The sequence below is a fragment of the Corvus cornix genome, chromosome 3, assembly GCF_000738735.6.
Source record: "Corvus cornix cornix isolate S_Up_H32 chromosome 3, ASM73873v5, whole genome shotgun sequence".
NCBI lineage: Eukaryota > Metazoa > Chordata > Aves > Passeriformes > Corvidae > Corvus > Corvus cornix.
In genome coordinates this window covers 43,835,795-43,907,883 of record NC_047056.1, presented here as the reverse complement: position 1 = coordinate 43,907,883, position 72,089 = coordinate 43,835,795, and the positions used below count along the sequence as shown (strand labels likewise).

At 41.4% G+C, this 72,089-nt stretch overlaps 1 protein-coding gene across 1 annotated transcript; it reads right to left on the bottom strand.

Moving 5' to 3' along the window:
- Window positions 1–14,188: 14,188 nt before the first annotated feature.
- KCNK1 (potassium two pore domain channel subfamily K member 1) lies at window positions 14,189–49,119 on the bottom strand. Its single transcript, XM_039569148.1, has 3 exons — window positions 48,466–49,119; window positions 19,691–20,086; window positions 14,189–16,782 (listed from the first exon to the last, which is right to left on the bottom strand). Exons 1-3 carry the CDS (start codon window positions 48,818–48,820, stop codon window positions 16,523–16,525), a joined length of 1,011 nt encoding a protein of 336 aa, XP_039425082.1. The 5' UTR covers window positions 48,821–49,119; the 3' UTR covers window positions 14,189–16,522.
- Between the last annotated feature and the right edge of the window lie 22,970 nt (window positions 49,120–72,089).

Genomic DNA, 72,089 nt, shown 5'->3' with positions numbered 1-72,089 from the left:
ATTACTTGTCAAACATCCATGCAGCTCATCAACACAGCCTGAGGCAGGACAATAAACCCAATGCTGTAACCCTGTGTGTGTATCTGGCTTCCTTCCCTTGCCGGGGTGGGGCAAGAGGGTGTCCTCAAATGTCAGGCTGGATGGGGTTGGAGGATGGACCAAACACCACCTTAACATCAAGGGTTCTAAGCAATCTTCCTAACGTGAACCCAACTCTGTTATTTATTTTTGTTTTAATGAAGATTTAGTGCAAGAAAAAGTGTTTAGGAGTAGTTCTGTTAATGCAGAACACTGGTCTAAGCCTGTTTACACTCTCCTGCCATGTTGTCCTTTGTAGCAGCCCTTGGCCGAGCATAGCCGTGAGAATGCTGTCTGTGCTCCAGCCACACCTTGGTACTCTGCCTGCACCCTGTCCCACTTGTTTTCCATCATTAATACACTGCTCAGGGAAGATTGAGGGACTTGGCAAAGCTGGGCAGTTATTTACCACAGTAAAGTAGTACACGGGAGCTTGTGTCCATCTGCCTTGTATGTGTGCCCTTCTTCTCTTCTTCTTTTATTCCCTGTCAAGTATTTTCCCCGGTTAGCAGAGCAGTAGTGAAATTTTAGCAACACAGAAAAATCCTGGGGGTGAAGTCTCTTCTGGAGACAGTGGATCACTTTGCTAATTACCCCATGTAAAAAGTTAGGGAGAGAAAAAAATCCTATAGTGGAAAAAAACCCCAATAAAATAGATGTGTTTGTAGCTGACAGCCAGCTACAGATAAATTCAGAAGCAAGAGCTCTGGCAGACTGCAGCCATCCAGTGTGAATCTAGTCACATGCAGGGGGGTTTGACAAATCAAGCATACAAAAGCTGCAATTCTGCATGTCTCGGGTAATTCCATCAGTGAAGTTTGGTGCAATAATAAAAAAACCCAAACGAAACAAAACTAAAACCCCCTGACTCCTCTGCCATGTTGCTCGGTGCAAGGTGCCACACGGGCATCCCAGCCTCGTGGGCAGAGAAGAGCCCTACCAACATCACGGCTTCCTGCAAACCACAGCTCCCTCAGCTGGGGCTGTGTGAGATGCAGGTACAGCATGCACCTGCCTTAAGGAAAACAATCCTTAGAGAAGGGCCACAGGCAGGTGGAGGCCTGTAATTGCAACTGCAGGTGCCCGAACACTACTTCCATGCAGGGCACCTCTGAAAAGGCTCAAACCCCTATTCCATGTGGACTTTTTCATTGTGCCCTGTGTTGGGCCTCCAGGAGCAGCACCAGAGCCTGGGCTTGGTTCTTTGCCTTGGGAGAACACCCTCAGCCAGAACGTTGTGACTTGAGTTGTTGCATGCAGGGAAGATATTTTCTATGTGAAATTTCACTCAGCCTAAACACAGCCAAGTGCCACCCTTAGGACGAGATTGGACAGAGGTCATATCATTGCAGGTGTGCTTTAGGGTATCAACATACACCTCCCCCTTCCCACAGGCTTGGGGGGATGTCCCATGCAAAAATCTTTCCCAAATAAGCATAGTAGGGACATATCAGTCTTCCAGTCTCTGACAGCCTACATTTTGCTGAAGGTTGCTTCATTTTTTGGAACTTCATGAACATTCAACCCTAATGTCTGACACCCCACAACAGTCAGCTCTTCAGTATCCACTTGGCCTCACAATGGGGTGATTTCTTCTCCTGAGAAGTGTCTGGAGCTGCTGAGCTTGTAAAGGTGCTGGAGACTCACCATGAAGGCACTTTTGCATTCCAATAGGTGTCAAAGCTGCCATTCACTTGATGAACTGAGCAGAGACAGAGGAAAGAGCCCAAGGATCCCCAGAAGGGGATGGTTCAGCAGGAGGTGGTCAGAGGAGAAGGGGGACAGGGGTGAAGGGAAGACTGGGAGGAGAAAGGAGTGGGAAATCAAGGGGAAAGTACGGAGGACTTAAGGCAGTTAGGGATTTATGACATTGATATGGGTGACAGCTGGGATTTCATGAAGCGTTTGAAAGAGTGACATGCTTTTTAGGCATTTAGAGAGTTTTCCACTGCTGTGTGATAAGGGAAATGCAGCTCCGAGAAGGCATATGGCTCAGATAAGAGGAAGCTAATAAACATATGGATGAGGTTTAAACCCAGCTAGATCAAAGGAATATATTTGGCTATTCTCATAACAAGGGCTTTATCCTTGCCTTGCTATTTTCCCTCAGATAGGAAACTCATCCTTTAGTTCCAGGTCAGTTTAGCCTTTTTCTCTAGGTCTCCAAACAGCACTTGTGAGAATCTAAAAAGGAAATGGATCTTTTACCTTACGCTTGCTTCCAGCACAGCCCTCTGATTTCTTTCTAGTCTGAGCTACTCACTCCCCAACATCACCCTCAGTCATTCACAGCTGCACCCACCCCAAGCACCAGATGCATCCCCTCACAGCCCTGGAACCCCTGGATCAGGCCAGGATGCTCCACAGCTCTGGCCCTGAACTGGGGAAAGGTGCAGTAAGCAAGAGATGCACACTTGTGTCTTACCTTTTTCCAGGAGCAAGGCCAGAGCCTTTGAACATACGTGCATGCACTGACCTGGACAGTCTGCCTGCAAGGCTGCTCACACTCCTGCACCTGCCAGCACTGATAAGAGCCACCATCACTCTCTGCTGCAAGCCCTCACTCCATAGCTAAAGCTGCCAGGACTTGTTTTACCAGGTGGGTTTTTTTCCTTATATTTTCATGATATTCCTTTTCACCTAGTCTGACCCTCCACAGAGGAGAAACTCTCGCTCTTCAAACCAACCTCTCCCCACTCAGCCATTGATTGCCATCAGCTACATCAGCTGCCTGGCCTCCTTGAGGCCAGTTAAAGGTGGGGCTGCCCGACCCCCAGAGGACACTTTTTTTCTTTACGGAGCTCTGCAGATCACTTTGTGCCTGTACACTCACATTAATCCAGTAAAGTTAGCAAATGTTTAGCTAAAAGAAAATGACAACATCTTAAAGATAGCATTGAGTATGATTTGAGGGCAGGATTTGGTCTATTGAGGAATATTAACTCCCCCTTTAAGGTAATATCTACTTTATCTGTTGAAAAAAAGTACAGCTTTGTTTACTCTCCATTGGTATTTGCCCAACAGACAGTATTGTCTAATTTTGTAAACATATCAGGCCACACAAAAGAGCTTCCAGACTCTTACTGAGCTGATGATTCCTTTTTGTATCATCGTTTTCCTTATCTTGGGATCCAGGCTGTCATCTTTAATTATTTTAAAATGAACTGCCACATCTTATCTTTATCAGAATATTTTATCCGCTGTTCACCCTTCTATCTCTTCCTTATTCAAAATATTAGAAGTAAAGAATTGAGATTCTTTTTATTTGGTTATTGGTGTTTTACCTCATTGCTTCTTAAATTGAGGAAACTTTTTAAAAAAAGAATTTATATTAATCTTCCCTTTATATTCTGGCTCTCTGGTGTGAGTGCCCTTCCTGGCTGCTCAGCTCTTTCCAGCAGACTTTTCTCACATTCTGGATGATGAAAGGCTGTGTGTCCTCCTTGCAGTTTGCAAGGAACTTATCAGCTATGTGATGCTGGAGAAGAAAGACTCCTGGAGTCTAGAATAGGTGACGCACGAGCCCACCTGTTCTGTCTGCATTATTCCATTTCTTGTGCTTCATTAACCACAGGTCTCATGTCCTGGTCACCGTGCCCTTCCCCACCAGCCCAAACACCATGGCCATTTCCTGTGTACAACAATTTCCTTAATTTTAATTGTGGCCTCATAAAAACCAAAGTCTGATCTATACAATCTAGTCACACGCAGCATGGACAATATATAGATAAATGTCTAGGTAGCTACATTTCTACTGGTTCAGCAGAACGCATGCATCCAGTGATCAATAAAATACAAATTTGGAAGAGGGGGGAGCAAGTAAAATAGGTTTTTAGCATTTCCATTATCACAGGCAGAACGTAATAAAGTAGCTCTATACCACAACACCAAAAGAGTTATCTCATAATCGATGTGTGCCTATCAAGGGCCATTTATTTAATATTTTATCATATTGGGCTTAAAATTAAGAAATACTCTGTTCAGAATTGCAATCACACGAACCTGCAAATACAAGAGGACAGAACATGCAGGCACAGAGTAGAAGTGGACCAAGTAGGAAGAAGTGAGGGTGGGACACTGGATAACAAGCTTCCCTGGTGCAGACAAGGACATGATGAGAGGAGGCCCAAAGAGTGGTGCACAGCACCCCACAGAGCAATCAGAGCTCCACACCAGAGAGCAGAACAGTAACTGGCATCAGAGCAGAAGCTGAAATGAAAGCTGACAGTGGAACAAATGTTGGTTGGTAAAACACAGGCTGATTATATACCAGTTAGCATTGATTTGGGTGCCAAGAATAACAGCAGGCACTGAACAGAGTGGGGGAGTGTGAGGCACTGAGAAAGAGCTCGGCACAACAGAGCAGGAGATGATTAAACAAACAAACAAACAAACAAACCCTCGCCCCAAGGAGGAATTATTAAAGCTGCGTGAACATGGAGTGCAGCCCTCTTCTGTGGGAAGCTGATTCTGCGGCAAGCCCGCAGACCAGGAAAACCCACAAATGGCAACTCTACATTTCTGGGGAAAAGGAATTGGTGAGAGCTGTTAGCCAGCATATGTTTGACCTTTCTGAGAAAACCAGCATAAGCACCTTTATTAATGACCATGGCAGGGAGATGAGCCGGCACAGAAGGAGGTTTGATTTCCGGACCATCTGCCATCCTGCCTGCCAAGCAATGGGAAGGCACCAGCCAGCCCAGGCCCTGGCCAGTATTCCTCCTCACAGGCAAGAAAAGGTGAGACAGGCTTCTCCCCACTTCTCACATGCAGGGAATCTCATTTAACTCTTGAGCACTTGGGGACCTGCTGGAAATTGTGCAAACAAAAGGCGCTGTTCTCCTGAGCAGAGGCAGATCTGGGCTCTCTGTGACCGCCTCTTACTGGGAGACAGGGAAGGATACCGAGCAGAAACACCCAACAGACTAAACCATATTAGGTCTTTTATTTCACATGTACTGCCAGTGCTTTTGTCCATCAAGACACAAGATGCTTCCTTTTTCTTTCAAGCACACATGGCAAGTATTTTTCACCTCCTTTTTTACATTTTATCAATGAGCAGGGGTAAAGCTGGAAGACAACAAAGCCCATCATGCTCCCTGAAAAGAATACATGATCACAGAAATACCTGGGTGTTACACACAAATGCATACAGATGGGTAGTGCCGTGAAAATTGCACAGGTTGGTCGGCCTCATCTCTACAGAAGAGTTTAGTACAGTGGCTCACAAGGATTTGTTTGCAAAGTTGGGATGTACTACAAGAATTACAAACAGCATAAGGATGTGGACAATGTCTTGGGGTGACTTTATGATGTGTATCCCCTATCACCTGCAGGACAGTATGAAAAGATCAATTGGTAGGGGTGTTACCAGCCCACAGAGGTATCTCAAATCACAAATTAGCCCATCTCCCTTCATGCCCATGGTGCAAGACAAGGCCTGTGTTTATAATGGATGACTGGATTCTGCCATAGGAAGAACTAAGTACTCCTGGAGCTAGTAAAATTATGGAATGTGATGGGAAAAAGTGTGGCATAATTCACCTGGGGTCAAAGAAGAAGGTCTGTTGCCTTGTGCTGAGATTTTCAAGGGATGATGGGGAGGAGGAGGATCTGGTTACACTGCAAAACCATACACTACTGCTTAGCCTAAATGCCACAGCCAGGAAAGATGCGACAGTAGATCCAGGAAGTGTCACGAGAGAAGTTTTCCATGGTGTCATGGAAGGTCCTGGCACTGGCTAAGGCACCACGAATTGAGCTGTCAGTGAGCACTTTTCTCATCAGATGTCTTTCAAAAAGATGATTTTAAACAGACAAAGGGAAAAGGGCTACTCGGAAACATGAGTTGAATTTCTGTTTCTGAAGGGTAGATCAAATAGCCTGTCTTGTGTAGCTGTGTTAACAGAGGATTGAGAGAGGGTTGGGTTATATTTGAGCAATAAATTCAGGAAGAGAGAGGAATTATTTCAATTTAGATAAAAGGTACTACAAGATTAAGCAGGTGTACACTGACCCTGAAAGAATTTGGCTTAGAAAGAAGAATAAATGTAACTTCCAGAAATAAAATGCCAGAGCAGCCTTTGAACAGGGATGCTGGGAGAAGGTACTTGACTGTTACAAGATAACTTCGGATTAAGTTACAGAAGAGATTGTGTGAACACAGGGATGGTTCTTGGGTTTGGAAATTATGGTGTGAGATACAGGGTTTCAATTGCTTTAGTATTACTCAGAATTCCAGTTGAAAGGAGACTTTGTCACATGTGTTTGTGACACTAGATTTAGCTGTTAGATCTCACACTAGGCCAGGTTCCTGGTTATCCCCTGGTGCCAGACAGATTTTCTCTTCCTTGCTTGATGCTGTTTGTTTTGGGTTTGAACTTTACTCTTCTTTAGGGCACTACAGCTTTTTCAGCAAGCATCATGATGTTAGTCCAGGTGCATGGATGCCTCAGTGGCACAGGGACAACTTTTAGGCAGCCCACCAGTTTATGTCCTCCCCTGACCTCAGAGCAGTCCAGCAAGCAACTTTGATTGCTCTTTTCCATGAAATTTTAAATGGCACTATATAAAATGGGGGAAGACTCTCATGTTTAGCAGCTGACTGAGCATGAAACTGAAAAAGAGTAAGATGAAGAAAGGCATTGCCATTTGCAATTGGGATGTCCTTGCAACTGAGAGGCTTTTTCCTCTGACCTGAACTGAGTCCAGTCCTACAAAGATTTCCACACATCAGTAGATCTGGGCTGGGAGAGATCCTCTCATTTTGGGGAAAATTTGCCTACAGAAACCATGACTATTTGTGAAGTAGGGCTTTCAGTCTGTACCCTTCCCAAGCTGAACACTCATCCAGGTTTTCTTATTTTACTAGAACAGGAGAACAAAATCCTATTAAGTGACAACAAATAGAAAACATTGAATATAAATACCTGAAAAGTACAACCCATTTACACATAACCAACAGAGCTGTTATTTAAAGTGCACATTTTTAACCTAGGAATATTTCCCAGCTGCTAATCTGTAATGTAAATGGGCATGAAGTCCTCTTTCCTCAGCAGGAACACTGTTTAGCCAAAATCTCCTTCAGAACCAGTCTTGGCAGCCCTTGAACATGCTGGATGTACTTAGACTAAACCACTTGACAGCAGCACCTCTCAGAGGACTGATAACTGAGTAAGACTTCAACTTGTTAAAAACATATTTTCTGCCATGGCTTAAATACATACCTGCAGCTGGTATGAAGCCCAAGTCTCTGTTTGTTTTGAATTTGTCCCTCTAGATGATAAATATTTAGCCAGCACCTCCCAGCCCATCAGAAATAACTTCCTGTAATCCCCTTAGCTGGGTCTGAGGCTAAACAATACTACAGAGAGGAATAGCTGTTAATGTTCTGGTTTGTGCATGGCCTTGAAGCTTGGAAGCAAAGTAGGCCAAATTTATGTTAAATTTGCTAAATGTCCATGGCAACATGCACTGTGGCTGCTGCATCAGGGAGAGAATATGAATTGAATATAAGCAAGACAGGAACTGAAAATCAGCTCTGATCTCATTGCTTGTTCTTGCTTCCTCATGGTCCTTCAGAGACCAGTTTGTCATTACAGAGATGAATTTGGGCTCTTGAGATTGAGGGAGAAGCTCCAGGTCTCATACATCTGATTCTTGGATAAACTGTTTGTGTCAGTGCTTTAATCTGTGGTAAAACAGTAGCACAAATAGGAAGGGGACAGAATCTGGTTGCATTTTTAAAGTGCAATAGAGCCATGGTCTATCAAGCAGAAGGGTTTATAAAATCATCAAACAGGATAAACTGGGTTCTTTCTGAGAGAGGTGCAAAAATACAGGCTGAAATTGGAGTGGTAATTCCTTGCAATACTTCACACACTGGTTTTCTACTGCTTTTATATCTCACATCTAACAAGACGTGAGGTTAAAGGATGAGATGCAATTAAAATGCCAGATTGACCACATAACCTCAGGGAATGCCTCAAGGAGCTGCCAACATGATAGCATCAGCACACCATCATGCTGCTGATGAAACATCTCTAAAAACATTTAAAACCAAGCCTGAATTGCATTCAGGAAGGGTGACACTTTCTGGGTTACAGGATGACTGCAAAGAGTGATAGTGCCATCAAGGTAGAAAAACAGCAGTAGCGAATTGTTCTGTTTGCTAACCTCTAGGTCAGTTTGGTGCACACACATCCTCTTCTTTCTTGGAATGCAATGAAATTATCTTATTGGGGGTCTTGATGAACCAGGTTTGTGTGCTTTCCATTTATCCCTACTTCTCTGCTCCAGCTACCACCTCTGGGAATTTCACCCAGGCTTATATTTTGCAGCTGGGAAAAAAAGCTCTGGGTAACCATTTGCCCCGGGGATCTATTTTTGTTCAAGCATTCAGTGTCAGTCTCCTGTCTGTGTACCAATCAATACGTTATTCTGTTTAGTCACCAAGCTCACATCTAAGGGCATTCAGGACTAAAACTTCCCAAGAAACTGTTTTCACATTGAGATTGGTTTATGGTTCAATGCATGACTTACAAATCAAAAACTGTAACTCTTATTAGCCTCTTTCACGGGAAGATGAGGTAGCAATACTTGCACCATCAAAATTATCAGTAGCTTGGCAGATACAGGGTTTTGGATTGTTTAGAGGTGGGACTTCGCTGCCTGACCCAGGACATTGCCTTACTCACTCGGTACCTTGGAGTTATGTCTCTTGCCTCATCTCTAACAGGAAATTGCAGCCTCAGTTGCATTTTAATCACAACCAGACCTCACCAAGGGGGTTGCAGCACAAGTGTCCCCATGAGCATCACAGGGGCACTGTCTATCACAGAGGGATGTTACAGCCCTGGAGCAGCTCCAGGATGGATGTAATATTTTTTTTTGAGCTGTACCCTGAAGTTAATAAAAATACATCTTCCTTCTCTGTGCAATGCCCTCCCTGCAAAGGGCTTCACTCCTGACCAAGAGTGCATTTATACATTCATATTTGTGCTCAGCACCTTGTTGACGCCTGAGGTGCAGCCAGGAGGGCAGGAGGACTGATGAGATAGCCTGATTGCCCAAAGTGAGTGCTCTGAGGGTAAATGTGCAACTGACCCTTCTGGCAGGTCTGCCCACGTTCCTTCTGAGCTCTGACAACCTCTTGCATCCTGAGGGGCTACACAAGAGACAAACAGCTTCTGCACAGCAGGCTGGGCAGATGGACTAAGAGGCATTTGCAAAGCTCCTGGCTCTTACACGGTGCTGCAGACTGTGTTTAAAATCAGAGTCTCTGTGTCAGACACTTAGGACCATCTAGGGCAGAGATGCTGCCACAGACTCTCCTGTCCCCCACGCATGTCCCCCAGGTTAGTAGGAGTAGGGGCAAGTTTCAGGTGTGCTCCATGGGTGAGGAGAGGGATGAAGTGAAACCTGGGGTCCCCAAAAAGACAGAAAGCATGGTGGTAGGGGCATGGTGGCTAATGCCATCTCTCTTTTCCACTCCATGGCCACAGCACAGCCCTTCTCCAGAGCTACCACCCTGGGTACTGGCAGGAGTGTGGCACCCTGGTTTCAGTGCTGTGCTGAAAAATGCATGTTGAAAAACTGGATCAGGACAGAGCTGAGCTTATGACAAGATGCTCAGGTTCAGCGCTCAGAGGAGCGTGGCCTACTTCACCTACTAAAGAGGACATTTCAAGGACGCTCATCTTTTCAGGGCAAGCTGCTAGCTAACATAACGGGGTCTGTCACCTAGCAGACAAACACTTAACAAAGTCCTGTCGCAATGCTGCTTTTGAAACAATTAATTAGAATTGTGCAGTTAGCCAAAGGAAACAGGAATTTTTAACAGGGAAAGTAATTAGCATCAGGGACAGAGGATGAGAGCTGGGACAGTTCTGTCAGACCTGGAAATCCTATCTGCTCTAATACTGCAGATGTATCGTGGTTCCTCTAAGAGGCCAGGGAAGAGCATCAAAAGGGTCCTTTCTGCCTTTAAAAGACAGAAATTAATCTTTTCCCTCCACACCTCCTACTTGGAACAGATTCACTAGTTTCATACTAGTGACACTGCCTCTTTGATAATCCTGCTATCAAATTATTCCACTCGTCTCTTCACACTGCCTTGGGCACTGGCCCCTCCCCAGGGACTGGGCTGGAGCAGGCTGACTGCCCCTGACCCTCCAGGCCCCGCCATGGCCCCCCTTCATGGCCAGCTTTGCTACCTACCTTTGGCCTCAGAGCAGCTGTGGTATCTCCTCTTGTGTCCATGGAAGCTGCTCTCCCTGGACCACTCCACCTTCTCGAGGCTGATGATGTTGCTTGCAAACCTTCCCAGAGCACACTGCCTGACTCCAGGCTCTGCACGGGTCAGGAAAGCCAGGGGGTTTTCTCAGCTCACAGCAGGGTCAGCAATACCAGGGTCAAGCTCCCCAGAAGAAGGGCTACAAAATGAGCCCTTTTGTATTGATTTTTCTCTTCACTGAACAAGCAGTAGGAATTGGAGTTAAATGGAGTGTGGATTTTCATTTTTGCATAATAAATTTCAAACAGGGCTTCATTATCCCATGCAAATAGCATTAACCTGAAAAAGGAGCCTATTAAACGTTTGAGGGATTTTATCCCAAAGGTGATGTTGCAGTTCATTACTGGGCAATGATATTTTTTGCATCTCTGTTCGGAAAGCATGCCTCAAATCACATCTGGCAATCGCTAAACAAATTTAACAGATCTTCGTCCACAATCAGGTAACCAGCCCAGAAATGCAGAATTAGGATTTGCTAATTCCTATTTAAATGGACACTACAGTTTGCTGTCTTCTGTTTATGCAAACATGCTAATTAATTTTTGCCCATGTGGGGCTGAGATGGAAGCTTTACAATTGTAGGATAGTATGTCCAGATATAATACTGCAGGCCAGAATACCATCAGTCTAATGCTCATAAGCACAACAGCGATGCACTCAAAAAGAAAAATATAACAATTTAATTCTTCTAGATGAGCTATTAGTTTTTATGTTATTATGTTAGCAGCAGCATGAGCACTGGCTGACATGCACAGTGCAGACGAGTGAACCATACAGTCCTTACGTGCCAGACACTGGAAATGGTTTTAGAAATGAAGTGGTGGCTGCAGCTAAAGCTAATGGGCAGGAATGGGGCTCTCCTGTCCCCTCACCTGGTCCCCATCATTAGCGCAGACAGTGAAGTCCCCTTCTACTCTCTGAATCTCACCTTGCCACCTACTGATATGGCCCAGCCAGGTACTAGTGAGAGCTTAAGGACAGTCAGAGAATACTGTGAGCCACGTTCCTAAATGAGGGACATAAATTCAGAAGGTTAAGGGGGTCAGTCAGTCTCAAAAAACATCAGGCATAGAGAAAAGAAGTGACATTTCTGTGTGCTACTCCAGGTACTTGCACGTATGCACTATACACACAAGGCTATGAAACCCCTGTGATCAGCACCAAATGGATTTGGGGAGGTTTGAGCCTCCCAGAAGAGTGGGTTTCTCACTTTTTAAGGTAGAGAGTTCACGCCTGTCTTTCCAGACAGCCTGGGCACTAAAATGAAAGGCTGACCCAAGGCCAGGCAGTGCCTTGAGCCACATTTGCCCTTGGAAAGTTTCAGCAGTGACACTGATCTACACTCCTGCTCATGGGTCTGAACACTCAGTAAACTTCACACAGAAAAAACTTGTTAGGGTAACAAGCGTAACTTGCCTCAGGGGCCACCAGGAACCATCACTGGGGAACACTGGGGAAATGCCAAACCATTATCCTGATTCACAGGATATATGGTGCAACTGAGTAACAGAGAGCTGCAGACTGTAGATAAATGGTGAAAACTTAGTTCATTTCAGATGACTTTTGGCAATGTCCTTGCTCTTCCTTCCTCTAACTCCTAGTGACAGGCAATGAAGCCCAGTGAAAATGGTGTGGTCACTTAGCAGTTTGCCAGGATGCTTTTTCCCTGACATTGGCCGTCAGCCCATGCACCTGCTCCCAGCCACACTGTCCCTCCTCATTACCTAAATCTGTCGTTGGGCCCCAACTGCTACGCGTGAGATCGCCTCGTTATCAGCCAAGGCAATGGCTCTGGCAAACCTGCATCATCACCAGCAAAATAACTGCATCACAGTCCTCGTACTCGGTGGCAACACAATGACCTTTGAAGATAACTGTAATAAGAACTCTGTGATAAAAAGCAAGTAGAATGGTAACTTAGGAAGCGATGAGACTAACACGGTAGGCATTAAAATTACACACACCAAGTACCCAATCTGCATTAAGCATGCAGCTTTGCAGAGGTAGCCTCTAGGATCTCAAAAATCTGGTTTCCGTTTGAAACAAGCAACAAGAACATTTTTTGGCTGTCTAGGAGCTTTTTGATAGATGCTACAATACTGACAGTTACTAATGCAGACAAAAGAAGCCCCATTCTCTTGTACTGGTGCACATTTGGAATAACACTGCTTCCCATCATAGTAACTTTGTTTTGCTTCAGTAGGAAGCAGAATCTAGAAGAATGAATAATAATGGAATAACATTAGGGTAGTAGTATTCTTAGCAACTTACGGTTCATCTCACTACATTTCCTGCTACTGTTTACAAAGCAAATTGTAACATGGAGATTCAAGATTCGGCATTAGCAAACAGGTTCTGTGCAAGTTCCTACCTAGCTGGAGGACAGCACTGTCCAACATAAAAGGCTTTCCCCTGCCTTTCTTCCCTTTTTCAAGAGCCCATCCCATGTAAGTTACCTGCTAACTTCACAGCACCTAACTTGCAACAGCTTTGTGGGAAATCTCCATTTGATCACGTGCAGACAGTCTCTCACTGACCAAAGCAGAGAGCAGGCACCTCAGTGTAAAATACCCTGCACACACCACACCTACAGTGACTTTCCATCCCTCCTAGATACTGTCATGGTCCAGAGCTGCACACTGCTGGGAGCACTAACATCCTGGGGAATGGTTGCTACACACCTGTCCTTTCCTTACACAAGTTCACATGTTGCTTCTGGCCATTGCCAGAGACAAAACTCTGGGCTAGACAAATGTTTAATGCAATCCAGAACTGCTGGTCTTATGCAACTCCTCTGACATAAGCACCCAGCTAGGGAGGTTTTGCAGTACTGACATTAAAGCTGCAAACTGCCCCAGTCTCTGGGGTTACCTACTTAGAAAATAACTCATTTCAACCTCCAGCAAGTCTTCAGCACCCACACAAGGTGCCACTGGTGAACCTTGGGAAGAAACTTCAGGAAGAGAACATGCTCTTTAAGGGACAACATGGCTGTCACTCAGCTTCAAAATCAAAACTCAGGTGGGTTTTTCTATTTTCTTTCATCCAACACAATGAATACCCTGCCAGATCTTTCCTTTGAAATAACAATAAAACAGGTTTATATTTAATGACTGACAGACAAAGAGAAGATGGCAAATGTCAGCTGTAGCACAGGAATAAAATTATAAATGGGATATATGCCTGGAACAACTGAAGACAGGAGAGTGAGGACAGAACCCAGGCAATTCTTTCATGTATACAAGTAATTTGCTTGCATTTCTAACTCTCTCTTGCAACTTTTTTTCAGCACCAGTGCTTTATGATCCATGCTCTCCATTTGGGTTTACATGCACCTGCTTCATAGTTTGCCTCTAGGTAAGGGATGCACTTTATACTGAGGGTCTTGCATGATAATCTTTCTCCTGATCTGGATTCCAGTTTTAACTCATCTTATATGCTGGCTTCAAGTGAAGATGTAAAAGCTGTAGGAAATGAAGGCCATTATTTCATCAGTGGTACTGATAACCTCCAATGAGAGTTTTTCAGATTTTCTCAAATATTGGAGCAGTTGGTTCATAAGGACATGATAAATGCTATGTTACTTTTATTTGCTACAATCAGTCAGCATCTGAAACAAAAACGAACATACCTTGGATTGGTCTTCTTTTTTTTAAGGAATAACCAGCGCAATACTAAGCCACAATTAATATCAAGGTCAGGTACAACACTGGCATTAACAGAGCCTCCTTGAGCTGAGGAAGGCTAAGTAAAGGATGCACAAACACAGACAGGATTTCCTCAATGCACACATGCCACTAAAGAAAATAATCCCACTTCAGAGTGCAGGCAGGCAAAAGCCAGACTTTTTATTGAAGTTTAAAATAACAAATATTCACCTACAATCACAGTATACTGCTTAGTTTATCGCTTCTGCTTTGAATTCTGTGCTTTCATTTCACGTGTCTACATTTCGCATTTGTGTACGCGCTGCAGAAGTAACTTTGTATATCATTTAACATCTGTGCATATCCTTTAGAGCTTAATGTTACACAGAAATTAAAAGAAAGTTTGAATTTTAAGGTACCAAAAAAAATCAATAAAGTTCCACTGAAAAAAACTGTATAAATGTTTCCTGTAGTACAGTACTCCTTATTTTATATCAGTGTCATTTTTATGCCATAGTTTTCAAATATTGACTGTATAAAGAGAAGACTAGGGGAAAAATTATCTAAAATGTCATTCCTACATCTGTTAAACTCTGGTGATTTATGATATATGTACAGTATATAAATATATTTATGTATATATGTACATATATATTGGTTAACATTCATTATAAATAGAACTGTGTTAACTTAAGCAGTATAAAAATAGCCACTTTCCTGGGAACATGCAAATGCAATATGCTCTCACCTAATCTATAAAATTCAAAACAACCAAAACCTTTAGCTCTGATTTTCTAGAAATATAAATTTCAGTTGAAGACTTTCAGCTGATTTAACCATAAAGTAAGTTTTTCCAGTAAAGATATAAAAATCTGTTTGATGCTAGCTATCATTAAGCTGAAACACAGTATATTTTGGGTTATTTACTTTCAAGTATTTTTCCCATGTGCGCTAAATCTAGACACACTGCATTTTTTTTTCTTTTACAGTAAAATATTATTCAGCTCTAAACACTAAAAGCCAAATTACAGGCAATCTGGCATGCTTGCACTGCAGGTAAAAGGCTCTCCTCTACACTGTTCCTATGTGGGAGGCTGTCCTAATATGGCTATTTGTGCTCCAGATCTTCTGTTCATTGCAAAGCATTATCAAGATTCCCCTATCTTAAGATTCTTAAGGCCCGAAGAGAAGTACTACAACCACTAAAGTCTTATCTCATGCTCACCGAAATTCACTCTGAGGTCCCTGCATTCAGCACAGTGACTGGTAGCTGGACTAAAACACCTCTCCTATTATAGCCAAAGAGGTTCCAGCTTCAGAAGTTGAGCGAGATCTTGACTTTTTAGTGACTTTTCCCAAGGGGAAAAAAATTCGGTTCCATCCGAACCAAATGTGACATTTTTCCTTTTTTCTTGCCATATGAAAAACTGAAAAATTGTTTTGCCCTGAAACATTCCTTTCACCTCCAAAGTGCTCCGAGTACCAGCAAGAGAAGCAAAAGAAATAGGAGCTATGTTCAAAGGTGATGCTGTTTCTGTTCCTCCTTGTACCCACCAGCTCAGCAGAGCACACGCTGGGCTGGACGGTCAGAGGAACAGCACCGAGTCCCTCTGCTGAACAGATTTCAACCTTCTGTTAGGAGAAAGCCATAAGCACATGACTGTGCCAGTCATATGTGGCATGTGCTGATTCCATTCCATGCAGCTAAATACCCACTCCTGCCCATTTCAGAAGACTGAAATGCATCTGTATTCCTTCCCTACCATCTCATCTCATCCAGAGCTTTGAATTGTTTTCGCCATCTCTCAGAAAAGTATTTCATACAAAAAAACAAACAGCGTGGAAGACTCAAGGCACACTCTCTTCAGGACAACTTTTCTTGTGATCAGAGGACCTTTTAAGGAAGTAGGAAATTTAAATGCAAATGGCATGGGCAAAGGAGGGACTGTCTTGTTTTTTCTTTCCTAGAATTATTGTTTGCACCTGCAAGTTACTGGGTAATAGAGGGATGACCTAGATATTCCCCTTCCACCAGATCTAGAGATACTGCTCTGAAAATGTTTTCCAGATTAAAATGCTACCTATTGGATTAAAACTACGACTGTCAAAGGTGCACATCCCAAAATCTGCTGTCAAGCAGTTACAAGATGGGGCGTGCAACTCAATGAGCTGGATGTCAGTGAAGCCCTAGTCTCCTAAAGATGTTCAACAAAGTTGCTTGTGCAAGCCTTTCTCTCTGGAATCTCTGAAAGTGGTACACCTAAATCCTTATCCCTCAACCAAAATGGCCTTATGTTCCCAGCCACATCTTACATTTATTCCCTTTTCCCAGGGTGGCTCCCACATTGTTCCCAAAAGTCTTTTCTATGTCAGAAGTGATGAATCCTTGTTAAAGTAGCACAGTCTTCCAGCTTTTATATTTTGAGAAAAAAATTATGAGGCTTTCTATTTCTTATGGTAAGTAGCATAAATGCACCAAAACACAGGTATGGATACCCATGTATTAATTGTTTAGAGAGCTGTCATTGGAAGTTGGGGACTGGGAATTCACAAAAGGCTCGTTTGCCTTCTGATCGTCCTTCATGGAGGCTGCTTGGTCTGAGATGGAAGAGAAGGAGAGCTGGTCGTGTTCCATTATATGCACCTGGTCCTCTTCCTTGTCCTTCTTCACATAAAACAACTTCCTAAACTTTTTGAGCTCATGAAGTTCACAGAAAGTCTCAAGAACCACCAACATTGCGATAAGGCCCATCAACAGATAACCTGAGTGAAAAAAAAAAAAAAAATTAATTATTAGCAAACCAAGTAGGGCTGGAACAGTTTTGAGCCTGTGACTTTTCTCACCCCTGTCATCTCTGACTAGTATGTTAATTTTCTTTATGGCATAATTTCAGAGCTTTGGACTGTGATATCCTTGTTTTTTCGTTTTTAATTCTACAACCAACAAGACCCCACATAAACAGAAAAAGTAATACTAGAGGCTTCAATTCTATTACAATTGTACGAGAAAAAAACGTGTAACGGTATTAAAGAAACAGAATACTAAGATTTACCACATGCACACTCCCCTACTTACTTATGACTTTCATTATTAAGTACCCTTCAAAAGATTTTGATCAAAAGATCAAAAACAGAATTTCAACAAAATTCCCACAATATTCCTACATATTACAAGTAAAAATATGGGAGCTAATTATGGTCATTGGTTATTTCTATCAGTTTAGCAGGACAAATCACTTACTACTTAATGAAAATTTTGGAATTATTTTCCTCTAAAATTATTAGACATACAACACCCTGCAATACCTGGAAAAACAAAGCAACTAGAAACGTGTACAAGCCCGATAAAACCAAAATGAAAAATTACTGTAAAATTACTCCTGGAATTTGAAAAACCTGACGCAGTTACTCCATCTTTTGGGGATGTTTGCAATGTTTTACTAAGGAATATAGATTACCCAAAACTTGGAAGTGATTTATTTAAAATATATTACCAATGACTTCAGCCATGTACTGACTGACTTATTTTTAGAGGCAATAGCCAGCTCTGATAGACTGAGACGTTCAGAAATGAAGATCCCCATGACCAGCAGCACACCGCGCTCTTTTTTTTCTCCTCTCCAAACATACGCATGTATAGTTTAAAGGAAGGTGTTAAAATGAATATTGATTAATCTCACTGTTTCATTAGATCCCTACTTCTGATCATTACAATTCAATGAGGAGCATGACTACTTAATTATTTTATCATTTCAATGAAGTAAATCGAGCAGAAGCTAAGCGTATAACTATTAGCAGAACGCACTCGTCCAAGGGCTGAACATAAAATGTGCTGAAAATCCAACACAGAGTAACGATTATAATTTCCATATGGTCACTGTTCCATTACCTAAAGGCATAAATATTTCACCTGTAGTTACAGATTATTCACTGGCAGTAACACTCTCCATTTCCTTCCAGGAGTACCATTAATTAACTTTTTAATACTGGATACTGATCTCAATCAGCACTACAGCTAAAATTTATGAATTGTTTTTAAGCTTTATATCATAACATCAAATGGGAGCTATGCATTAACACAAGGAAGAACTGACAACGCTATACCAATTGAAAAGCATCTATAAATCTGCACCGAGAATTTATAATTATCTCCGAAACTCAGTCCAGTTGATTGCCACTTGATTTAGAACGGGACTTGTGTTCTCCCAAAAATTCTTGAAAAGCCTGTAGTACTCATTAAGCATCTTCTGATGTAGAAGTCCAAAATGTCTTCTAGAAAATTTAGGTTCAGGAGAAAACATTTTATTTGGTTCCTTGAATTGTTCACGTGAAAAGAAAAGAATAATTTAAAAGTTATAACCTTAAAACCTATTGAAATCAGATATTCTAAGGTCATAACTTTGCCTAAAAGCTACTTTTTCCTTTTAGTATTTCCTACAATTTATTTCCTAATTGTTCTACAGCTTGAAAAAGCTTTAATCTGAGCCCTAATGTTTTCTTCAGATTTTGAGTTTTCAGAACAGCAAGCCTGTAACAAGACCTTTGCCACGTGTGAGTTTCCATTCACTTCATCATTTAGCATCCCCAAATCAACTCTGCAGAGCAGCAGGTTAATAATTAAAAGCTACCATTCATAAGATAAACATGACGGGGAGAAGAGGAAATCTGCAATGGCAAGAGGCCTAGCAGGATAATAAAACAAAATGTTCTGTTGGCTAGTTCAAGGCCCTGCTTCAAGGAATGAGAAAGCCTCTCTTCTCAGGTAAAACACAAAACCAAGTTAACAGACTCTTTGCCTACATTACGATTGCTGGATCATGCACATAAGCAGAGTCAAATGCAGACCAGCCTAAGAAATGGACCTGACAGGAAAGGTTTGCTTTGGCTGTTCAGATCTTTTAACTGGTGCCTCTGATGACCCAAAGACTGCTCAGACTGAAGCTATACCAGAAACTGCAATGCTTCAAAACACTGTCACTGGAAAATATTGCCCTCAGCATACATTTACTCAGAATACCAACACAAAGGTAATTTTCTTAGCTTCACTTTCTTAGAATCACTGATCACCATGATTTCTTTTGTGTCAAATATAATCAAACTATTTAAATTTAGCATTCATGGTCTTGCTTTGCTATCATCTCAGTCTACTTGTCTGTCTTCGACAGCTGGTATGTACCAGTGCAAGCTTCAGCTACCTTCTGTTACAACTGGAGTCAGAAACTTTGCTATTCTGCCTCATTTTCCACTGCTTCTTGATTCGTCTCTGTCCACCTGTCATCTCACCTTATGAGATGACCTTAGGTTACACGGATCACGTTCTTGGTTCCGTGATGCACTGAAATGGTAGCCCAAGATGCTCTTAACCATTTTCATAACAGCATTTTTTTCCTACTACTAATAAGAGAGGAAGTAGCTATGGCATATGAAGAATATGAAGAATAATGGCATTCTAGTTCTAGCTTTTTCATTCTTAACTAAGAAAACTGACCTTACTTAACAGTTTCCTCTTTACAGAGCTACCTAAATTAGTGCCCAGTTTGCTAGCTGACAGTTCACAAATGGTCATTATCCACAGAGTGGAGAGGAGAAGTCTGATTGCCAGTTTGATGTTCATTTTTTTTTTTTTTAAATATAAAATGCCTTTTACTTAGCTGGTTAGTTTGACACTTACATGTAATTCCAATTTTATACAGCTCTCGGAATTTTTGATTGTAGCCTTCTCCTGGCACATAGTCTCCAAGGCCAATGGTGCTCAGGGAAATGAAACAAAAATAAAAAGACTCCAAAAAATTCCAGTCATCTTCCAGGACAGAAAATATTGCTGCTGGGATTAAGAAGAAGCAGGAGACAGTGATGAACCCAAGGATCATGGCATGGATGATTGCGACGACCTGCTTGGAGAAGCCCCAGCGAATGTGGAAGTACAGCACCGGCCGCCTGGTGACGTACACAATGATGCGCTGCACCACCGCCGTCAGGAACAGCAGCGTGAACGGGATCCCGATGACTGAGTAGATGATGCAGAAGGCCTTTCCTCCATCAGATAAAGGCACTGTGTGTCCATAACCTGGAACAAAGCAGAGGAGGCACGGAGTTAAACGTAGGAGCTCAGGTACCAGTCTGATATCAGCTAAATTGAGAGAGAAGAACAAGCTGCACTATTGCCAATTCTGAATTCCACTATTCTTGACAAATGCTGTTCAAAGGTCTGTTTTAAGCAGGCAAACAAAACTCAGTACTAGCCATGAGCAAGCAAACCCAAATATTTTTATATTTCAAAATTGTGAACATCATTGTATAAATGCTTACTTCAGAGAAGGAAGAAAGGCCTAGTCAGGAGTGGAAGTTTATGCCAGGAGATTTGTATTTAATTCTGGGTTTTCCTGCTGAACTTTTTATTTAGTTTTACAAAGTGAAGTAACTTCTTCTCCCCATCCGGTAAACTGGGATAATACTTCACAAAAATATTCCTACATCTACTTTGTAGTAACACACTCTAACGCCTGTTGTAAAAATCAATTAAATTACGTAGAAGTACTATAGCCAGCATTCCAAACTATCTAATTCCATGCTTCCACAAATGATAATCCATCAAAGGCATCTAAAAGCAGAACAAACATTTTTCACATCAAAACTCCAAGGATCTAGCCACTGTGGCTAGATTTTTGCCTTGCCATTTACACACCAGGAGGATCAACAATGATGTGTTCAGAGTACAGGAATGGATCCCCTGGTGTACAAGAGGCTGATCACAGCCAGCAATCCCAATGTCACAAACCTGTGCAATTTACTTGTACCCAGTGCAGGTGGCTATGCTGCCAAAGCACACTCTGACAGAAAGCACTCGGTTCTAAACGTAAGTCAACACAGAAAGGAACAGTAAATCCAGCATAAACCAGGAATGCTTTCTTCTGTTTGCCAACCAAAAAGAAAATAAAAGAGTATTTTCTTTTCATTGCAGCAAGGAAAAGGCAATCTCTTGAAACTTAGTCTGGGCAGCCTTTACACTGATATCAAACCAAGCAAGTGCAGACAGGCCCTGCCAATTCTGCAGCCCCAGATCAGCCACATCATTTGGGTTGCATTACTGCTGTACAGCAAGGCATTTTCCAGAGCTACTGCAACGAGCTATCTTGAGCAGTCCAGGCAGAACACACAGTGAATTCAGGGTTATGCTGCTTCTGATTTCTGAACTGGACTCACTCTGCACCTCCCCAGTCTGCCCAGTGCAGCACTAGACCAGGCAGACATTCCATGAGGCCTCCTGGGAACCCTCTGCCTGCTCTCCTGTGAAACTGGCTGTTCCGCAAGTCCCTTCAAGTTTTATATGAACACAAGAGACTTCTTCTCTATTTTGATGGATTTAATAATAGAGTCATTGCTTTTTAAGTTTTCCAGAGGAGTAAATAAAAAAATAACATTTCCTTTTCTTAATATGCACAGAGACACTTCCGGACAATGAGAGGCAGGCAAAATGTCTTATCACTATAATGTACAAAGTCTTGTAGAAGAAGCACATGAGGTGTAACTCCTCTGTGTGAGCTAACCCGACAGGAAATTTCAGTTGTACTTGAATTTTAATGATATTATGAATAATTTACCCAAGCTCAGTCTTTTGAGCCCTGGAAAATCGTATTAATTAATGGCTTTTTTTCCTACTCACCTTCTGCTTGCTTTATCCGCTTTGAGATAAGAGGATCAGAACTCCACCGAGCAGTTCAGTCAGATTTATAAAGTTGCAGAGAAGTGCTCTACTCCATGCCTAATAATGGTGCTGGAGATTTGACTGGCATTTCTGACTAACACCAAGCTGTCGCTTTCTTGGCCCTTGTCTATTAGATCCCTTGGATCTTGTATCCACCAGGGCCTATCCCATCACTTCCTACATGAAACTGAGCATGACTTAACGTTTTATCCACACTCATTTTCAAGTGACACTTTACTGCCCAGTTGCCCTGGGCCTCTTCCACCATCCTTACTGCCTTAATTAATGTTATATCTTTAGTAAACTTCCCTCTGCCAGGTCATTTAGGAATAAGCTGAACAGCACAAGCCCAACACAGATCTACAAGTAACACCATTTGTGACATTCCCTAGGGGAATGAACTAACCATTCCCTCAAGAACTAACCACTTCTCCTACTCTGTTTGCTATCTTTCCCTATCTCACATCCATCCAGACCAGTCCCAGTTACTTAGTTTCCCTGAAAATATTTTGTGAGAGAATCAACTGCAAGTTTGGCAGAGAAGAGTGTTGTGAGTATATCACAGGGTAATTAAAACTGATTCATGTGACACAAACACCAAAAAAAGCAGCTGCACTTCTCCATCTCTTCAGTAAAGCAGAACTATGGGTATGTTATTTGAGTAAGCTGCAGATCAGACCTCATTTGGAATAATCTACCTCGTTCTGTATATCCATGCTTAAAGAATGCAAGCACATTGGAAGAAGAGCAGAAAAGGGTTACTGAAACCAGCACAAGAATAGAGACTTTTTTCTAAAAGGAAGATAAAACGGCTGACTTTCTTGGCACAACTGACTGGAGGTTGAAAAGTGATAGAGTATCTGCCTGTTAATGCATCAGCATACAAGCACCAGCAAAAAGAAATGCTTTAGATGCAGAATAACAGTGCCAGCAAAAAAAAAAAAAAAAAAAAAAAAAGCTTTGATATAACATAAACACATTTCTAGTTTAGAAATTAGAAGAAGGTTTATAAGCTTCAGAGAAGAGTTTTGGAGCAGCCATCCATTTCCAGAACTGGGAAAAAAAAGCCCCAAATGCCTGTGTTAAAATGAAGTCTGATGAAGCTTGGTAACTTTATAGATGGTGCAGGAACACGAAGCTACACATGACAAGCAGAAGTTGAGCTTGCAGACCTAGAAAGTCCCTTGCAAACTCCTGGCTCCTAAATTGAACATATGTTCACACTGTACAATGAATCCAAGCTTTCATTAATTTGAACACAAACATCTGTAGCATGCATACCAACAACAGTATCTGACACATTTGTTGGACCATTACGCACAAAGCAGCTTGATGGTGGTTTAATCCCAACCTCTGTGCTGACCCAGGCAGCAATAGGCTCATTTCTTGGATTGGATGAGGGATTCTGTTACTTCTCTGATACTTTTCTCATGATTCCTTCTGAAGGACAGAAATTACTGCTACACACTATGTACCTAAGCTCTGAGGAAGTGAGTCTGGAAGAACACTCTGCTCCCCACCTCCTACCAATTACAGGAACTATCATACTAAAGAGCATTGACAGTTTCAGACTGAGGAGAGAATTTACTTTCAACCAGCAGCAGTAAGATGACATCTAAAAGCAATGTATGAGTGATCAGTGTTTGGGAAAGAGAGGCACTGCTTGGGAATAATTATATGGAAAATCTTGAGCTGAAACAGTCACAATTTATGAGGCTATGGCAAGTGAGAAAGAAAAGGATTCCTATTTTTTCCCAGTATGCAACAGCTTTTATGTAACTTTTCTTGACAATGCCTATAATCTTAGTTATCACTGTACAAAAGTCATTAAAACATCCCAAACCAACACAGCCATACTTTAAAAGAATTATGGTTCAAAGGCACAAGATACTTCATTGTCTCCTTTCAGACACTTGTGCTCTCTTGCCTCCCATCACTGCTCCTGCACCTGTTTGTACTTCTTTGTACTGGTCCTCTTCAGGGAGGTGTGTGTGCCCATCTGCCTGTTTCAGTGGAAACCACCATGATCAGAAGCATTACAGTTGCAACCCTAAGGTGTTATTTTTGCTATGAAAAAATGATGCTCACCAAAAGGGGACTACTATTACTGTCTCAGTCTGGCTCTGTGGCTCACACGCATGCACGCACAAATGCACGGCTAGCTTCAGTACGAAGTCGCTGGCAAAAGAGACAGGAAGGGTCTTTGTTTATGTTCCAACAGGAGCATTTCTTCCTTCTGCACTGTCAAAGGTCACCGAGACAAAGAGGAGACCAATGCTGAACTCAGAGGTTTTATCCAGGGGCAGGGAAATGGCGGGACTAGGGAACGGGGACCAATGGGGAACCCCTGGGGGAGTGACAAGGGGGGGTCAAGGCTGACAGCCAACCGGGGAAGCCAAACTGGGATAGATTAACTTAACAGAACAAGCATCCTGGGAGAAGCCTTTCTGGTCACCCAAACCTAAAGAGGTTCTTGTGGTACGAGGGATTTGTCTTACTGAAAACTCTCTGTCCTGTGTAACGTAAGTTCACCGGCCACCACAGACTACTTATGAAGACTTTTTTTTATTCTATCAAGAACATTTGCTATGGGTGACCAGAATTAAATCAGCAATGCAGCATGTCTGATAACTATGTTACAAATTATGAAGAAAAACAAGATTTTTTGAACACTGTATTTTTATATTGTATAATGAAAACATCAGATAACAATCACCCATTTAAAAGCACTGACCTTCAAAAAATCAAACGCTCAGATAACCTGCCCAAGCACTGCTGCTCACACTGACACTAGAGATAAAGGATATTACAAATAATCCCTTCCATTGTCTATTCATAGTTTAGAGGTGTTTTTCCTTTAAAAAAAGAAAACATGAAAAAGAATACATCCAACACCAGCAGAATTTACCAAATGGAATAAGATCAATGATCCATCTAGCTCAATGTCTTGAGATAGACCATACTGGATTGATTACACAAAGAGTAAAACCCCATAAGATGTTGAGAGTTGTGTTTCAGTTCTGTTCACATGCAGGGATTTTTTCCTTAAAGGTCACTTACTCTCTTATGACTTGGAGGATTTCTACTATTACATGCTCATATAAATCTGTTCTGATGTAATTCTAAATGTTGTCACAAAAGTGACAACATACAAAAGTGTTTCTTTTTAGAAATAATTTAAAATACTTCAACCTTTTTACATTTACTTTGGTGATGAGTTATACAGGTCAATGATGTGTTCAGTAAAAAAATTTCCACTTGCTGTACTTCAAGTTAGTCTTCTGTTCCTACATCTTTCTAAAAAGGCTTAGTCATGACTTTTCTACACTTCCCAGTGGGTTGTATCCCTCTTGTGCAAGTTCCTCTTTCAGTTATTTTCTCTTCTGTCTTACCTGTGACTAATTGCTCCTGTTAGATCACTTTGTAGATAAATACACAGATCTGGCCATTATATTCCAGTTAAGATATATTTTCTCTCTCCATTTTTATATACACCATCACACTTTGTTTTCCAGAATCTCCAGGTAGCTTCCAACAATGTCCAGTTCATAATAGCCTGCGTCAAACCCAGCATTGCCTATGAACATTTCACGCTTTTCCATCCTCTGTTAGCTTGGCACTTGCTGGGACTGGGTGTTTACTCCTTTCATCCTTCTAAGACACCGCTTTGACCAATCTAAGTGGTTGTGTATCATCACTGCTTTGTCTCTCCATAGTTCAGTCCCTCCTGTAGCTCATTACTGAGTTCTTCTCTGTGTTAAGAGGCAGTAGCTGCCTTACAGGTCTTTCAGAACCCTGAATTGAGTATTTAGTGCCAGAGTGCAGAGGTGCCACAGTTGTGTCGTAACAACCCAGCCTAGGCTTCCACACAAGTCCCCAGATGATGCCCAAAGAGGGGATGTTTGAATGGTGGAGAGGGATCTGTCATCAGGTGAGGCAAGTAACAGGCGAACAGCAGTGCTACAGCCCTCGGAAGCTTTCCCCAGCCAGCCTCTCCCAGGCTCTGGTGATGAAGCCTGGCAGGTGTGTACCAGGCTGCAGCGCTGCCTCCCTCACCCCTCTGTTACGCTCCCAGGGCATCAGCCATCCACGCCTGCTCTCATAGGCTGCTCACATGAATGGGGGACACTGTCCACAGCATAAAAGCTCACTCCTCTCCCTTCATGAATTATACCATCAATGGTTTTGTGTTGTCTGTTTTCTTCTGCCAGGTGCTCTTCTCCTTTTCTTCTGCTACCGATTTTGTCAAGCCACAGCTCCCTCTGGCCCCAGGTGACCTGCTGCAACACCACCAGCCCTGGGTAGCACCACTGCGTTTCTCAGCGTGTGGAGAGGGTTGTATTCAGCACATCCAGTGTCCTCCCCAACACACTCATTGAAATGGCAGAATCACACTGTGCAATGTGGCAGCATAACACAAGTGTGCTCATCCCTTTGCTGGTCTGAGTCAGCGTCCTTGAAGAGACATCAGACCTTTAAGTCAGCTCATAATCTCAAACTGCCCCAATAAATTAGGTACATCATGTACTATATATTTTTAAGTTATGCAAAAATCTTTAATTCATCCCAAGCATAACATGACTCACTGGAGTATGATGAAGATGGTCAATGATAATATTTACATAATTTCTAGACTTTTATTTTTATAAGCCTTTGACATTTTACACTATGTTTAACAGTGAAATACATCCTTCTTCATAACTGGTCTATTATCTTCCAAGGTGAAAAGGAAATGTCAGGTGATGGTAGATCTGCGCAGTAAGAGAGATCACTCTGGTTGCTGCTATGCTCTTCCTTGCAATAGAAAAGAATAGTTTGAGACCTAGTTTTACAAAAAAAGATGTATTTCACTGTTAAATACTTTGGAAAAGTTCCTCAACACAGTTTTGCTAAACAAATCAGAGAACTTTGATTTCCAGCCAGGCTGAGATACACTAACCTACATTGCAGAAAGGAAGAGGAAACATGTCACTATGACAGGCATTTTTAAGCAGAGGAAATCCATTTGGAAATTACATTTTACTACCTCCTCAACTCCTGCAGTTGAGTTAATGGAACTGATTTTGTGTTCATTAGAAGAAGGAAGAGGAAGAGATCCTGTAAACTAAATTGATGAAATAACCTGCTTAAAGAAAAAAAAAAAAAAGAGGGAAAATGATGATGAGATTTGTTTGAAACCTAGTTCACTTCACTAATAAAAGCTTACTATGCAGTCCTCAAAGACTTGCACTGGCACAATTAGAGACGTGATGAAGGGAGTGGCAGAAACCTCTTAAACCAGTTTTGCCACTAAAGAAAATATTCATTAGGTTCATTCTCACACAGCACCAGTAAAAGGTGATTTAGAAGCGGTTTAGACTTCAAGATGACATGATTTAGTATGGTGCTGATCCAGCTCTCCTCAGTAATAATATACCCCTCAAACCTCACTGGAATAAAAGTAGTAAAACAATATTTAAATTAATTTAACCATGAATATTACATCTTCTTCATAGCAATATCTCACCTAATCACTTCTCAGAACAGAACTGTTTTGTTTTGCCAATTTCTAGAGTCAGGGGACTTCTTCCAAAAGTACCAACCAACCAACTAAAACTCCAAAGAGAGTCCAATGCACTGATTTACATGCATTTCCTAATGGTATGCAGTTTTGATTCCTTCTGAGCCTGCTCTTTGCTGCCACTAATTATCAAAGAGAAAGACTGCTAATTCCTCAGAATCAATGTCCTGCCAGCTAGGGCTGGACTTGCCCTGGAAAGGATCGTGTTCATATAATCAGCTCACGAATGTCATCTGCTGCACTAAGAAAAGATGAAATGGCTTTTAACACAGTCAGTTTAGTAATTAATACTAAATAATAAATAAATACTTGTATGAGTAATTTGGCTTACTGTCAGAAATACCTGAACCAAAGAAATGAGGCATGGATACATTCACTTCTGTGGTCAAAGCCAGTTTCAAAATCAGTTTCTACCAGAACAGCTGTATATCAGAACATTTATATCTTGCAAAGCATACAAAATCTGCCTTGTCTGTTCCTGCACAGGAAGCAATATTTCACCTGCCCAAAGAAACTGTATCCACAGCTGCTGGGAAAAGGGGATGCTAATGAATCAAACTGGGGAAAAGGCTCGTATGAGGACAAGGGATACTTTCACACTTTATTCATATTTATGTGAAGAAGAACAGCTTGCTCTACGCTCTTCTATTTGGTATTGTTTAAACAGCCCATGGATTTGTACCAGTGCTAGCAAAACACTGATGTTCACTTCCTATTCTTATATATTCTGGGTCAGTTTAAATAACCTGTGTGAAAGTGGGTTTACTGTGTATGGACCTGCAACACATCCTCATTCAGAAATCGTGGTGGTCATTAATTTAGAAAAATAAAAAAATTTAAAAATCCAACATATCCTGGTAGCAGAAGCAGTAATGCTTCTAATTTCCTACTGGGTATGTTCTTAGTCCTCTAAAAAGCCTTCCTACAATAAGCCCATCCCAACTCTATGTCTTCTCTGGGAGTCCTCCACAAAGAGACAGCAAAGGCTCTTATTGACTGGGACATTTGAACAGAGTAGCACTTCTGGTGGAAAACAATTATCCATACAAAAATATATTAAAAATTTAGTATTTAACAAATAATTTGTGTACATATTATTTTTAACTAAATGTAATAAGCCCTTAGAACTTGAAATATAAATATTTAAAACTAAACTAAAACTAATGTGAAAGTGTTTTATGTATCCCATAATAATTATCATTACTGGTTATGTTCTTTTCGGTTATTTCACACTTACTGTGCTACCAAAGCAGAATAAAAATATTTCCTTGCCTTCAAAATGTCCAGCTTAAGTAAAAAATACAAGCCATTCAGTGAACATGAATGGAAAGGTGGAAAAGAACGATCTGACAGGGGCAGTGTGCAACACAGCAGCATTCATATGCCACCTGCACCATCACTCCCTAACCCAGTCTCCCTTTCAGTATTCATATACACTGATGAGCTCCCCACAAAACCTCTCTTCTCCAGGCTCAACGGCTTCAGTCTCTCCCAGCCCTCACAGGAGAGATGCTCCAGTCCCTTCACCACCTTGGTAGCTCTTGGATGGACTCTCTCCAATAGCTCCATGGTGGTTTTTTGCACTGGGGAGTGCAGAACTGGACCCAGCACTCCAGGTGTGGCCTCACCAGTGCTCAGTAGAGGGGAAGGATCATCTCCCCCAGCCTGCTGGCAGGACTCGCAGTGGAACCCAGCATACCATGAGCCCTCTCTACCACCTGGGCCTGCTGCTGCCTCTCGTTCAGCCCTTAATTACGCAAGGAAAACTGAAAGTGCTTTAAGTCTTTTCAAATGAGTCAAACAAGCAGGATCAGAGTAAAGCCATTAGATAGATACGTTACGTATCTATTAATTTTCTTAATGAGAGAAAAATTACAGAACCACTTATTTACAACGAGAAGTTCTGTATCTTTTTTGCTATTGTTAAGACCATTTACATTTTTCTAGAGAGATATATGCCATCCCCTTCTGCAGCTTAGTGTTCCTGTGAACTCTCAAGTTCCAAAAAACATTTCATAATTCCAAAATTATGGCACAGAAATTCTTACATTATTTATGGTTACCATTAATCAGTTTCCATGACCTCCAGAGAATATTTTCTTCTCAGCTAGGAAATGCGTTAAGATGGTTATTGCCTTTGTTCCAACACAGCTGCTGATGCTGGAGAATTAGCTGTTCAGGGAGAAATTTCTGTACCCTGTAATCTATATAAGGTTACTGTGCACCTTTGTATATAAACATATACAAGTATAGAAGGTGGGAATATTGATGTTGTGACCTGGGCACGTCTTTCCAATTCCACATTTTTTCTGTACTGATAATGCAGCAGAAGAAACTGTTGTCACCTTAAGTATTCAGGACAAGTAACAATAAAGCACAAATAACTTTTAATTTATTTCTTTCTTTAAATTCTGACATACTTTTGTATAAATGATTGTGACTTATTATTATTATACATTTCTGTCATGTAGAGATTAAAATATAAACATGACTTTTAAGCCAGAAAAAACTCCACGTTCTTGAAGACTGACAAAAAATAGCTTTGCTCTGCTTCACCTTTGAGTTAGCTGATCTCATGATCCACAAATACTAATATAAAAATGCAAGCTAAAGACATTTTTTAATCAAATTCGAGTGGAAAAACATTAAGTAGTACAAATACCTTGTCATTTCAATCAGCAAGAAAAAAGAAGAAAAAAGCTGCAGTCAGTGCAGGGGGATCCCTGGACACTACATATTTATAGATGGTAATTTACTATTCAAAACATGATAATTTTTGACACTCTCCACATACCACCAATGCAGCAGGAGAAACTGCAAGATGCAGAAAATGTTTTTGTGTTGGGCTTGTGAGCAAAACTTTAAAACATTAAAACAGTTTGGTTGCAACAGGCGCTTAGATCTTGTATCTGAATGTCATGAAAAAAGCAGTATTTGATAATATTACTTAAGGGATCGGGTATCTGCCAATTCCTGGCCAAAATCAATTCTTTTGACCATTGGAACGCAAAGTATAGCTACAGGAAAAAACCAAACAGAATAAAAGGAATTGCATGGCCACCTTGTTTACATTAGCATTACAGCACAGTGAGTGTTGATCCATAGTGTGGAATACTTGGTAGCATGTACCTGAATTCAAGATTGCATTTAGGGAAGCCAGGGTTTGCTTCAGATTTGCTCTACTCTGTTCACAAAGGCTGGATGCCCAGTAACAGCTGAGGTACTCTCCACTGCTTCAGGCTGTTTAATTGGAAAGAAGTCCAGTCTACATGCTCCAAAACTGCTCCACAAGTGTGAACCAAAGCAGGAAGTCTGAATGAACTGTAGTGCACTCTTGATCTGAAACCAAACAGAACTACAGGGCCAAGAAATCTGGCAGACTTCAGCTGCCTTCAGATTTTGAAGTTGAATTCTTTGCTTCCCTAGCATCAGCTCCTCCACTGGTATTCCACAGCAGAGTTGTGCCAGACTGGCTTAATATCACAGCTCCCCATACTTCCCTGATTGGCTCCCAATTTTTGGAAAGAAAAACTTTCATTTATTGTTTCTGAATTGCCATCATAGTTCAATAAGATGAATGACAACAGTATTAAAAGTCTGTGAGCCTACCTGAACCTCAGGTCACTTGATAATATACAAGGATGCTCTATTAATTGAAGGGAAACTAAATATAACTCTGAGCCAAACCCAACAAATGCTAGTATCGCCTAATTCTGATGACAATATTCTACATTTCCTGTCATCACAAAGATCATCCACATCTCTCTCACATCACCATGCAAGGCAAGGCACACCTACAGTCTGATGGGAATTCCAAATGGCAGCAAGCAGTAACATTTTGTCCATTTAGTCACTGCTGTTTTAGACAGTATTTACCCAGAGCAAGTGAGTAAGTGAAAAACATTACAACCCCACAGCAGTGATGCTAACAATGAAGTCATTCCCATATCAGCAGTTAAGATGTGGGGGGTGTGTACAAGGAAGGAGTTGTTACTAGAGCAGCACAACAGCAGATGGAATCCACTGCACAGGAACCAAAAAACACAGACATAAGATTCAGTACAGAAATCATTATCTCCCCCCAACACCTGAGATGATTATTATGAGTGTTTGGTGCAATATTATCTCTTCTCAACAACAGTATCAGTGGGAAATACAGCTCAAAAAATAGTAACTTTAACTTGAAAATAACAGCACTCTTTCCTGCCACCACCCAACACCAAATCTTGCTAATCCTGCCCGGATAGATTACGTATGACCAAAACAGGTATTATCAACCCAAGGGAACTGTTACACCCTCCCAGCAGAGTCTACTTGAAAACACCCGTTCCTTGCCACCAGAAAGATACCTACCATGCGTGACACAGGGTGGCAGGGCTCTAGGTGAGGCATATTCGCCATTCCAGGGCTAGTAAATATTCCTTTATAAAGAACATGTTCCCTGCAGGAAGAGTTTATGTTCTCCAGGCACTCAGACAGCAGGCAAAGCTTTCCCACTTACCCTGCAAGAGCAAATTTTTTCAAACCCTGTCAGCTACATGGCTCCTATCAGACTGCCTGTTGAGAAACTCCTTTTTCTTGGGACATGCTTAAACTTCCAGCCTGTCATGCAGTCTGTGTGGGCTGGACCCATACTCCCACAGTGCCCTGACAACTTCAGTCATGCTTTTTGGATGTGTCATTAAAGATTTCCTGTCCTCTGTGTGCTTCACAGGACAGGAGCAGAGACTAAATGTTGACTTCAGCAGGCAGAGGTCTGCTAAATCTCTGTGCCAAAGCATTCAGGCCTTACTTCCATCACAAATGATAGTCAAGAGGTGTACATGAATTTCTGGGTTTGCCCTTTGGGTTTGTGTTTGTTCTTGTTTTTTTAAAAGCTAACAGCACTTTTTGTTTTTAAAGTCTAAAGTCTTTATACTGGAAATCAGTTCCTCTTAGTGTCATCCTGGATTTAGGACCCTATAAGAGTTTAACTGCAATCAAACCAGGATCCGTCTGGTGTTAGGCTATTTTTCCCCCACAGAACTCCCAGTAACAGCACATTTCTAGAAATACCTATCCAAAATACAAACATAACATCTTTAGATCTGCCTCTAGCAAAGATTTAGCATAAATAAAAAAACTCTTGTTTCAACAGTTATTTTCTGTTATCTCAGATTCATTTTCCAATGGAGAAAGAAGTAAAAATTACAAAAGTCTGTTGAATAAAACTCAACCAGCAGGTCAAAAGTAAGGTGAGACTTCCTGAGGGCTCCTCTGAGAATTCAGCCGGGAAAATTCCAATTATTCTTTTATTGGTTTACTTGCCCGCTAGGCAACAGATGGTCAAAAATCTGTATCAAAGTAGGGGCTCCAACAGACTACTTTATTATGAAGGTTTCCTAATAGAACAAACTACATAAGTCTCAGAAACTTAAATTTGATAAAAGAGAAATGTGAACGAGTTTTATTAGGAAAGTTTTACTTGCAGTCCTCTGAAACACTGGAAAACAAGATGAGGTTTTTGCACCGGAATGTTCAGCAACGTGTGCAACAGCATTCCCATAATAACGTATTTTTAAAGCCACTGATCATCAAGATTAACAAGCAATCAAAGAAATAGGTTCTTTAAAAGCCTTCCTAAGAACGTCAACACCAACTTCAAGGTATCGAAAGGGGTTGTTGTGGTTTAACCCCAGATGGCAACTATGCACCATGTGGCTGTTTGCTCACTCCTCCCTCATGATGGGGAGGAGAATTAGAAATAAAAAGTAAAACTTACGGGTTGCGATAATAAAAGTTAGTAACTGAAACAAAGTCAAATACAATAATAATTATAATAATAACAATAATAATAGTAATAATGAAAAGGAGAATGAAAGGAATAAAATCCAAGACAGACAGGAGATGCACACAGAAGCGCTCATCACGTGCTGATTGATGTTCATCCCATCCCCATGCAGCAACTAGCCTCTACCAGCTGACTTCCCCCAGTTCATACAGTGGGCATGATGTTCTGTGGCATGGAATATCCCTTTGGCCAGTTTAGGCCAGGTGTTCTGGTCATGAGCCCTCACAGTTTCTGTGTACCAGCTCCCTGGCAGATCATGGGAAGCTGAAAAGTCCTTGACTTGGGGTAAGCTCTACTGAGCTACAACTAAAATTTCAGTGTGTTATCAATATTATTCTCATACTCAATACAGAACAGAGCACTGTACCAGCTACTAAGAAGAAAATTAACTCTGTCCCAGTTGAAACCAGGGCAGGGTACAAGCCTTTCTAGTTCTTCCTCAGATTCACATCCTGAAATATTCAAAGTAGGAAAAAAACCTAAACAAGGACAATGTTTTGGCAGAGAAGAAGTGTCATTATTTACTAGACTTAGCCAGTAGCTTGTCCATGATATTGATCTTCTTATGTTGATTTGGTAAAAAAACACGATGAGACTTTCACCTTGACTGCAGCATGAAGTGGTGTATCTCACACAATAGATTTTACACATCCAGATTCTGTCTTTAATTCCAGCAGTCTGCACCTATGGAAAAACTCCTTTTAGCAGCTAAGATGCATATAGGATCTAACTGGCAGTGAAGCTCAGAGGACACACACTTTCTGAAGAGACTGGTAGAAGAAGGAGCTTTTTCTTACCAGAAAAGGTCTGGAACCATGGATTCATTTCATGCTGCAACTTTGTCTTTCCACAGGCTCTAATTTTCACATAACAGGTTTTAGAGTTCTATCAGTTACTTCAGCTTTCCACCACTTGTAAGCCCTTGAGTATGCACAGTATACCCCAGGGATGTGCCAGCTGCCACTGCTGAACCCAGCACCTGTGCACTGTGGTGCTCTGCTTGAAGCCAGGTACAGTTCACTGGAAAAGAGATTTCTAAAAATTTATAATTCACACCTGTTACCATCCCAAATGCACCCTGGGTTGTGTCAAAAGCTTTGAATGCATTGCAGTGCCACTTACTGAAGTGTTTTAATCACACATCCAATCACTGAAGAATACCTATCTAGTCTTGCTAACTTAGTAATTTCTTGCATTGAAATGAACCACAGCTTTTCTTCCTACCATCTGGAAATAAAAAGAAACAACCAGCTGCAAATTAGTATGCTTTCCACCTCCACTTTGAAACAAAAATTGCTTTATTGCACCATCAGAAAGAACAGAGCACGAAAACAGTGAAGGGAAGCAGTATTGTGGGCAGTAAGGAATTATCACACAACATTAAAAAATTAAGCCATTTCACGCTGTGGAGTTAAAATCAAATCTGTAAGCAGCATCTTTGCATTAAAATCCAACCTCACGTAGAAGAAAGCGTTATCTACCAGATACAGCAGGGGAATAGGAATATTTACTTCTAATCTTGTTACTGATTTGACATGTGGAACTCAGGGAAATTACGAGCATCAGCTCTGTTGTTTGGCAGAGGAAGACACATAGTCCTTGCCTATTTTTGTAAGGTACTTCAATATTTCATACATAAGTCAGTCAGTCACCATAACGTATCTCCATGTGAATAAATCCTATTACTTTCTTCTGTTTTAATAGCTATTTCTCAGAAACATGAAGAATTCAACAACGCATAAAGCCAAACAGAAGCAAAACAATTTAACACAAATAGACAAAAAATCACTAAAGCAACTAGCAAAAACACACAGATCTGAAGTGCATCACACTCCACTTTCATGCAAGCACATTCCATCTAGAATAATAAAGATAAATTATGAGACAATATTTACATAAGGACCAAAGTAAGATACTTTTACACATGAGATTACTTACTCAAAACTCTAAATCACAGTCCTAAATATGATACTCGATGATACTTTCTCATTTGAATACAGTCTAGCTGAATATATCCACCATTTCATCAAGCTCAAAATAGAACACGAATTTGCAAATCTCAATGGGAAAATACTTTAACTGTTGTGAGAACTGGTTTACTGAACCATAAACTGATTTTATAGATACACTAGTCCTATTCAATTATTCACATGTTTAGGGCATCCCACATAGCAAACAAGAATTGTGGGAAACAAATTTGATTAGTTACACTGGAATAAGGACACCCAGGGTAATCACAACTGTATGTCCTATCAGCATATAAAGAGAAAGGAAAAGAACTGTAGTTGAACATACTATTTATGTTCACAAGGAAATGAAATGTAGAGGTTTTTGCTTATCTAGAAGAAAGTATTTAGAAATAAATAGGGATGTAGCATTTAGACACGTAAACTACATACACAAGACATTTAGCCAGCAATGTAAAGACACAGAGCAACTTAAATACTCTGTGGTTTTCAAACCTTATATATATTGTCTGTTTAGACTAACGGCAATTTGTTGTAAAACAATGCACTTCACTTAGCTACAAAAATGTCTCTTGGTGGGATAGTTGACGATTCCAGAAATTCTTACAACTATAGCATGACTTTCCTAGTGGAAATACATCATTCCAACCTCTCAGGGCCAGAATAGCCCTAAGATAGCCCTGCATACGATGAAAGCAGGCAACATTAAATCAGTATGACAATTCATCAAAAAATACTCCAGTTGCCCAATCACAACTCTGGACTCACCAAGTCAGTCAAAGACCATCGACACTGACCAATGACTTTGAGACCCATTTCCTTAAATCCCTTTCCAGTAAGGTAGCACACGTATCAGAAATGCTTAGCAATCATCCAGTCTGAAGGTTTCATGTTCAGCACCCTCCTGCTGCCAGCACCTGCATTTGCAAACAGTGACCAACATGAAATGTGTGGATTGACACAACCTGTGACTCTGTAAGGAAAGCAGGATGCTTACATGGCATCTCTCAGACCTCAGCATAAAGGGGAGGGGAATGTAAAATTGCTGGTAATTCCAAAATAAAGGCCTAGCACTGAAGAGCCTGAACAGCAATGAGTAAATTGATAGTTAACACATCTTTACAAGGGAGAGATTTCTTTGCAAGTGTCTGGTCCTAGGAACGCAACCAGTTTCTTGTAATTGTCAACATCAATGTCTTGTCAATTGTCAATGATAAGAATTTGTAAACTGGTTACAATGGCATGACTGCATTGCTTCCTTACTAACTTCAAAGACAATGCAGTTTACCACATAACAGTAGCTACCCAGCAGGAGAAAATGAAGTTCCCCTGGAGATGCGTGTACCTGAGATACACGGGATAGGAATATTTTAATGGTGGCATCTGAATTAACAAAAAGGAGTCCAGTTAAAATTCTTTCAGCTTTGCTTGCTGACATTTTAATCCTGCTTGAAATAATGCTCCTTTACAAGGGACAGCCAGCAATTGTCAGATACATCAGCATTACAGGAAACACTTCCTTAGGTTGCCAGTGCCTTTCTTATATATCTGTTGACAATTTGACTGTGCTTTTTTGATTCTTTCTTTTACCACACTGCTACATGAAATGCCTAACTAATTCCAGAGTTACCGCTAGGAAAAAAGTTGCTCTTGGTTCTGGCTGCTCTTGTATTGGTTGCAGTTTACTCAAATGTAATAACTCAGAGCAAACTAATCCAGCAGGAAAGGAGTATGTTTCTTCCAGTCCAATAAACTGACTTGGCTTACTGCTGTGGTCCTGTTGGCAACACACCTAGCACAGGGTTGGACCCCAGGGTGAGAATCGGGGATCCAAGCCATCTTCCTACCGCTGGCAAAGCTGTTAGGTAGGCTCAGCCCATTCTGTTTTGCAACACCCGGAGCAAACCCTTTACTAGGTAAAGAGAGGCATCCAGCGTGCTAAAGCAGAGAAAATACTGCCACCTTCTCACAAAGGCTACTCAGGCATTTGGTCAGTTATGTGGGCTGGTGTGTAGTTTGTTTTCTACACATAGTACACAACTGAGCAATTCCCTAGAAAGGAGAAGCAATATTTTTGGATTCTCCACTGAAGGAAAGATACAGAAATGTGCATTGCACACTTTGATATGGCTTCTAGGTAAAACCTTTTTCAAGTAGCTGTAATTTCCTCTAATATTACTGAGCAGAAAAACTATTACTAAAGGAAAAAAACCAACATCAAATACAAGAAAATAAAAGCATGCTGAAGTGCATCCACAGGATGGGAAATCAGCTTACTGTATGGGAACACAGCCCAGCAGCAGAAATGGAGAACTGCAAGACAAAATACACAGGCTCCTATTTTCAACCATACTAATGGCTCATACATGGTTTTTCATGACTGTTTTTCCTTTGTCTTAGTTCATCCTTTAGCAAAATACATACAGAAATGTCACTGTAATCTCTCAAGATGCAGAACATAACAGTAGGGCACTAATCAGCAAAGCAGTTCCTGGTATGCATGTGCTTCAAGATCTACTGATAAAACATTACTCAGAAATGTGAAAGATTATCCCCATCTCCCTCATGACATCCAAGGACATGGTATAATGCAAGGTTAAGACCTGGGGCTCAAACTTCTGTTCGAGATGTTGAGAGAGCTTCCATCTTTTGCTTTGATTGAGATTCATGGCTACCAATAACCACTAGGATAAATGACAATGTCCTCAAAGCAGCATACAAAATACTCTCAGGTGGCAGCTAGAAAACCTGACCTGAACATTCCGGTGGCTTCACTAAGTAAACAGAGCTGCACTAAAAGATACAACTGAAAACTAAAGATGTATCTTTGCACTGTAGGTAGGCAGAATGTAAATGCATAACAACTCCAATAATAAACTAAGGCCTAAATCTAAGGCCTGAGATAAGTCTCGGATTTACCTTTTTCTTATCAACATGAATTGTTGATTTACACAGTGTAACATCCTGTAGTGTTCATGGTTCTTTGGTTGCCCAACCAGAGTTGCAGCAGTGGACCAAGAGCCAGGCTGGAGTCCTGGATTTCTCAACAAATGTGTAAATGTACAGAGGTAAATTAAACAATCCTCACATTAGAGAAATTCATTGCTAAGTACTAATCACCCAAATTATTTACAGCATTTTGTGTTAATTTCTGTGCACCACTTACAGTTTACAGTAGCTGGGATTTTCAAACAGGAACACAATGACACTGCTTTGAGTCCTGTCCACTTTTGCTATACTGTTGAGTCAGCATTCCAACACTAACCAAAAACAGAGCCATGGAAATCACTGATCACAGAACTGTCAAAGTTGGAAAAACCCTCTAGCATCACCAAGTCTAACCATCAAACTATATAATATGTATAAATAAGTAACAAGACCTGCTGTGGAGTGTTTAAAATTTAATTGCCCATTAGTAAATCATACAGCCTACAGCTTCTGAAACTCTACAAGAGATGGAAGTTCTCTGGTTTGCTTTAGAGTTTTCTCATTTCCTTTAGGCTGTAGGCTTCAAAGGAAAAGGTCTATGCCATTCTTGTACAGCATACAGCTGGGAAAATAGCTACTTTAAAAAATATACTAAGCAGAGATTCCGAGGCCTTCCCATATTAATCTTAAATACAATGATCAATTTTTAAGGCTCTTCTCCCTTTTGTGGAGGGAGATGTATAGACTTCTATAATGAAGTCCCCAAGAGTTAAACATCCAAGCTATTTAATTTTTAGCAGATCTCTGGACATGTTGCTACTTTCTGAAGGGTTTTTTTCCCCACTTTAAAGCCACATACAGTACAGTCTCAGCCTACTGGGGAAGAGGTGAAATCAGATTTTTGCTCTGTGTTTGCACTTGGTGACTCTAAAGTAACATCTTTTCAAACTATATTGTAAACAAAAGAGGATACCTACTCTAACTTGCCTCCGGACCTTGGCACTACTACTGCATGTTGCAATGTCTAAGAGTGCCAATCACATTTTAAAAGTTCAACCAAGCAAAATTTGTGCTCATAGTGTGCCATGTAGTTTTAAAAGGACAAAAAAGTAGAAGACCAAGTGTCACGGAAGAGAAAATTCAATACAGACTTTAAAATAAAATCCTACGTAAGTCCCATTTCAGTCATTGCCGCACCGTTTGAGATTTTCTGAAGGATTACTTTTGCCTCTTAATACTGAGAAATCTTCCCACACTTGGAAATAATGATAGTTTTAGTATGTATTTCATAGAATCATAGAATGATTTGGGTTGGAAGAGACCTTAAAGATCATCTTGTTCCAACCCCCCTGCCATGGGCAGGACACCTTTCACAAGATCAGGTTGCTCAGAACCCCATCCAATGTGGCGTTAAACATTTCCAGGGATGAGGCATCTATCTTCTCTGTGCAACCTCTGCAAGTGCCTCACCACCCTCACAGTAAAGAATTTCCTCCTAATATGCAAACTAAACCTACTCTCTTTCAGTTTTAAGCCATTTCCTGTTGTCCTATCACTACATGCCCTTGTAAAAAGTCCCTCTCCAGCTTTCTTGTGGGTTCCCTTCAGGTACTGGAAGGACACAATGAGACCATTCCAGAATCTTCTCTTCTCCAGGCTGAACAATCCCAATTCTCTCAGCCTTTTCTCATAGGAGAGGTGCTCCCATAAACATTTTCAATAAAGCTGAGAAAAGGACTACTTCTACAGTCATTTCAACATACAACAACTAGAAATATCATACAGCCAGTACAACAAAGAAAATAAGTCACAAAATCTAAACACTGCCTGAAATGTATTTTCTTTTGCAAAAGCCACAATTCTGAAACTACATTCATCTCTCATTCTGCTTATTGAAAAAAAAGAAAGTGAACAATGATGTGTCTTAACCATATCATTTCAATATCTAATTCTGGTTGGTTGGTCCCTCTTTTACCTTAAACTAACTTATACATCTAGTCTTAGAAAACTTCTGTGAAGAAGCTACTATTAGAGAATTTAAGGTTATTCAGCTGAGTCAGTTTAAACAGTCTTTAAATAATTGAAAGGCACAGAAGGAGGTACTCATACTACAAGTAGAATGAAATTCAGAGGTGCATTTTAACCTTTTCATTTTAGTTTTGAGTTATTTCTAACATATTCAGAATAAACATTCAGTGTGTCAGAGATGAAATGCACAAGGAGCAAAATATATGACAAAACCCTATTCTCATAGTACCAGTGCTCTCAAAAGCTGCATTTGCAATGATAATAAATTATGCTTGAAAACATTCTATACAGAGATTCTGGTCATGCCAGAAGTTTTCAATTTGTAGTAGAGGACAGCAGAAAGATGCAGAAAGCCTCTACTTGCTGTTATCGTAACAGTCTGGACTCACAATTTTCAGGAGAAAGATGGAATTCTGCTGTTAAAGTTTCTAGCAGTAAATAGTATGCAACTTTGTGAGAGGGCACAGACTCAATTTCTCACACACAAGCAAAGAGTATTTGGAACACTGGGCTACTGGGCTGGCTTGTTCCACTGGCAAAACCTGTTTCCCAGCCTAACCTGCAACTGGCATTTCCCTGGCTCCTCAAAAATGATGTGATAACTTCTGAAACTGCTCAAGTGACTGGCACAGAATCCGTTTAGAGTACGGACTACGGTAATTCTTAGGAAGCATCAGATAGTAAATGCTTGGAGTCTGGTGACAGCTAGTGTACCACTTGGATTCGCAAGTGCTTCTCCTACAAGGGCGCTGGCAGACTGTTTTCAGAGATGTGTATCTTTTCCTTTCCAAGGAAAAGGAAATCCGTATGTTCTTCCAAGAGGCACTTTGATACTTTTGTGAAGCACAGCCACTTGAAAAGCTTTGCTCCATTCATTCCTTTCAGTCCTGCTCTTAACCAGGACCACATTGCTGTTTTGTCCTCACAAGAAACAATCTGTTTAAGGTTTAGGCAAGGTTCTTCAGTAAAAAAGACAACTGGTACATTTCTCCTTGATCTTCTGGGTCACCATCAGTAACTACTGTAGGTCTTCAGTTGAATTTTGCACAAATGTCGTAACTCTCAAGCAGCTCAGGTCAGACCCAGAAACAGTAGGGATTTAGATAGGTAATTCCCAAGAAACTTTTTATTACTGTTCTTTAATCCTGAAGACATCAAAACTCTCATAGGAATCCTAATTTTTCCTCAAAAGGCTAAACTTCCACTTCTTCGCAGGCCAATAAATATTTTGGTCTTCATATGGCTAAGTAGCTTGTAACCTACTTTATAATTAACCTGAAGCAGTGACTAAAAGAGACATTTGTCCATAGATTATGATGTTCCTCTATCCAAAAAACGTCACAGATTATTAAAATGACAATGCAGTGGGCCAAAGTGAAACAAGGAAAGAACCAAAACAGCCAACAAATAAATGAAAACAGGAGAAACTACAGATTTAAAAGACCTTTTTTAAATTACATTCAGATAAAAGTGAAAATCCTGCCATGTAATGGTCAGGAACTGCAGGATTTGGTTGTTAAGTTTTAGAAGTCCTGTTCTGAAAGCATACATGACTTTTAGCTTAGGATTTGATTTGGAGATGTCAGTAGAATAATAATAAAAATTCCAGCTTTACAAAAGGGTTAAAAAATAGAAAATGTTTAATGAAAGGCGATTTTGGAGGAGATTACTCTCTTGCTTTTCAACTGTTTGTGTTTCAGACAGGAATAATGACCCTAGGGCAAACATAAAAGGACTACAGAGGCAGCAGTTGCAGTCCTGCACCTGCTGAGAGCTGCTGGGGTGGCTCCTCACCACTGGGAATTTAGCAAAGCAAGTGGAACTGGAGGATACAGAAGTGAGGACAGAGTTTGTAAGAAACACATTCCATCCATCAGCAGCCAGCACTGCTCCAAACAACAATACAGTCCTGCTAATCCATGGCTTCTCCAGTTTCTGTCAGGAGATGGTTTTTTATTACTCACTGGCCTGTAAAGCAGGCCAAATATTGGTTTAGAGCGACTTTTGACACCCTTTCTTTCAGCAAGCACAAGCAGGATTTTGGCACAGCTGATTGCTGTGTAATCCCATGAGAAACCAGGAACTACCACCCTGCCTGGAACACAAGACAGGGACAGACCCAGATTTCCTCCCTGATACTGCTTACTTCAGTAGAGAAAACAAGACATCTGTCCTGGGCACACAAGAGATAATGTGACCAATCTGCCAGCTGTAACTCATCTCCGTTACTCATCTCTTATCAGACGGTGCATTCTGTCCTGAAGTCCAGAGCCTAATATCTTTCTCAAAAATGGTTATTATCATTGATTTTGAAAAAAATACAGGGGTTTTGGAGATATTCACACAACACATTTTTGGTTTGTGTGTTCTGGCAGGGTTGCTTGGTTTTGTTTTGTGGGATTTTTTATTTGCTTGGGGTTTTTAACTTGTCAAGTCCTTTCTTTTCTAGTTTTAAACGTGAAAATTTTTTAATTTTTTACTATTTCATCGAACATTCCCATGATTTTGTATTGTAAGGCAGAGATATCAGAAACATTCAAGATACTTTCTCAGTATTAGTCCATACATACCCAACTTCTTTCACAGCTTCCCTAGCTGATGGTCTTTTTGTCTCTTCTTCCTAAGGAGTTCTAGAAAACCCTCGTTCAAATCCTTGTCCTGAGAATAACATTAAGCTGAACTCAACTGAAACCTCCCACATCCCAGGAGCGACAGCATCTTAACCCCAGGGCCAGAATAAAATATGACAGCAGCAAGTCTGGAACTGCTCCATGAGCATAAAATGAAGGAACTTCCCCTGAGAAGAAAGCAGGCACAGGCAGACAGAATGACTCTTTGACTTTGTGTTTATACCATGTCATGCAATATTCAGGGCGCCTGGTTCCAGGACAGTCTATTGATCTGGTGGCCAGCAGCCTTGGGGCCAGTAGCTGTGATTACCCTGTTCCAGAAAACCCTGTAGGCTTCAACCACTTGGCTTCAGATCCTACCAGTTGGCTTACTGAATGTAATCCTTCTCCTCTGGCATCCTTCTCAACCTACCTTATAATTTCCTTTGCTGTTCTTAGAAGCTCTCCTGTATAAAAACCACTCTGTTGCAGAGCACAGCACAACCTCCCTTTGCCTTTGAGATTATCCACAGCAAATTACCTTTTCCTGTAGATGTTGTTTCCAAGTAACAAACAACTCAAAAGAGAAACAAAATTCCCAACGTTTGGCATTCTCACTCAATGGCAGATGAATAGCTGCAATTCATGACACCAATTTAAATAATCTATGAGTGCTGCAGTCAGAGCAACAGCACAATGAAGCTTCAGTGTTCTGCTGGAGTCAGGGGTGACTACCAGCGAGACAGATCTGACTTTAATCCATCACAAGTTTGTATATTTTCAGATAAGAGGCAACAAAAAATCGTATGTCAGGTCTCTAGGCAAATATTTGGTATAAATTATGAAACACATTTATTTGGTGTGTATTAATGAGATAATACAGGCATCACCAGGGACACAGCCCACATATTCTGACAGCAGCAGAAGTGATATATGCATTTTACATTGAATTCAAGCATAGGACAAAACCCTTTGTTTTCCCTAAAGCCTCTAAAGTGAACTATCCTCTTATTTATTATGCTATCTATTTAAGTTATATTCACATTTTTCTATAAGATATGAGAGACCCTAGTAGTCTCTTCCACCTGAAGGCTCTACTGTAAGACCCTACAAATCTTATGATGTCTTTGTAATGCTCCACTGTGATGCTTTCATGGCACTCTCTCATCTTCTATGAATTTGTTAAGATCTGTAATGCACACTGAATAAGCACTGGATGTGGGGCCTGTTCCCCTGGGGGGAAAGAAAGGCAAGAAAATAAAGCACTTGCGAGAAGAACATGGAGAAAATGATGCAGACTGCCAGGCTTCTCTCTCCCTGGTCTCTTCATAAGGAATGCGTTCCTTTGCAGTACGTTCTTTTGTAGTACCAACTCCAGCAGAGACTCACAGCCTGTTACTTTTCATAAATAAAGGCATAGTTTAGTTTCTCTTCTAAGTCATCAGTAGCAATGCTTATGAGAGTCAGACCTAACAGAGAGAGAGAACACCCTTTTGTAAGAGAACACCCTTACAAATCAAATTATATATGCATTAACTCCTCATACAGCTTGGCAGTTAAATAACTTGAATGCAAAACTGTCCCTGAAAGCCGTATTGTATCTTTACTAGCACTTCAACCAAGCACTTTCAAAGTAACAGCCTCTGTCAGCCTTTATCTGCAACTACTGAATCACTACTGTTCCTTACTCCATTCAGAGTACAGCAAGCAGAAACCCAGACTCAGTACATTATGGATCCTGGGTGACATTCCCTGAATGCAGCACAATACCCATCCTCAGCACCTACAATGAGACTGGTACAGGCTGAATTGCGGAGATGCTGCTTTCACAAACCACTTTGCCATCAACCATGTTACAGGATTCAAAGTGGTTGAATACTAACAGTCCTCTCCTCTTGTATTGTCTGAACTCCTGTGGCTCAAATGAGAGGCCAGCTGACCTTCATCAAAAAATTTAAAACATGCATTGCCATTGTAGACAAGGCAACTTCTCCTCACTTGGCCTTGTCCTGATTTAGAGATTTGCAAAGGAGATCTTCACTTCCTTCTAATGGGTATCTTGCCAACCCTATCACGGCAGAGAAGGATAAGGATCCAAAGAAGCTCTTTCTCAGCAGCCCTCTGCTATCTAAGTGTTATGTGAAATCTCCAGTCATGCTTGTAGATAGCAAAGCTTGTAGAAGAAGGGAAAAATACTCAAAGCTGGACAGTCAGAATAAGACTTACAGTCCATTCGTATAAAATGCCATGGGATATCCACACACTGAGAAGAGTCTCTCCAGAAATAAACATAAAACTACAGGCCCCAAGTTCCTAAAACAGCAGCTCCTTTCCTTCCCTACCTATTTTCCTTCAACAAGCGGAAGTCAGTGTACTCTTCATATCTGTCAACACAACCAGCATCAATTTCTTTGGTTGCTTCATTCTGCTTACAACTTGTGTAATGCAGTTTTCCCATATTGTGCCAATATGGGATAAAATGTTAGACACTGACAGCATGCCAAGACAAGTGAAAACACCACCTGGAAGGGCAAGTGCAAAAAATTACTTCATTTTTGTTAGAAATAAAAGACTTTAGTACAGATGGCACCACAACAAAGCCAACCAGAAAGAACTGCTTCAGTATGATTTGATGGCATCTTGCACTGAGACAAGCAAAGACCATAGATGTGTGTCAGGTATTAATTACAGGGAGTTTCCAAGACAGACACTATTTAAATGCACACAACTGTATATTCTTAGTGTTTATGCTGTCAATTATTAATGACCAAATTGCTTCATCTTACACATAGCTCATATGGCATTCTGCACAACTGCTTAAGTTGCATAGGGAAGAATAAAGTCAGAAGAGAAACCTGCTGCCAGTCACTGCTCCAATCTGCTGAAGCCTCACCACCAGTCCATTTCACTGCCCTTTGTTTGCCCGTCCTTCAGGCAGCTTGTGACAGTCCTGTGACAGCCCATGTGCACAGTAATATTAATTGCTTTCAAGTAGCAATTTGCCTTATTCTGCAATCTCCTTTCATTTAAGATTTTTTTTTCAAAGTCTTAACTGGCTTTATCATTTTCTTCAAGGATTTTCTCTAGTGAGTAAGAAGCCAAAGACTATAATAAGGACGGGAGGGAACAAGAAGTCAAGTCAGGGTTGCCAAATTTAAACACTTTCCCTACATGCTTTATATAGAAAACTGAAAGGCTATGAAAGAAGCCTTGTCCTCTGCACAAGGGGTAGGTGTGTATTTATTTACATATAAGAGACAAATTCAGTCAGCTGAACACAAGGAACATCCGGGTGCTCCCTGTAATTTCACTTACACACAGAAACAACCCAGCAATTGCTCTTTTCTGCTTTTGCTCTTTTCTGCTTTTGCTCTTTTGGCAAAGAGAGGGCATTTCAGGTGTACAGTTTATAACAATACAGCATATTTTGAATGTGCAAACACTTCTGAACAACTGCTTGAGGTGGCCAGGTGAGTTCTTCTGCCTGTCTTTCATTTTAATGACCATTTCAAGAGATTTGAAAGATTTCTTGCACAGATGCAGAGTTAATTGAGGGGAAAAAAATGCACCTCATCAGAAATACGTGCGCTCTGGGGAGAATTCAAACACGCATTGGACACACCTTATTGGTCTGGATTTACATTTTATCTTGTCTACTTGTACAAACTCTAATTTATATTAAACAGGAATTAGGTACAGCTAAAGGCCACTGCATAAAACAAGAAAGAGACAAATTTGGTTAAAAAGGGCCCAACTCAAAGGACTATCAGACACAAAAGGAAGAACCACCACTTGATGCCTGGTCTATTACATCAATGATGACTGGATGACTTCAGTTTATGAAGGTGACAGAAATAACTAAAACTCACGCATGTCAGACCTCTGGGTTTTCTAAGCATATGCCATGTAAGTGGCATTTTCCAAAAGGTTTTCCGTTTGGACAATGGTTCCTTGGGTCTTCTTCCCTTGTAAGGCCTCGATGATCAAGCCAGCTGAACACACAGGGCCAGGTTATACCTTGCCCTTCAGCAGACGTGCAGTGGGAAAGAGATGTCCCTGTCTAAGCTGTACTAGTGAATCCAAACATCCAGTAGCTGTGTATCAGCAGGAAGCGTTAAGGTGTTACCAACTCAGCCCCACCCCCTCTGTCCCAACTGTGAACACTTTTTGACTGATTCATCAAAAAAAAAAAAACCAACCAAAATCCAAAACAAGCAAACGAACAAAAAAAACCCCAAAAACCAAACCAACAACAACAAAAAAACCAACCAAACAGGAATTTTTCAATATATTTTTTTAAAAAATGTGGGTTATTACATTACAGAAAAACTCATTTGAATATAAAAATAGCTCTTGGACAAAATACCTAACAGTGTAACTGATTAGGAATGAAAACAAGCATTATAAGGTCAATTCAACTCCTTAAGCTTTAAGTGCTCTATAGTTTCACTGAATAAAAAAGAAAAAAAAAAGGAAAGAAAAAAAATTGAGTGCTGAAGTACTATCACAATTCCATGCTTTTCTTCACCAGGACTATTATCATATGTTGATTAATGCATAGAAATTTCTTCACTGAAAGCATTTAACTGCCACAAGTGTGTCACTTTCTCTCTTCTTACAAACTCTAACGCTAGTAACTAAGAACTGGGGAGGGGAGGTGCTGTGGCAACACCCATAAGCCTGTTTCACTTTTTAAAAACACAGACTTCCTGATGACTCTAACCTGTATACTCAATGACAACTACTTATAGGACAAGCATTGCCTGTTTGAGATCAGTCAGGAAGCACTAACATATGATCAGGTAAGCAAATTATTAAATGTCATTATTAATATCAGTTGTGCTAACTTGGGGGCAGGGGAAGGAAGAAAAAAAGAAAAAAGGAACAGTGCATCTTTTATAGTAATATCAATATACTGCCAAGACACAAAGCCCTTTCTGGTTGTACAAATGTCAGGGTGATTTTTTTTTAAACCTTTTCTTATTTGATAAGCCCTTATTATTTATGGCAGTGACCTGCATTCAAATCACCAGAGCCCAACTTCCCAGCACAAATGCTTGCACTCATCCTTTAAGAGAAAGCTGTCCACTATGATCGTATGAGAAATGCAACTACTGTAAAAATAAGTGCTTGTAAAAACTATGGTCAGAGGAACGTTTCCTCGAGCTTTTCAAAACACCAATGCAAATCACTACTTGGAAGAAAAAAAGCATTGTCTTTCAGTCACTTACATGCAAATGTTAAATGGAACTTGACAGTAAAATATGAAAATGAAATTTAACTTCATTACAACCAGGTTAGCAGCCCGTCCCCGTCCATCCGTGTGTGTCCCCCCCTCCCCCTCCCACTGCAAAAAATCAGCCTGGGGAAAAAAAAAAACCAAAGGAGAAAGCAAAGAAGACCAAGAGCTTAAGAAGACACCCCTAGAAGCATTTAAAAGTTCAAAGAAAGAGATGGGCACCTCGCCGGATTTTCGAAACCGCCAACGATTTCAAGGTGGGGTACTTGGCAACCGGGCTCTTGGCGCTGCATTCGGGGGGGTTTCAAACACGGGTGATGCATCCTACACAAAACATGCTTGTCGCACGGGAGAGTTTGGGAAGCACCGCTCCCTTCGGAGCCCCCCTCACGCCCAGGGCAGCGGGGCCGGTGCGGGGCCGGCGGTCGCTCCGTGCCCCCGGTCCTGGGCGTGCGGCGGCCCCGGCCCGTGCCCACAGCCCCGGCTGCCCCACACCGGCCCCGCCGCCGCCGCGGGGCCCTCAGGGGTCCGGGCCTCCCCGGAAGGCCTCCGGCGGCGGGCGAACCGCCTTTTGCCTTACCCGTGGTGGAGAGGACGGTGCTGGCGAAGAAGAGGGAGGAGGTGAAGTCCCAGTTCCAGTTTCCCGAGGCGTTGCTGAGCACCGAGACGCCGTAGTTGCTGGCCTCCAGCACCCGCATCAGGAATTGCTCCAGCTGCTGTTCCGAGAGGCAGGCGTGCTCCTCCAGGAAGCGCTGCTTCAGCTTGCCCAGCTCTTGGCGCAGCAGGTCTTCGTAGGGCAGCTCCACCGAGGAGAAGACCACGGCGCCGAAAACCAGGTAGAGCAGGTAGCCCAGCACCAGCAGCGCGAAGCACCAGGCGGAGCGGTGCTGCTCCACCAGCCGCACGCAGGAGCTGCCCGCCAGCGACTGCAGCATCTTCCCGAGCCGGGGCCGCCTGAGCCCCGGGCCGGGCCGCCGAGGGAAGTGGGGGCTGAGGGAAAGAGGGAAGGGGAACGCGGCCGCCGCCTGCCCCCTCTGCAGCCGCTGGCTGACTTGGAGGGCGCGGAGCGGCGCTGATGTGGCGCTCACGTGGCGGCGCGGCGCAGGTACCGCGGCGGAGGGAGGGACGCGGGGAGGAAGGGCCTCCTCCTCCTGCTGCCGATGCTGCTCCCGCCGCTTCGGCCGCCGGCTGGGACGCCGGCGCTTTCTCTCGTTGCAGTTCCTTGTCTCCGAGTAACGCGTGGAATCCCCCGCTGGCGCTCAGAGAAGCCGAGCGAGAGCCTCCCCCCGCCGCGCGCTGCGTCGGAGCTTTATTCCCCTTTCCACACAAAAGTCTCTGGAGATTTCCTTTCCCCGCTGCTCCCCGCCCCCTGCAGTGAGAGCCCCCCAAAACAGCAATTCCTTCCACTATTGTTTTTTGTTATGATTTACTTATTTATTCATTCGTTCACGTTTCAACGCGGAATAACGTGACGCAGTGTGAAGCAGGAGGCTGAATTTCATTCAGTGCAGAATGTGATGAGTTCAAGGAGAAACCCAGATGTAAGGCATTGAAGTCCTCCCTCAGGTCTGTAACTTCAAAATGGGGCCTGTTCGGGGGTGCAGTTTGAACCAGCTGACCTCCAGAAGCTCCCCAGACAAGCTAAAAGAGTCTTTGCTCCTGTGCAGGGCTCCTGCAGACACTTTTTAATGGTGTGGAGTGCCTGGCTAGTGCTCAGGGCAGCATCCACAGTGAATACAAATGCGCTGTGCAGCCAGCCCGCTGTGCAGTCCCAGCCAGCGATCTTCACAAGTTTCACTCTGAATGCTTCTTTCTTCATCCATCTCAAACTCCAACCAGCAACCACACAGTAAATTTGCCAGATGAGGTTCCCCACCAGATGAAAAGAGCAGTAAAAATTATAGCTTCCCAAAGTGTCCCTTAGGGTGAATAAAGACAGCTTGTGGTAAAGGAGAGAGAGAAGATTCCCTGGTCACAAAGTTCTGCCATTCACCTCTCAGCTGATGGCAATTTATACAGACACAAAGTAGTAGCTTGCAATTTAGAAACTTACTAGGACTGAGCCAGGGAATTTGGACAGGGTAAATAAAACCCAGCAGCCTATCTTGTTAGGTACCCCTCTAAGCTTTAAGGACTACTGTGGGAAAAGAATAGAAAAATGAAAGGGACAAAACAATTTTTCAGTCTAGAAACTTAAAACAATATATTAACATTTCCTTTTATACAACAGCTGCATGAAACTATGGGATTAATCTGGCCTGACAGAACAGCTCATCCAGTTCCTGATCTATTCCCACTGCCAGCCACAGCTGGGTCATTCCAGGGGCTTCAGCGCATCCCCCACCCCCTTGTTTCATGACTAAAATGTAAATGTGCTCATACATGCAAACAGCAGCTGCTTGAATGGTTGGTCAGTAGAGCGCTTGGGGGATGTGGGAGGTACACAGGAGACAGGCCAAGCAGGCAGACTCTCGATGATGTGCCAGGAGCACACGTGTGGTATTCATGATAGGCTGTGGTCATGTCTTTGCTATAAAGCAGTATTTTCCCAACCTTCAAACCAAATATTTGTTTAAAGGTTAGAAAATGTTTGCCTAAGAACACACCTCTCTTCAGTTATAGGAAACCGTGGCTGGGTAGCTGAACAGTTTTATTTACCAGCCTCCTTCAGTTTTCCATTTTTATGAATCAGTCATTCTCCATTTTTAGAAGCCTCTCACACTTGGAGGCTTGCTGGGCTAAAGAGAAAAGGAGGACTCTGCTGAACAGAGCCTGCAATACTCTTCTAATTCAAATTTTATCCCCAAAGCTTCTTGGAGGCATAGACTGAGGGGAACAAAGGCAGAGCGTCACAGTGTATCACCAAAGTGTTCAGTTCTTGCTTCCAAAGCAAACATCTGGACAGTCTGAGTTTTAGCCGCTGTTATTGATGTTCATGGCTTAACTCAAAGCGCTTAACATAACTGATACCTTAATTACAGATTTCTTTGGGATAGAAAGGTGTCTTCATATTCATCTGATCTTGAGTGGTTGTACTTACTGTGATAGTACCACATGTGAATGCAGTTATGGCATTCCAGCTTCATTCCACAGCATGCTATATCCATTTTCATATTGTTTTGCTAGTCAAGAACTAGGCCAGTCAAGGATTCAGTGTACTGAATTCTGTGTTATGTCCTGTATAACAGGATGTCACAACGTGCTTCAGCAGGGAGTGACTGAAATTGGGGAGCAGGCTGTTACAGAACAGCCTTTACCCAGCAGAAGTTTCATTCTACTGTGATCATTCCTCTTAATAAAACATGAATCCAGTTAATAAAGTGTACCACATCATCACATCGCTTGTCCACCAGCTATGCTCTGTGGTGGCTGGGCTCCTTACTGCTGGAGAGCCCCAGATGCAAGCAGAGTGAAGAAACCCACTGTTGGTAGATACCGGTGCTCTCCATTGCACAAAACTCCCTCTGAGCTACAGAAAATGCAAATACAAGCTGCCTGTCTACATGGGCAGAAAAGAAGGCAGACATTCTAATCCACCATGGAACTGAGACAGAAACCACAGGTGTTTCCTGGGGTGCTAGAAAACCACAGAGAAAGTTACTAGTCTCTAACTCTGCTGCTTGGGGAGGTAGGACAACTCCCCTATCACATCTCTGTGCTAGCAGTCCATAGCATAGTCCAGAGGCTGAGAAAATCCTCTCATGTACATAAGAAGTGTAAGGCCCTCTCAGAGCTGTATGAATCACTGACATTTTCTGTTGAGAGAAGTAAAGAGGCTTTGTGTTAATGGCAGTCTGTTTTTCTCCAAGATTTTTGGTTAACTAGAATAATCTTTAATTACTGAAACATTTCCAATGAAATGCTGAAGGGCTTGAAACACCAGAAGACAAGGAGAAGGTGGCTAGAGGAAGACAGCCTGGTGGCAGACAGTGACCAGAGAGGGGGATCACCATACTTTAGTCATTTGTCCAGTGAATGAAAATGACAATAGATAAAAATAGTAGCTTCAGTGACAAGCAAGAATAGCTCACAGCAGTGCTCCAGTGCCCAGAGCCTGGTCTGTGGTGGGTGGCATAAGCCAAAGAGGAGCTTTGACACTAGGGCCCTGCTGCTGTAATCCTGTGAGCAGGAAGGTGTCTGGGGAAAGGGAACTGCCCATGTTTGGCACTGTTAATAATACCAAGACTATAAAATATTTTCAACTCCAAAAAGAAAACTGAAAATTACTCAGAGGCACAGAAAGCTTCAGGCTGACTGAAAGGATTGTTTCCTTTTTTTTCCCCCCAAAAGAGTAGTCTCATGGCCAGATCACAAAACTTTTAAATCAGTCTTGGAAGAAAAAGCCCTTCCTCTCATTATGTTGGAGAACCTTAAGTCCCAGAAGCTGGGTAAATAAAATTAGCTACCAGGCAATACTTATCCTGCCAAACCTGTTCTGCTCTGGCATACCTACATCATGACCTCACAGTACAGGGAACAGAGGAGGTGGTGGTGAGGAACGGTGGGATGAACCAGGACAGTGTGGGAGGCAATAAACACGTACGTGGGGAGAACATGAGGCAGTATCAAAGCTGTGTCACCCTGACAGCTGAATATTGGATAGCAACAGGGAACTGATTTGTCCCTCAGGACTGTTCTGCAAATTCGGCATGGGTATAAATTCAGCAGTTATAGCAAGTTTAAAGACTGACTGATCAGTCCTAAATGATGAGTACATGAAGAAAGGTTGCCATAAATGTAAGATTCTCTGAATTCACTTCTATTAACAATTCTGCCCCTAATATATTTCTTAAATGAAACTGAGAAGTAGAATCATTTACAATTTGATCAATCTGTTAAGTGAAGGCTGGAACATAATAATACATTTCTTTTATAGAAGAAAATATTTCTGAGCGATTGTTTCTAAATACTCAATCTGCGAGCTTTTGCAGAAGTTAATACAAGGTTGGCTAGTGGCTCTGATTGAATGTCATGGCCCTGTGGGCAGGCAGGATGTGAATTTATAAGAATCACATCCTCACAGGCACTAACACAAAAGTAGTTAAGTTGAGAAGCAGTCAGATGGGTTGCCATGTGTTCTGTTTCCAATGGGTAAGGTCTTCTATTTTGGCTAAACAGAATCATCTAGATTTGGGTCAAATAAAGTAAAACTTATAAAAGTTGAAACAAACAGAGCCTGACTTTTTAGGAGAGAAAGTAATCTGTGAAGAGGGGATGCATTCCCATCTTAATTTGGCAGGACGATGGAATAAGAGAGTACAGATGTACTTAGGTGTTTAAAATTTATCAGCAGCCATACTGGTGACAGTGGAAATATTGCCATGGAAGAAAAAGAGTCAGCGAAACCTCTGTCTGTGTTCATGCCATTTCCAACAAAGCTTGCCTGGCTAAATTCTACTTGAGAGGGAAGGGAGAAGGCTTGAGATTTAGTGATTTCCTCAAAAAAAGACCACTTTATGCTGTTTACTTAATGGTGCAACACTGTCCACAAAGATTAAGACCACTGATGTGTGATAGCAAAGGAATGAATGTGCCTAGTTTGGAGCTATTTTTAGGGGAAGGTTTACATCATGAAGTAGTAGTGCTTAGAATCAAGGAAGTTTATATGCATGGTCAGGCACAATTTCTTTCTTGAGTGAGTCATCCTTGTTTAGCATAAATGTAATTTTCCTTAGAGTTTCAGTAAGTATTCATATTTAAGCAATGATCTTGGTGTCCAGGTAGAATAACTGATAGATAACTGTTTTATAAAGATAAGCATTTCATGTAATGGAAAAAGTAATGTCATGTGTATTTCCCATCAGATTTACCCAATGACATTATCCAGAAAGCAGCTTGGTTTCTCCAAGAGGTATAGGTCCAATGGGGATGAGAGCTGCATATATGTACATAAATACATGCATCCATGTATATACATATATGGTTTGATATAATTATATCTATAGCATGCCTCCTCAAACTCCTCACTATTATATTCTAAGTTGTGCCACATCTTTGTAGAAAGGTAATTACCTGTTATTTGTAGGAATGTGTTAACACTAAAGAAGTGTACTAGCTCAGAGAATTCAGGATGTCAACATGACCTTATTAGAGAATTACATTAAATAAAATTCAGTGTTTTCAATAAAGTGACCTTGTCCTCCTAAGTCCTGTGGCAGTCACCCAGCAGAATTGGTCTTTTTAATCTCTTGTTCAAGATGTTGAAAAGAAGAAAAATTGTTAATATACTTAATACTTCATACTGAAAAATAAGGGTTCAAGTCACAAAATACTTTATATCTCTTCCATCTACTCTGTAGAATGTTTTATCCTTCTTCCCCCAGGTTGGCAGTCTGCTCTTAGAGGTGGTTTTAGTGGGAAATAAAAGAATGCAGTAGCTGAAGTGGGCTCACACAACTGTGGGTGTCCAGCCCTCCATCCTGATCTTACCAGTTCTGGGACCAATTTTGGTTTTGTCTTGAAGATGTTGTACCAGTTCTTGGGCACCCAGGAAATGATAGTGTCAGCAAAGCCCACCAGCTTTCTCTGGGTCAATTTCGAAACACACAGCCCCAGAAAGAATTACACACTAAATGGTCTGTCTGTAATTACTTTTTTTAGTAAAAAAGTAGTTAGGCTACTTTAGTAGGCTATATTTTCATGGTTTCTGATTTTGGTTAACTGAGGCCCAGTCCCAGTCTTAGTTTAGTGGTGCTGTTGGTGAATATCAGGCAAATCCTTTTGCCTGTTTTAATTCAGTTTGCATTGCTGTAGAATTTTTGTACTTGTTTAATCAATTTTATGCAACAGGCTGAGTTGAGCTTGTATTACAGTGGCAGACAAAATCTTGGACCCAGCAGTGGTGACGTTCTCTCTGACAGCTCACGCACCCTCTTACCCATTCACGGAAAGGTCACATTAACTTGTCAAAACAGCTTTCAGCTTCAGCTCCATTTGACTCTGTGTTCCTGGGCCCCAGCATGTGTACACAGCCCAGCACTGCTCTCCAAGGCCTCCTTGCCCTGGGCTGTGAGTTTGGACGGAACAGCATGTGCACGCTTGGACTGGATGTACTGGGGCCGGTGTGCTGGAGCCTGGTCTGGACACTGATACTCTTTGACTCTGCCTTAGGCAGCTGGGCTCTGGGGACTGGAGATGTTTCTGAAGCTGTTATCATTTGTAGCAGTGAATGTCTGGATGCCTGCAACACAATGGTTCCAGCCCACAGACCTAGTGGATAGTGCACATCACCTCCAGGCCAAGATACTTCGCTGAAGTAGGGAAGTCTGGTGCTGGATGTGGCTGCCTGCATGTGGATCATACAGGGCAGGTTCTTAGGATGAGTTTCAGATGCTGCCTAGATGCTGCCCAAGAAGTAATCAACTGTGGAAGAAGTCGGGTTGCAGATCTGGGAAAGGATCTCTGTTTCCTGCTGCATCCATAGCTGATAGCTAGGATGTACTGCAGCTTGGCTTTTCAGGGCTCTAGACTCCTAGAGAGCAATCCTGATGAGAAGCCCATCTTTTCAGCCTCTAATTGTAAAATACATTCTAACCCAGATACTCAGGCATACCTGAAAACAACACTTGAGACGACCTTGGGTATTTCCTGTGCTGATTGAATCCTACAGTTCAAAGGAGCTTAATGTTTAACTGTAGGGTGGCATAAATTTCAATGCTTCCCTGAAAATGTCCTAGCAGGATGGAGAACCCAGGCAACTTCTTCTCTGGGCACAGGGTTTACAGCCAGCACCTGGCAGGGGTGAGCACCCTTCTCTCACCATTCCTGCAGGGCAAATCGTGTGTTTCTGTGGTTGGTCCTGATAGCTCAGAGGCCTAATAGTTCTTCTCTGGGAGTGCAGAACAAACCAACACACACCAGAAACCCTCAGCCATGGCATTTATTCCTTGTAGCTGAAGGCCCACATTACCACAATGAAGTCAGCAGGAATTACTACTCGCCGATGAGGAAACACAGGCAAAACCATCTAATTTGTGATACTCCCACCTCGCCATGCTATTTGGACAGGCCTGTTTTCCAGGCAACCCTTCTGCCTCAGCAATGTTAAATTTTAATAAGTGCTATTCATTGCCTCACTGAACCAATGTCTGGAACAGCCCATGGGTACTATTGCCACATGCACCTGCTATAATGAACACCAAAGCCTATTTCAGTGACCTGAATCTTTTGAAAATTTAGTCCTTTATTTTTATCCACTTAGAGGGAGCACAAGCTACAGTGTCCTACTTTTTCTCAACTGTGTCATCTGACTCATCAATCAAAACTGAGGCTGAATCTTATTATCACCCACTGACTTTCAATCAACCTACAAACCAATCAGAAGTACAAAAGAAAGGTTTTGTCACTCAGCCCTATACCTTTACAAATCTTGAGCCATGTGAGATATTACAAAGTTTACAAAAAATACAATTTCGGCAAGGCCAAATTCTACACTCTTCCTTGGAAAGGTACACCTTAGAAAGAACATCACAGGACAAAGAGAAAAACTTCTGTGAAGTAAGACAACTTTAATATGAGCTTTTATACTATTAGGTTGCTTAATTTTAAATATAATACAATAGTAGCATTGATTTATCCACTTCCATCAGAGTGCACTGTACACTCTTATGACATTTACCAGGTATAGAAATATAAAAGATATTTGGCCTACAGGCTGTTAAAGAAATGACTTAAAATGTAGGTCTAGGCAGAAGAACCTCTGTTAATAGCAAGACAGTTTTTTCCCCTGTACTTTCAAAAATGCATGAAGCAATTTAGAAACAACACCTCACCACCACCCCTATCACCAAAATCTGTTTTTCTTGTTGTTACGGTAAAACAAGTATCAGTGACCTGATCCTATTCTGTCTGACTCATGAGACATATATAGGAAACAACTACAACACATGCTAGAAGATCATTCCTTCCTTCCTCTTAAAATCTCTTTCCCAGAATCCAGCCTGCTATCCTTCAAAAAGTCTTCAGCCTGGCCAGGAATAAAGAATAAAAGACTGAAATACCCCAGTTTCCAGGGAAAAAACCCCACATTTCTCACTGTGCCACCATTTGTCCTCTGATGTCTCACACCTGATTTTAAGACAGATCTACAAAAAGGTTGAGAAGATGTTAGGTTGGGACCTAACATTCGCAGCCCTTTTGAACATTGCCAACTGTAGATTTTCTTTTTATGCTGCATTGTGATTATCTCTACCTCCCCCACTTCTTTGTTTAAACTAGTCCTACCTGTGCCTCTTCTTGCTCCTAAAGTCCTCTTCTACACATCCCGTAAAATGAATTTAGGACTATATTTTCATAAACATAAAAATGAAATAAAATTAACACTATGTATATTTTTCAAGCTATCCTTTCATGAATGAAGCCTGAACCTAAGCATTACCTCAGTGCAAACAACTAATGATCAAATCTTAAACCAGGCTGCAGAACTGACCATTAGCATAGGTTTTCCAGCGAAACTGGAATTAACTGGTGTTAAATTAATTTTGGGACAGTAGGTATTACTGCAGCCCTAGGGTATATCACTGTGTCCTGAAGCCATAGGGAGGAGGAGGAAAGAAGATCCAGCAGGCAGGAATTGTGCAGCAAGATTGATTTATTTAATTATTTTACGAACTCTTTATAGACTTTTTTCTTCATAGTCTAATTGGACAAAGGATCAGCCGCCCCTTGGGGTGATTGGCTAAAATCCTAAAACATCCATTGTCAAAATATTTTTCTACTGTACCATAAACAAGGCTTCTCAAGGCTGCAGGTGTTTGGTCGTTTGCATAACTCTGCTACCTCTTCTGTGAGAGAGAAAAGTCTCTCACGGACTTAGAAAATAGCAAGAAAATCCTTGCTAGTGGCATTTTTGTATCTACAAGTAGATATACAGCTTAGTGTTAGAACAAACTTCCTAACAGGTTTTATGCTTTGGATGAACCTCTGTTTCCAAGTCAACAACATACACCTCATCAACATAAAACCAATCAAAATATTAATGATTAATATAAAGTTATAACTAATAGTAATCAGATGTATTGCCAAAATGACAGTTACTTTTATTTTGTGTTTATTAAGTAAAGGGAAGTGTTCTTCTAGGCAGTGCACAGAGAAGGAAAGACAAAAGAGAAACCCTAATATTATTGGAGGTAAGAGTAACTTTTAATATCGCTAGTCAAAGGGACAAATGAGTAGTTTTCACATTGTACTGATGTCTTCTATTTCACTACAGGTAAATTCTTACCATGTCGAGGTTGACTATAAAATACAAAGGCTTTCATATGTTGTGTGCCTACCACACCACATTAAATGTTTCTTTTTGAAAAGCATTATTAATCGAGTGCCATTTACCTGCAACAGTACAAAGCACTGTTGGTGAACAAAAATAAATCTGCTGATGAAATTCAGTACATCCAAAACCTATTACTGAATTCAAAAGGAAATTATTGTTAAGAGAGAAGTAACTTAGGGGCTGTATACTCTTCTTTAGTTAATCTGAGCTTTGATTATAATAATTCAATATAAGGCGTAGTACGTTCTAAGGAGTGAAACCAGAAGAATTAGGCTGTGATAAAAGAACATTTCAGCAAGATTTTTGTGAGACTAGTGCATGGTAATACATATTTAACATTAAGTTTCACTGATACTAAGCATTTAGGTTAGTGCTGAATAGACCCCTTAGTCCTCAGAGGATTCTCAGTCCCGTTCCACAAGGGAAGCAAGCACAAGAACTCAAGCAGGATATACAGCAAGCGGCTAGAGGCTGAATGAGCTCCTGTCAGAATTTCAGCAAGGACAAGTCTCCCCTAGCCAAGATCAATGAAAGGATCTTGTGGAGTTTAGGCATCTTTAAGGCAACTAGAAGGGAAGTACTATTTATCAGGTAATAATAGTTACAAGAATCATACTTGTGAGGTTGTATGGGATTATATTGATGAAGAAATTGGTGATGGTTATTCCTACTATCCAAAATCATAGCAATTTGGTCCAGGGTTGCAACGAACCTCAATCTTATTGAATATTTATATCCTCATGCTATTATCTATTCAGCCACAAAATTTATCAAATATAAGATATTACTGTACCATAATTACTGAACAGCTTAATAATTTTGAGTACTGAAAAGAGAGAAAGTTTCTGTGCTTCTAATCTCCTGACAGGCTCTGAGTGAGGAAATTCTGGTTTTCTCATTTTATATCTGAAAAACAGAGCCATAGAAACAGAAGATCTGTGTCTGAAAGCCAGTCACCATGAGATAGGGAGAGGCATTTAATAACATAGTCAGGAATGCCAGCAAACCCCTACTGACATCATTAGGAGTTGACATGTACAGTTGATAGCAGTACATTTTTTGCAGTCTCATGAAGGACTTGCCTGCCTCCTGAACATCTAATCCCCAGTGACTGGAGTCACTGCAAGGAGGAGAAAGCAATGATGGAATCAGTTGCTTGCTGCCAGCAAATAAGTCTGTGTGCAAAGCACAGGGAAAAAGTATTTTTCTACAGCATGTGGAAGGGATGTCTGATTTCCAAGCTGGCCTCTGCCAGAAGGTTTTGTTCCCTGGCAGGGTCTTACCTTGCTCCTTCTCTGGGCCACACTCTTTACCTGTCAGTAATTCCTGCAGGATTTTCTGGATGTTTGTATGCATGCAGGCATGTCCAAAACTCATCCATGTCCCAGCCACTCTGATGCCAGTCACCATCAGCCCTTTCTACTTGACACCCTTCCCTGCTAAAGATTCAACAAACATTACTCCCCACTAAAGAACAACAGTTGTTTCCAGTTTAAATGTCAATGGATGAAGAATCCTACTGGTGTGCAGCCCTTACCTTCCAGCATAGCACCTCAGGCAGAGCTGGCCTGAGTGACTTCCCGTGGTGTCCAGGCTGTGGTGGAAATGTGTGACATGTGCCAGGGACACTGCAGCTACTGCTTGCTGCCTTCTCCTTCATGTGGCATTATGTGGCTCATGTATGGTTTTCCACTGGCAAAGGGGACAACAGGCCTGAAGGACCATTGCACAAAAGAACCTCTTAACAGCTCAGGAAAGCCAAGAGTCTTGTGGTTCATTCCCTAAATGCCAATTCTGAAACATGAAGATAGACACTCCAAAATTTTTAGCCACAGGCTTCTTTCTGCTTAGACATTCCCATTCATATTCTGTGATAGATAGACATTATTTTGGGGGAACAAAATGGGCTATTACCACAGGAGCATATAAATCCTCCCTGTCTTCTGGGAACTTCAGACTGAAAGATAATCTGGATGTAACGACCCTAAAAGATTAAATATTTATGAAAAATATATATCACAGCATTTCACGTACAATTGTGCAATATACTTTTGTGACTTTGCTCCCAAGGCACTTCTTTTATACATTAAATTGATGACAAATGGTGTGATGCTTTGCAGCAAGAAAAGATTTCTCCTCCAGCCCCCCAAATGAACCCCCTAAGACATATTTCTTCTGCTTCATGTTAGAGCAGAAAACTGCATTTTCACCTCATCATTTTATATTGTAATGGTTCTGGTTATGAAAATAGAATAATCAGGAAACCTATTTTTAAAATAGCTTCACTGAACTATAGAGGAAATTATATTGTCTGCTGAGTTAGAAAATCTGTCTATAATTAGGTTTAAATGTCACTCCTTTCAGTGCCTTTCAGCATTTCTGCAGACCGTTGTCCTTATGAAGTATATAGTTCCAGAGTATAGCCTTCCCCTTTTGAAAATTATGACCCTGTGGCTTGCTTTTAGGAGAGTATTTCTTTATATCAGCTGTAAAAGATAATCTAATAGTTGATTCAGTCTCATTCCTGTGGCATAATTTGTTTTCATTTGCTTTTCTCTATGTATTGTGTGTTGTAAGATTGTGAGGAAAATTATTCATCTGTAGCTAAGGATAGTACAGAATTTTACTATAAATGTCTCTATTTTGTATTTTACAAGTGATGCTTGTGTATATGAAGTGCTATTTACTCTACATAAAGAGCAGTGGAATTTCAGCAATTGTAATATTTTTTCTTATTCTGCGATCTTACTATATAAATAAAGAAAAAGAAGTTATTAGGATGAAAGATATTTATATAGCTGTCCTTTTGTAGAAAAGATGCCAACTGACCAGCTCTTGTTGGGTTTTTTTATTGCCTGCAATAATGCCATCACTTATTAGGTTAGGTTTTTTACTCATCCACCCGTGTTTCCAAATTGAGACATATTTTCTGAAAAATATACTGAAGATAAAAAGTGACTCCTAAAGAAACTGTTGGCACCATATTACTGGTTCATGTGGCTATCAAGACATTGCTGTGCTTTAGTGTCTTCTGGGTACATATCCTATAGTACATAGGATATGTGTAGGGTGGAGAGATGGAGAGAGGAGGACGACACACAAGAAACCTGTGGTGTCCCCTGGCCGCCTCACAGCTCTGCTGTGTGTCCTGGTGGTGTGCACTCATGTAGTAGCTGCTGCACTGCTGCAAGCCTCCATGATCCTTCCCTCCTTGTCTTCCAGCTCACTTCTAACATTTGACCAGCTCACATATGCCTCCCAAATCAGTCTCGGAGCAGTGACAGGGTGAGGGGAATGGGAAGTAAAGGTGCACTGAGCAGAGTAAACAAGACCAATGTAGATGGTTTGTCACACCTGCAATTCTGATGTGGATGCCTCTATCCTTGAGAAAAGCAGAGTTGATCCCCTCCTCTACCAGGTACACCTTGTTCTCAGGTGTTCAGCCACTGCTGGATTTGTGTTTAAATCAATTGAATTATAATGCAGTGGAAATATTTTCCATTTGGGACCTCTGATTTTCAGAAGAAATAGTTCCCCTTGTTAGCCAGAAATGAACTGTAAAAATCATGCTTCAGCCCACATGAATTCTGACTATACTTGAAACTTTAACCTAATTAAACTGTTAACTTTAAATGCTGGCATAAAAAGAAAAAAGGAACAATTTTTACATTATGTAGGTAAGGTAGCATCTGCCATTTTGGCACCTTTTGTACCACACAATGTTGAGTTCAGGTATTTCAAATCTAATTAGGACATATACATGGACTTTCACTAACTTGTCATGTAAGTACAGCCATGATTTCCAGTGTGAGCAGCTCAGGTGATCCAGCCTGCCTGGCTCTCCTTGCTTACAGACCATGTGGCTGGTGAAACAATGCAATTTCTTTTATCAAAAACTCCTGACTCCAAAGATCTGTCACTGCAAACAGTCATGGGAGCAAATCATATGCCACCCTTAAAAATCAATATTGAAGAATAAATCAAACTATAATAGTGTGTCTGTCTGGTTGTTTAAAAATAGATGAACAAAGAAAATGCAAAGCACATGAAGCAGCCAAGAGAGGTTTACAGAGATTACTCAAAGGCTGAAAAATTGCAAGGAAACTCCCCTTCTGGAAACCATCTAGCTCAACACCCACTGAAATCAGAGAAGTGGTTCCTTCCTGTGACTTTGAAAGTCTTCTCAGACACATCACTTGTGTCTTCCCAAACACAAAGAGATAGCAGCTAATTCCCATTTTTACTTATACGCTCCTACTAAGGCCCATTGATAGTGCCCAAATAAGGCAAAGGGAATGGTCTTGGATGTGTAACAATTCAGCCTTCAGGCCATGAACTTTCAAGGAAATGGTGTACAGCAAATCCATCAACAAATAGTGAGCTGAGATTGTACCAAGAAATCTTATTAAAGTTGCAGGAGAATTACAGACAAATTCAAAAGGTCCTACTGAAAATTGCTATCAAAACCTCTGAACTGTTAAACGCATCTTTTGGTGATACTCTTGAGGCTTCTTCTAACATTCTACAGAAGATACAATTTTCCTTTAAACTCCACAGAGTGCTTCAAAAGCCTGCAAGGGTTACAATTTTCTAATAAATAGCATTGTATTAAACATTTATTTTAAAACTCTCAAAAGAAAAAGTAATGAAAAACAAAAAAAAGAAAAAACACTTAGAAAACAAGGTTTTGACTATCAAGGAAAAGTAGAAAGGAGACAGCTTAAAAAACTGAGTATGTGCGAATATAGTGAAACTCAAGGATTCGTAAAGAAATTATTGACATTAATGAATCACTAGCAGGGATCTACAAATAATTACACATTAAAAGCATCTAAAAGTGACTTGGTGGAATTCTAAGAAATATCACTAAGCCTGACTGTTTCAACTACCTCCCAAATTTTACTTAAAAGTACCACTGTCATGTACCTGCCCCAGCAGCACAGAAGATAGGAATATTCTTTACATCCAGAACAACACCTCTTTGCTTGTCATCTGGATTTGCCATCTGGAAGAGCATCACAAGGACTGATTTGTGATTCTTGGTGATTTGTGATTCCCACTGAACAGAATGTAGGTAATTGTTAAGCTTGGGTGTGGAATCGGTGTAGTGATTTTTAGAGGACTTTTGTATCTGACCCTGTAAGACCTTCAAATGAACTGTCAATTAAGTCTCCCTGTGACCAGCTCAACCCATAGGCTGCTGTTCTGCAGCATCAAGTCTGAACAGCCAAAACATGGTGAGCATGTGTCTCTTTGTAGCCACTGAGCCTTATTCATGGTTCAGCATAGAGCTGTGCTTCGTTTCCAGTGAGAGTGCACCCTACTCTGTACACAATCTGAGGAAAAGTAGCTGTGATGAATAGATAAGCCTCACTTACATTTTGTATCCTGATATTCTGCTGCCAGAAGAAATTCTTCATTTGGAAAGAAGTTTGGGCTTTGAAACTCTTTCTGTCTGGGAAAAATGTCCCTCTGTTCATGGGAATGCCGATGAGTATGACTGGCTCCAAGGAATAACAACAATCACTGAAAAATTGGTATTTGGGACTTGTCTAATACCTGACACTTTAGTTGGACAAACATCTTCTGACAGCTGAAGCCATAGGAATAAACCTTTCTGGGTGCCATACAAGAGTGAGTAGGTTTTTTCTGGAAACTAACTTCAAAATGCTAGTAATTTTTGAAAGTTATAAATGAATTATTCCTAGAATTATTCTGTGCAGCTGCTCCATTTCTCATTGTTGGGATTGTCCTCACTGGGCAGGGGGAATCTGTGCGCTCCAACCTGACCAGTTGTTCCTCAGAACCTAGCCAGGGGGGTTCATCATGGGACAGGCTGATCTGATACCAGTTCCTTAAACATTGTGCTTGAGTCAGCTCCTGGCTCAGTGGTTATCAGAAGCCTGAAGAGATTTTCCTGAAGAAGCTGAAATAAATGAGGTATGTTAGCTTGTTTTACAGGAAGTCCACCCTGCTTTTACTGAACTAATTACCCTGCAGTCTTATTACTGGTTATGCTTTTGTAGTGCACTGTGAAATCTGCTGAATCTGGAGGCAGAGCAATTATGACACCTCAGGTTCATTTGTGATTACACAGTGTGTCACTGTTTTGTGTAAGCATTGTGTAAGCAATGACTGTTCTCACAGCTCACATTGCATCAGAGAAACTCAGAGCATTTTATGAACACTCAGAACAGTTTGAAGAATGTATCAATTACTAATAAGATACATTCTTATGTTTGAATGTTATATGTTTTCTTCTCAGAATGTTTTCCAATATACAAGTACTCTAACAGCTTCATTCTGTGTGGCACTATATACAGTACATGAGCTATCTAATAGGGTTTAGGGTAGGAAGCAAAACTGTGGTTGCTAGAAAAAATGACAGAAACCACTCTGAGATGTAAAAAATAAATACTCAGTTAGAATTTGGCTAGGATGTGGAAGCTAAAATCTGTGCACTCTTGGAAATGAAATAATGCCATTTTTAATGACTGCAGTGTCGAGGGTGTTCCCTTACAACTGTTTAAACACGACTCCCATTAGCACCAGTCTGGATTTTATGTTAACACAAGGTCAGAGAGATGAGTCATACACAGTGCAGTAATAGCAGATCACTGAACCCACAGCTAGGTGAGCGTCCTCTACACTAGCTGGGCATCAATGGGGTGTGACCGCTCTGCTTAAGGTGGCACAACTGCAGCACTCAGCAGGGACAGGATGGATTTTCTCTCTGTCCACAGCAGAGAGCATGCACTCCTATCCTGGATCACACAAAGGATGTGCAAATGTGCAGAGGAAGAGCAAGGTTTAGGTAGGGACAGGCAGCCACATCACTCTATTCATTCTTGGGCTCTGTGCAGTAGATAAGAGTTTCATATATGAGAAAATAGCTGATGCAGGGGTTTGGCACACATGTGAGAGAAGGCAGCCATCCTGGCACCCTGCAAATGCCAGAAATAATGGTACTGAGGCAGGGGCTATTTGGTACCTGTGTGAGGGCGTGTGCCAAGGAACTTGCTAGTTAATGGTAGGATGATTGAGGCAGAAGGAGGCTGAGTTATTTCTGAGTAGTTGTGCCACTAGCTGGGAAGAGAGAGGATATTTTACAAGCAGAGAACTGAGACAGTGATGAGGTGACTAAATTAAACCCAAACATGTGAGACAGCTAAGAAATTAACTAACAGCTCCATATTCCCTGCCCAGGCTCTTAAAGCAGACTACATAACATGCTCCACTTTGTATCTCTGCCTCTGTCAGAGGCTGTCCCTGTTGAACAGTGTGCACTGCTTTGCATGCTAAAAAATTACTGTGCATGATGAAAGGCTCAAAGCCAATAGCTGTAGCAGCCTTAATTAAAAATGCAATTAAAACCCTAGAATGAGTTACTGTTAGCCAAAGGGGCTAGGACAAACCAGAAGGTTGGTCTGGATGGGTTTTTTCTCCCTAACATATTGGAGTGTGAAGGGAGCTAGAGAGATAACATGGCAATTAAAAATGAGAAATGGATTAAATTAATAATGAAAATGGCTGGGAGAGGTTGAACTTTTTAACTTTTTTTTTTAATCTGTCTATAGTATATTACATAAAGAAAAGAAGTTTGAATAATCAAGAAGACAGAATGATGCTGTAAAATTAATTGCTAATTAAGAACATAGAAAAATTAAATGGAAAATGTAAAATATATGATGAAATGGGTCGAGTACTACATATCTCTGAGGAGCTAGTGGAATTGTGGTGTGTGAATGGATTTGATGGGGTGCTCTAGAGTGTTTGCTTCAACTGGGTTAATGTACCTAATGGCAGTGCTAAGTTACAAGACTCACCCCTCTGTAGTCATGGTGAGGGAGCCACTTCCAACACCACAGCACTCCATGGAGAGACCAGAACAAATAAAGAGTTTTCTGGCAGGGCTAGATGTAATGAAATCTGATGATGATAATGCTACTGCTTCACTTGGCTTATTACAGTGTTCTTATTACCAGGACTTTAGAGCCTTACTGATATTGAGTTCACACTGGCTCTGTATTCCCTTAACTCCATCAGCTTCCAAAGGAAAAAATGAAGGAAACTCTGAGACAGAAATGAGTCATCTTCAAAGGGCAAAGCTGCCACTTCAGTTACTTGTACCAGCACTAAGCTCAGAAGGGTAAACTTCAAAGGGAGTGAAGCCTCTTTTCTTCAGCAGCTGGATGAAGCAAACATAACACATATCAGCACAGATACAGTTTTTCTGACTCCAGAGCTAAGAAAACATCTTTCATGCATCTGAAGACTTGGAAATCAAAATCGATTCTCTCTCAATTTCATCGTTGTGCTTTAATCCTTTAATCAGAAATGATCCCTGGCAAGAATCTTTGTTAACAAGAACCAGCAGCGAACTGTAGAGTTGGTATACCTCAAAAAGCTGCTGAAATTGCTAAAATAACCAGCAGCAGGATAAGACAGGAAGATATCCAGAGATCAGTGGTTCATCTTTTCATTGCATACCAGCCTTGTCTTCTGCTGAAGATTTATGCATCCTTGATCATTTGCATCTGCTGCCTGGGCTCTGAAAGCAGTGTGGAGTGACTGTGCACAGTAGTAGTCTGGAGGGAACTTTCCAGTTGTCACGTAAGGAAAGCGCTGGTGTGCTGGTGTGAAAAGAGAGAAAACAGCTCTGACAAGCAGACCATGTATGAATTATTAAAATGTTACCTACCCCAGCTGCTGGACTCTTGTATCCAGCATTAGTACACCATGCGCTACAAACAGGTGGCACCAGGGAGTTTAAGAAACCAAGGGAAAAACTATTTTGCATATAGTGATTCTTTTCCTACAGGCTGCTAATTAAAAACAAGTATATCAAAAAAGCCCAAACCAAAACAAACAACAATAACAAAACAAAACCCAAAGAAACCCCCAAACACCAAACAAAACCCCCCCACAAAACAACGTATTTTCTTTGCTACCCTACCCCTCCTGAGCAGTCTGACTGGGACAGAGCTGTCTGCATGCTGCCATTTGCAGTAGTACGCTGTGTCCACCTTTCCAGCTCTGCATAAACATCCTAGAGAGGACAGAGGGATGGCAGCACACTGGCAGCATGTTTCACTCACCATTTTGAGCTGGAATAAGGGTAGAGGTCTCAAACTCCCAGTGCAGTCTGGAAACAGGCATAGACCCTCATCACGCTCCATCTCAGAGACCAGCAAAAGCCATCAGTGGGTAAGACTTGACAGCAGAAGACCCCAAGCCACAGAATGGACAAATAATCTATTTTAACTTGTGCTTCCAGGGCTTGCTCCCACTGGCCTCCACCTTGCCCATCAAATCAGCTGGAATAAGGCTAGGTTCATCAAATTCTAGTGGCTTCCCCTGGATGATTCCTCTTAATGCATGTGTGTGGAGGAAGGCAGGAGAAGCTTGAGTGGCATTTTTAAGAGCATTAGCCTGTTGCATCCATTAATGGCACATTTTTTCCTTAGCCTGTTTGCAGTCTTGAACTCCAGTGCATCCCATTTGTTATTTTACAGGCAGTATTTGGTATTTAGTCAGAAGGGAAGAGCTACTGCAGGTAAATGAAAGATGAGCAAAATATTTCCATCCGATTCTGCCATTTCTTGTTTGGAAACCCTGGGGATAAATTTGCATGAAACTGTAAAAATGCACACTGAGAAAGCAAGCAGTGCACAAACTGGGAAAAGCAAGGACCACAGCAGAAAGATAAATTTGAATTTCTTGGTCAGTTTTGTTTTAATACCCTGTACTTTTTTAGATAGATCCACACAGTTTTTCATTAGCTCCTCTGACCTGGTCTCAGTGTGATTCCTTTGACTTTACTTATCCCCTCTTGTGTCAGCAGCAGATAGGGAAAGAAAGGCAACGTTTCTACCTCCAGTGGGTGTGGAATACATCACTCTCTGCTCTAATGAGGATGCTGTTCCTTGATGTGCTCCCTCTTCCATGTCCTCAGTGTTCCAACCCACACTTTTAATGATCATCTGCAACAATCTCTGAGATTCAAAGGAGTTCCCCCATTCGTTCGTCACTATTAAGAGAGAGAGAGTTTTATGAAAAAACACAGCTAACTAACATTCCTTGGTACGTTCTCCTGTGGTTTTCTGAGAGATGTTAGGGTCGATATACTCCTGCAATGGTACACAGGTAGTCAAACACAACCCCAAAGCTTTACCTTCTGTAAGTAAAAATCATGGACTAAACTCATGCATGAGTTCATCACCTGCAACTCTTATTCTGCCTTCAGGAGGAGGTGGCATTGAAGCATATGAAAATAAAATTCCACATAAAATTCATGCTATTAATCTGTGCTTTGTTTTAATCCCACTTAATGTGCCCTTAGTGCATATTACAGTCCTTAGTGTTTTACCAGTGATGACTGCTATAAAGGAATCAGATACACTGGTACACCCAGGTTCCTTTCCCAGTGACACAAAATAAATGAGAAAATTTTAAGAAGAGCTTCTGATGGCTTTGAATTTCCTTATTACCACAAAATTATGGCTGCAATGCACTAAAAATCCACTCCATAACCAGTGTAATTAAAACCTTATGTACCTCCTCCTGTTTCCCCCGCAGAGTGGTCATTTGTTAAATTGCTTCATAAGGCTCCTGCATCAGCTTCACATTTCAACCTGATTTCATGGTGTAATAGGGCTCTCACTATCACTCTCTGTGCTTGCTTGCATGTAGATGTGTCAGCACTTGTCTAATAACTACTGTATTAACCAGCCAATTTCAGTCAAAGCTTTGGAGGTCTCAGAGGTATTCTGGTCCTGTAAGATTTACAACAACAGAAAACTCTGTGGAGGGAAAATTTTCTGTACATGCTTTTCCTGAAAGAAATGTAAACACCATCCACATTATTAAATGCAAGGGAATTCACACAGGAGTGTAATTAAGCTTTATTGGTCTTCCAGTTTGCCAACCAATTTGTAAGAAACCCAATCATCCTACACGTACAGAAAAGAAAACAGGGACCTCTGGGGGGCTTCTAAACCAACCAACTGGATAAATGATACTGTGTCATACCTGATAAACATCTGTCCAACCTGTTAAAGATTCCCAGCCCTGAGGTCTCCCAGGCAATTATATGAGCAAAAGCTTTATTCTGCACCGCCTGATACTATGGCTGAAACATTGTAATACATTAGTGAAGCTCTTTAAAATGAGGTTCAAAGCCTGCAGCTCATGGTTGCATTTGTACTTCAATTTAGAGCAGTCTAGGTAAGGCAAGGAAGGTAAAACAATGCTGCAGCATTGATTTCTCTCAGGGACATGACAGTTGCATAAAGGGCTCTGCTAATTATAGCCACCAGCTATCCACAAACTCCACAAAAGCCACAGCAGCACTGCAGCTCTTTGGTGCCTGCCACAGTGCATAGCTCTGCAAGCTGAAAGCATTTGTCACACTTTAGAATTGATTTCCGAAGGTAATGACCCAGCAGGCCCCTGCAATAAAACAAGGGTGGACTTGACTCTGAAAGGTCCTTCTGATGGTGATTTGCTGCCAGAGCACTTTCCTGCAGCACACCTGGTTTTTAATTGATGGGACTTCTCAGAGGTGGATCCATTATACATGACTCACTCAGCTTCAGGACTTTAATCCCAGGGAAGTTACCAGCAAAGCTCCCTTAAATTTATTTTGGAAACAATATGGACCATCCTTGAGACAAGAAAGCGCAGTATTTAGGCAGAAATATGCAGTTCAAATTTATCCGTTCATAAAAGACTCAAGAAGGTCATTGCTTCTCAAAACGCCAGTAACTTTTCCTAGTTAAATGCAATGGACTAGGCTGAGTAGAAATTACTGTCTTCATGGAGGTTTTTCACTGCCTAAATATAAGGCTACATTTAGAGGGGTATGTGTTAATTTTATACACAGTTAAAAGCAGTGCTTTGAGGAGGACTAGGAAATGCCATCCTGCCTCCTTTCTCTGGCTGGAGGGAGTCCCAACTGCTTGCTCTTTTGCTTCCTTCCCAGCTGACACCAAACTTCTGCTCACTGCCCATCTGGGTCCCTAGGCTCTGTCTATATAGGCTCCAAGGTTTGGGGAAAGAGGTAGCTGAAGCAATATCCATGATAAACAATTGAAACAACTTTCCTTCACCCGAATCTCAGCTCTTTGCCTCTCCCAACCTTTCCCTAGGAGTAAAAAGTGTGAAATATTCTTTGGGGAAAATTCTTGATTCTGTTTCCAGCATCTTAAAAATCTAAGAGCTGCTGCAGTTTGGCAGCAGCTCCCTCTACTCTCTCTGCTCCAGGGGGGCCATGTTGGCTTCTATCAGGTTTGGCTGCCATTGGCTTATCAGTGCAAGAGGGTAATTCCTCAAAAGAGTGAGATAACTTCATAGAACAAGGCAGGGATGCAATTCATACCCTCCTCTCCCTAAGCCTGCCTTCTTGCCAAGAAATGACAAAATATTTAAGCATAACATAACTTTTTAATTGTTTGTGGCATTTGGAGTTGAAACTCTAAGCAATAATTATGCTAATGAGAGATAAAGTATGTTCTTGGCAGCTGAACACTTTTTTGTTGGCATTGTCATTGATTTGTTTATTTGTTGCTTTCTTTTCATCATTGCTGGCTCCTATTTGTATGCAGTAAGTGCCATTTACAGCTGTCCTTGAGAAAACTGCTGCAGCTTCCAAAAACTGTTTTTCCATTTCTTTCATTTTTTTTCTTTCTTGTTTCAGAAGTAACAGCTTTCTGACTTTTCAGGCCTTTGACAACTACATGCCATGGAGCTTTTTCCTGAAAAGGGTAATGACTTTCTCACCAGAGCAGTACAGCAAAGCACCAGGGGAATAAATGCGGGGACTTGCCATTACGACAGATAGGAGAGAAATCAAGTGCCTCAGGGCCCTCAGTATTGGGTTGAACGATCACATTCCCATTTCAGTTCTTAACTGAACAATGAGCAGGACTGAATGGAGTAGATCCAGATCGGCAAAGGAAAAAAGCAAAAGCAAATATAGCACGTTTTGAGCGTAAGGAGCAGCTCTATCTAAAGAAAGCCATTTTCATAAGGAAAGCCTTTGAAAACCTGGTGATTCAATTCTGTGAATTGCTGAGCTGGACACAGGGAGAGGTGAGCTGAGGTGGGAAGGCAGGGAAGGAGAGGCTGCTGGGCAGTTGCACAGTAGCCCCCTCAGTGTGGTGTGCAGTGATCACTGCTGCAAACACTGGCAGCAGAAAGGCTGAAGGCCTCAGGGCTTCTGCCCTACTGGGTTTAGGGCTATGTGTGCTCTGCCTGCAGAGGAGTCCCACCTACATATGAAGGACCTTCAGCTTCCCAGTATACCATGAGGAATGCAAGCATCAGTTCAGCTGCAATGGAAGGATGCCTCAGTTCACTTAAGCACGTTAATGTGATCTGCATGACCCAGAAAAGCCCTAGCTGTGAGAGTTGGGTCACAAGCTCCATGTAGGAGCGCTGCTGTGCAGTGTCTGTGACATGGATCAGGACGGGGAGTCTTTAAACAGAGCCTTTAAAATGGATATGAGGCTGATTTCCCAGTTTCCCTGTCACACCTGTGGTGTGGCACACAGCAGGTTTTTGACATTTCATAGTAAGATACAACTGATTCTGTCCAGTGACCGAGTCATCCTGTGACACTTGTTTGATGTCATGTAAATAGAAAGTGAATTCTATGCTTGAATTTAAAACTACTATTATGTGTGTAGCTCTTAGAAATAAGGAGCAGAGCACAGAATGTCTGCTGGATCTACTGTCTCTGCACTGTGTCTCTAGCATGCAATAACTGACATTCTTTTCTTCTTTTACTCTTTGGGGATATTGCTTGAAAAATCTACTACATACCAGATCAGTGAATCAGTAGATGCTCTGTTTCTCCTTGTACTAGATCTCCACTAAGCACAGCAAGAAAAACCAGCCTCTCAGGGTATGGATGTTCATGATTCTTAACACAC

Bases quoted from the DNA above. Each gene is read 5' to 3' on its own strand.
- KCNK1 (XM_039569148.1), bottom strand. From the start codon at position 48,820: ATGCTGCAGTCGCTGGCGGGCAGCTCCTGCGTGCGGCTGGTGGAGCAG. The intron at 20,087-48,465 runs GTAAGGCAAAAG...GCTTTGTTCCAG, and splicing joins CACCGTCCTCTCCACCACGG to GTTATGGACACACAGTGCCT. The intron at 16,783-19,690 runs GTAAGTGTCAAA...TTTTTCACTCAG, and splicing joins GTATAAAATTGGAATTACAT to GTTATCTGTTGATGGGCCTT.